Below are 72,089 nucleotides of genomic sequence, written 5' to 3'. Positions count from 1 at the left end.
GTCGGGTTGGGTTGTTTCGTTCACCGGTCACATCACCATGGTCACGCCATACCATCCACATTTGGGGTAAATGCTACCAATCCATCACATAAGTGTCGCCGACATGTTCAAGAGAAGTCATCCAGAGAAGTCATCCGTGTCCCATCCACTACCATACATTATACTTCATTCTTTCATGACCGCCATCCTGTACCATATATCATCAGATCGTTTTCACCTCCATCAAAATCATTTGCTCCATTCCGTGTCATTGATGTGGGATTCATCAAGGCCCTCCTTTGACGGATCGCTTCTTGTCGACATCAGCTCATTATCCAAGAAGTTGATCTAGGAACACCCCATTCAGTACTTTGAAGCTTGCATGCCTCAATGGCAAGTTTCTCACTTCTGGCGACAGGTATACATCAATGACCTTCGACCGAAAGATTTTGCATGGTGTTCGACGCCAAGTCCTTTATTCACACCACGTGAATTGTACTGCAGTACCTTGAGGGTCATTATCATTATCGGTGATTCCTCTCGCGCTTGTTAACAGTTTACATCATCGACTGGTAATCAAGCGATGTCTTTCCATGTTCGACTTCAAAACATTTCTCACATGGATCGACTTGTACTTCTAGTAAAGATCGGACAAGATTGAAGACCCCGGATCTAGTTTCATCCATCCGGGCTGCGATATATATTCAGGAAAAATAAAGACATTGAAATGTACAGCATTGCAACACAGATAATCATCCTACCAAAAGGATGATGACTTCATCAGAATCATCAGTCTACCATCAGACGATTGTCTGTCCTATGTACATGAAAATGAATTTATAAAGCTGAGCATGGGAATGCCCGCCTTAGCTAGATCATGAAAACAGTATGAAGATAATGTATTGTATTGTATCTTATTACAGGTCTCCTCCCAGCATTGAAAGAACTTCGGATCCTCCTAATAAAGCATTTCACCCGATAAACGGCCTCATACTTTAGGGGGAAACTGTTATAGACATTTTTGTGCCTTACAGCTCTAAGCATGAAATGTCCATAAACCAAGGGATCCTAAGTCCCTAAAGGTGTTGTTCCAGATCCTAAAGAAACAAGGTCAACAAATTACAGCTTCTCCCAGAAGTTCTCCACCAGAAACTACTCAGAACTAGTCAACTCAGGATCATTTCAGCTGCTCCACTAGCTAGCTGCGTTGCAAAGCACCCAAATACACTGGCTAGGTCCATTGCAATGCACTTGAATGCACTACCAAGGTGCGTTGAGTGGGAAATGACAAGTGGCAGAGTCATTCCGCAAGGTGGAGAGACAATGGAAGCTTCCAGGATCTTCTCTAATGACACTTGCCTCACTGAATTCGACCAGTGATGAGTAGGAGGCTCTCAGTCTCCAAGTGGAAGCAAGAACTAGCAGAGAGAGGCCACTAATCAATTCATGAGCTGACTCATCCTCTTTGCATACATCTATATATGGATCCCTCACCAAGAGATCGAGAGGCTGGAATTTTGTACATTGCAGAGAATTGTTGTTGGTTTTGAGATAGAGATCAAAGTATTGAGTGATTTACGCTTTGTTGGAGGTGAAGAGGGGATTCCTTTGCTGGGGAGTTGATGCTGGATCAGGAATCATCGGTTGTAACTCCTCCTGGACCTTCTTGTTATATCAATAAAACTATTTGAGTTTCTCCTACATGCTTGTGTATCAATGATGTTTTGTTATATTTGCATGTTTAGCTTAAATCTGATCCTTAGCTATTTATGAATATAAATCCATGTCTTTGTGTAGTTTTCCTCTTCTGTGATCTTGCAGGAACTTGGTGAAGCTGGGCAAGTAAGGGAGCAGGTAGCTGGAAGCTGTCAAAGAGGAGAGAGATTGGATCAAAGGACTAGCACAAGACACAGGTTGGTTCATCCTATTCCTCTTCGTTTATAGTTCATAAAGAAGAATACGAAAGTAGTTTTCTTTGTTTGTTTCTAAGGTACTGTCACACCTTAGTGGGATAGGGGCGTTCTGAGTAGACACTTTTCCCGTTAACAATACCAATGAGCATGGGGTCAACACAATCTACATCTTCTAAACACTCTTCTAGATATTTAATGTATAAGCCAAAAAGCGTAGGGGATAAGGGACACCCTTGCTTGACTCTAATATTCCATTTAATTTCTTCTTAGAAAACCTCAAAGGTACTAAGCTTAGTAGTAACATTATCGTACTCCCCTTTCATAGAAACCCTCAGCTCGAGAGGAACCATTATATCTTCTAGCCTCTCTACAAATTTGACCTACGAATGATGCCAAAATATTTTTGAAAATCAACAAAATAATAAAAGAGATCAATTTATTATTGTAAAATTCCTCTACAATTTTCCTAAGAGTAACAAGATTGTCCATGATTGAACGATATCTCCTAAACCTAGCTTGGCCATTTTCTCTTTATGATGGCTTTTAAGCTAAAGACTAATCTTCTTTTTCCAAAATAAGCCCATACAACTAGGCTTAAGTGTGGCTAATCATAATGGTCCTATAATTATAGTGAATACTTATATCCCCATTCTTAAACATAGGCACAATAAGGCTTTTCATCCAAGGCTTAAGGAATCCTTTCCTCACTACTAAATTAAAGAGCCTATTTATGTGTGAGATGAGGATAGGTTCTCCCATATTAAAAATTTTAGTTTGGTAACATTCAATGTACTTAGTTTTCCCATTAGTGCGCTGCTTAAACACAAAATAAATGTCTTTCGAAAAAAATATATCATCCTCTATAAGGGAATTCAAAATGGTATCCATGGTGTTAGGGGATTCATAGAGGCTTTTAAGCTAAATATTATAGTTGTTCAATGGAATTAAATGACTTGCTTTGGCCTTACAAACCATAATTTGTTAAATTGTAGCAAGAAAAGGCTTCATTTGACTTGTGTCTTAGTAAAATGGAGAAATTCAAATTTCCACTTTAGCAGGATGAGTTGACATGTAGTTAGTAAGAGTGACATGGACAAATCACTTATTTAAGTCAGACAATTCAAGTTTGTGGGCAAGAAGTAGAGTTGTGCATGAGTTGATTACTAAAAGCTAGCAATCTTGTGGAGTTATGTTTAGTGAAACTTAGTTATCTGAGCTCTAGTCTAGAATAGATTCAGTATGAGTTTAGTTGAGTAGTTGTAACTATTGCTAACTCACTGATATCTTAGTTAACTAGTCAATTTACTAACAATATCCCTAGTCATGCATGCAATTCAAATTGCCTAGTTGAGTGGAGGAAAAAGGCTTAATTGTAATCATAACTGTACATTGGTGAGTGTATAGTGTTTGCATCTAGTAGGCGAGGCATTTCTCTTGGAATTTGTACGATAAAATAATAGCTTTACCTATCGTTTAGAAGATAATTTCCTCAAGAATTGCGCAATGAAATAGGAGCAAGAATGAGACCTATTTTGGCTAAGTGTTTACCAAAGAAGTCTCAGGAGGAGGAGATCAATATTGCAGTGAAGGTTGAGCTTCAAGGATTGAAGTTGTCATTGTAATAGATCAATTTCTCATCTGACATAATAGAAACATAGGATTTTTTCCCAATTGGGTTCCTTAGTATAAATATTTTTTTCATTATGATTGAATCATTGCATATGTTTCTATTTATGCTTTCACTTCTACAGATTGAGTAGAAGAAATTTGTGTCTATTGATTCTAGTATGAATTCATTAGCAAGTGAAAATTTTGACTTATTTCTACATGGTATATGAGTTATTGAAAACTACATAGAAACCAAATTCTTGATCTTCTCTCTTAAAAATTTTGAATAGCATATTTGTGGTGCATGTATTTCTTTAGTGCAGGAACAAGTTTTTTCAATGGATTGAGGCTTTAGTATGCATTGGAGGGAAATTATAATTTCTTAGCTTGGAAAGAATGAATGTAAGTTGTGCTATATGACAATCGAGTATTGGAGCACACACAAATTGATATTCCAAAACTAGTAGCATCAAATACACAACAGTTGACTCAATGGAAGACATATAAAACAAAATCCAAGAGGATTATCCTGGAGGGAGTTAGAGACCATGTGGTTTTGAGTTTGCATGAAAAGTATACTACTTATGCAATTTGGAAAACCCTCAAAGAGTTATTCGAGAGTAGTAGTGAAGCCAGGAAATTGGCATTAAAAGATAAGCTCAAGAACATTCAAATGTAGAAAAATGAAACCATTGCTTAGTACCTATCTAGATTCCCTCAGGTCATAGATGAACTTGGAGGAGTAGGAGAGACTATTCCACCATACGAACTTGTGATCTTAGCACTCCTTGGTCTTTTGAAGTCCTAGCACAACTATTAGGATTTAGTTAGTGGAAGAGACAAGCTCTGAAATTGGGAGATACTTTGGTCTAGTTGGGTGCAGGAGGAGATTAGAAGAAACACTAGAGATGGTGTCACATCCAAAACTAATGAGGAAGAAGATTTTTCTCTAGTTGGAAAATGAATTAAATCCAAAGGAAATAAGACCCAAGGTGAGGCAAAATCCATCCATAACCATGGTGAGAAGAAATACCTTAATAAAATTAAATACTTTCACTATCATGAGTATGGACATTATGCAAACAAGTGTCCACATAAGAAATCCAATAAAAAGGCCACAGAAGCAATGGGAGGATATACTCGCACATCACAATTCAAGTTGGATTTAACCCTCATTGCTTAAATGGTAATCACAGTAAGAGGGAGTGAGTGGCACTTAGACTCTAGTGCTTCATTTCATATGACAGGAAATAAGGAGTTATTCAACAGCTTAGAGGAGGAGGACCTACAATTACCCATAGATCTTGGAAATGATGGGAGATATAGTACCAAAGGGTTTGGCACTGTCACCTTTAAGAGGGGGTCATGCTATCATATTCACCTAAAGAATGTAATGTATGTGCCTAGCTTGAAGAAAAATCTAGTTTTTGTAGTTGTACATGAACACAAAGGACATGATGTGGTGTTCAATAGAGGGAAGGCATATCTCAAGCATTTTGCTATTGGACAAGTAAAACAAAGTGGTGTTCAATTTAAAAACATCTATAAGCTAGAGGTGGTTTTTTCCATGTATGCAGATATGCCTCCACGAGTGAGGTGGGGTGATGTAGAACCTTAGTCCTAGAGATGCAAAGGTTTGGGTAAGGTCCATAGGAGAGAGGAAACAATTGCAGTATACTCTTCTCATGGATCGTTACCCTTGCTAAAATGGACCATAGTATTCAGTAGTAGAAGGATCAATGTCATTTCATGTAGTCAGATCTTGAGTGACAATTGTTGACTAGTTGGAGTCAAATGCCGAGGAGTGAAAAGTAGTGTTGATAGTAGTGCAGGAAGCAGAGTGCAGAACCAACAACATCGTAGGTTTCCTAATGGATAGTGCAAAGGTTAGAAATAGTTAGAGACTTAAGAGATAGTTGCAAGAAAAAGACACATTTGATTCAGTTGGAGCATTTTGAATACTTCTCAGTTGCAGTAGCAACAAAAAAAATGAGGAGTATTAGTTGAGTTGCAGTGTAGACGTAGAGTTGGAAGTAGTACAATTGTATAGTGCAATTTCAACAACAACACAGGTGCAACATGGACCAGCTACAACTAGTAGCAGATGAATCACAATTATCACAATGGTTGACGGACAATGGTAGGAAGGCATGGTTTTCATACATCAACAACGTTAATTCGGGTTGTTCAAAACTATTTCTTGTTAAGAGGAAGTGTTAAATTATAGCAACAACAGGATTCATTTAACTTGTGCCTTAGTCAAATGGAGAAATCCAAATTTCCACTTTAGCAGGATAAGTTGACATGCAGTTAGTAGGAGTTACATGGCCAAGTCACTTAGTTAAGTTAGTCAATTTGAGTTAGTGGGAAATAAGTAGAGTTGTGCATGAGTTGACTGCTAAGATTTAGTAATCTAGTCGAGTTATGTTTAGTGAAACTCAGTTATCTGAGCTCTAGCCTAGAATAGAGTCATTATGAGTTCAGTTGAGTAGTTGTAACTATTTTTAACTCATTGATCTCTCAATTAACTAGTCAATTCAATGAAAATATCTCTATTCATACATGTAATTTGAATTGCCTAGTTGAGTGGAGGAAAAAGGTTTAATTGTAATCATTTTTCCATACTTGTGAGTGTACAGTGTTTGCATGTAGCAGGTGAGGCATTTCTCTTGGGATTTTTGCAAGAAAATATGACCTTTACCTATTCTTTAGGAGCTAATTTCCTAAGGAATTGTGCAAGAAAATAGGAGCAAGAATGAGGCCTATTTTGGCTAAGTATTTTCCAAGGAAGTCTCAAGAGAAGGAGACCAGTATTACAGTGCAAGTTGAGCTTCAAGGATTGAAGTTGTCATTGTAATAGATTAATTTTCTCATTTGACATAATACAAATAGAGGAGGAGTTTTTCCTAGTTATGTTCCCCAGTGAAAGTATTGTGTTCATTTTGATTGAATCATTGCATGTGATTCTATTTTATGTTTTCCCTTCTATAGATTCAGTAGAATAAATATGTGTCTACTTATTTCAATCTGAATTCATTAGTGACTGAAAATTTCAAGTTATTTCTAAAAACAAATCCTCCAAAACTTTCTACAATCAGACTTAGAGAGGTGAAGTATCTAGTCTTTCTTTGTTTCTTTCTTTGTTCCCAAGAAAAAAATCGTAATTTCTGTTGTAACATATCTAGTTTTGATAAGTTAGTATATTAGAATTATGAATTTGGAAAATGTTAAGGTTGGATGTGGATGCAAAAGAAAAATATTGGTTTTACATTTTTTTAGGAAAAATTGATTATGATAGTCATCCACATCAATAAAATGTTAGGTGCTAGTTGCTTTAAACAAAGAAGGCAAAATAAAATGTTAGGCAAGCTAAAAGAAAAAGAAGCTTCATTTAAAATTTTTTGGAATACATATGGTTGCTAGCAAAAAAGAACCATCGTCATGCTGATCCTATGCCATATGTAAGGAAGAATCATTAAAGGATGTCATGTTCCCATTCTTACACTAAAAATCCCCTTCCAACATTATAATCTCCTATACATTCGTTTCCCTAATTCCCATCTTCATTACACACTCCCCTCATAGTTTTATCCTAAGTTCTATTTCCCAATAATTTATTCCCGACACATTATGTTTCACTCCTACCTCCCTACCATATAACTTTCCTAAGTTATACTCCCAACATATTATTGTTTACCTCATATATCCCGTCATATGAACATTGGAATAAAAGTTTTAATGTGGCTTCGGGTCCCGCCATTAAAAGATGACTAGTTTACTGCTCATCCCCAACTGATTACACTGATCCAATGCTTTGTATATGATTTTGGACCCCCACCGTCGTCTAACCTTTATCAGCGGGGGGGGTCTGAAATAGGTTTTATTACCATACCACCCACCTGCTACATGTCACAATCACAAGATTTCGGACCCCCCTCCATCAAAACCATAAACAACCTAACCCCCCCTCCGAAGGTTGTTTCTCCAAAACAACTTACCATTGACCATTGTCTACTCTACCATCTCACTACTACCATGTACCTTCTCACCAATGAATAAAATCATCTCCCTCCATATTCCCGTTATTCATTTATTATAATTACCTGTTAACCCCACGCCATCAATGGTTGAAAATAAATTTATTATAAACCCATCTCAAACCCTCTGTGAACTTCCTGTTTTCATACTACAGTCTACAGAGTCAGAATTTCTATCAATTTTCGATCAAGCGTACTCCATCAATTCTCAAAGCTACATCGCCTATCCGAGCAATGTCCAAATTCACAAGTGCACTTCCCCTCTTCATATATTGGTTAGAAACCTTCTTTCCAATTATAAAACTTAGTTCTTCTGTTATAGTTTAAAATCCACTGTCAAATTTCTATCAGTGTGCCTCCTAAACAGAAGAAACCACAGGAAGATGTTAACCCTCTTATTTTTCCCTCTGTTGACATTCACCATATTCATTTAGCCAATAGAGACTATATGATTCAAGAAACCAATTGTGAGATTGATGTTTTTGAATTATATTGTTGGTCAGAAGATAAATATGTCAACCAAACTGATGAACTTCAACTATGGAAATCAAACCTCCCCTATTAAATCTTTCCTCTCACCTTCACTGCCCTAGACTTTGTCAGAAAGCGTCAAGCTTCTTATCTCCTAGATCAGAGAGCCATTGTCAACCCTCAAGCCCAAATTTTGTTTACCATAACCCCTGAATCCATTGACCAGATGATGCAAGCTCCAACTATCAAATATAGCACTCCATTTTCTCATGAAGCCTTGGTTGAATTATATCAAAAACTGGATTTTACCAAGAGAGTTGAAACCCTAGAATTATTCCTTTCAAAAGATGCCCCTATGCCTAAAAAGAATCCTTGCTATCCTTCATCCATGTTCCTAGAAAGAGCCAGACAAATTATCACTCTGATTTCTTATTTACTTGGCTATTACTTTGACGAATGGGTCAATGATGCCATTTTTGGATTCCTATCAATATTTTCTAATGATAACCAACCCACCATTGTGTTTAATTTCATTCAGTTTTTAGCAGAATCTATCCACCCACAGTTTGTTAACTTTGATACTCAAGAGGTATCTAAATATACTTCTGTTTTGATCTATATGTTGTTATACTTCCAAGGATATCATCTAAATTTTTCATTGTATAAGTTATATGATAAAGGATAACAATAGTCAGTAATATTTTGGACTACCATGGTCAGGAAAGAACAAAATGAATATTCATTTAAACAATTCATAGACATGTTTTTTCATCTTGCCATGAGTCTTTTCAGTGGCACTATTGAGAGCAAGATAAGTGAGGAAATTCATAAAATTTTGCAGCTTACATAGCAAGTACAAACAGGAGATTGGTATCTCTATGAGAATTACACTGACATTAGAATTTTTGGTTGTGAACTACCACCTTTCAAGTTTCCCAATTACCTCCAAATGAGGATTTTTTTCACTTGAATATATCAGACAGATGATAAACATGGACCAGATTCACTTTACATCTGCCAAAAAGAAATCACAATTCAAAATAAAGACTCAAGTTGGTCAGTTTATTTGTAATAGCAGGAAAACAGGAGAAGAGGCAGAGAAGATATTTAAAACCATGAATTTTGATTTGAGTTTTACTTGGTCTTATGACCCTTTAGGAATCATTTCTAAGTTAAGAGTGGACACCAAATATACACCTTACTTTCATACGGCAAGGCCAGGGATTGAACAATATAAAAATAAAAAATAATGGCTACCAAATACTCTACAAGAATCAGAGGAGAAGCAAGTCTCTACTTCTTCAGTGAATACACCTTCCATGCAAGAAGGAAAGACATGAAAGAGAAACAGAGAAGAGGTGTCTCCCATGGAAACTGACATTATCAACTCAGGTTTCAAACTTATATATAAAGAAAATGCAAAACTCAGTTCAAGGCTGAACTTCACCAAAGATTCACAACAACAGTAGCCTAGCACTTCAAAGGAAATTCCTACAACTATATTAGGAGAGGAGCAATCAACAGATCCTCCTGATTCTTCAGCACCTTCTCAAATTCAACAGTAGCAGATCATACAGAAAGAAGCATCTTCATCAAGCGAGCCTGAGAAAAGCACAATGGACATCTACAAAGAAATCAAGCTAAAGAATGAAGCTTTAAAGATCAATGTCTATAATCAATTCTGGAAACAGACATCTAGCACACAGAGCAGATTGTTAACTGCCTTTGATTTAGAGAAAGGAAGAATGCACATGGAATTTCTCGAAGCTCAAGTACCTCAACCTAAAGGAGAGGAAGATTACAATAAAGCCACCCTTGAGTTTGATATTAAGGATGTGCATTTAATTGATCAGATGGAAATGAAAAAATAGACGGGAGAGATGATAATTTGCGCTGCAACTAATACTGCCATGACATTATCTAGATTACAGGCTACAGTTACCACCATTCAATTAAAACTTGACATAGAAAGTATTTCTTCTCATGCCAAAGACTCTAGGATTAAAGCATTAGAAGACCTAGTAATTAGATTGGGTTGTGACCCTGCAAATGTTAAAGCTGCAGAGGAATCAATCAAAAAGAAGAATGAACATATTGTTGCTCTTAGGAAACAACTCAAACTCCCAGGAACTGAAGACCCTTTGGCTAAGGAAATAACTGAGACAGAGATCCAAAAATTAGATATGATGAAGATCATTATTGAACAAACTTCATAGATAAAGTAGATGGAATTTCAGATAGAAATAATTATTAATGAAGCTAAGAAATCAGTTGTTCCTCTACAAGCACTTCCAATCACTAATATGCCTTCATCCAAACCTACCACAAGCTCTCAAGGAGATGCTATTGAATTGGCCCAAGTAGTTCAGAAGATGTCACTTTAATATGAAGAAATACAAAAGTTGGACAAAAAGGTAAAGCAACTGGAAGATATTAAAAGTAGGTCTGACACCAATCACTCAATAGAACTCCAGAGAGCCCAAACTCAGATAGAGAATTGGAAGAAGTCAAAAAATGAAAATTCCATTAGTACTCCCCTTGCTTAGGTTAAATAAATCATTTGGAACAGCATCATCAATGAAATGAAACAAATTTGTCCTTGCATCCAGATTATGTTTGAACAAAGAGAACTAGTAGAAAAAGCCAACAAAGGTATTTCTAAAATAAATGATTAGTTAGGAACAATGCCTGCAACAGCAAACAAAATCATTAAGTTTATAAATTCTAAGGATAAGTATGAGCTAGAAGAATTGGGAGTGGAAGATAGAATATAAGTAATCCTTGAAGTAAAAAAGGTTCTTACTAGGAAGAACTTAGTAACACAGGTAGAAGAAAAATGCCATACTCTGGAATTTGGCATCAACAGATTTATGTCAAGAATTGAGGCATTAATTAATAAAGGATTGCCTTCTATTTTTGTGATGACTAACAAGCTGATGGACAAAACAAATTATTTTCAAAGATTACAGGAAAAGATGAAAACTTCAATTGCTGCATCATCTTCAATGAAAGGATCAATCATTGGTAGAGCTTTATATGAAGCAATTGGGAATCTTTGTTTTATTCAAAATGAAATTCAACATGTTTTTCCAATAAAGCTTACCTTTACTAAATACACTAAGGTAGATGAAATCTACCAAAAAGCTATAAAAGTAACAATTCCAAATTCAGAGCATTGGGAGAAATTGGAAGACTATCAAAAGGAGTAAAGCCCGTCAGCACATCACTCCAACACAACAGTTAGTTGCCAACATATCCACAAAGAAGGGTACTCAATAATAGATTCTAGCAGAACGGGGCTAGAATGCAAATGCATTCTTCCTAGATTGAATCCTTCAATTATATTTTAATTTTAGATATTTTAGCATGCCTAGTCAATAAGGCATTAATTGTAAAACTCCTCTTTTTGTATAAATACCTCATTCTGATAAAGAATCAGGGGTTGCACCTTGGAATTAGTTTTTGAACAGAATTGTAATAATTTGGAGCTTTTTTGAATGTCAATAAAGGATTTTGAATTATCTACACATGGTTTGTCTTCTAGTGAGTTCTTCTTTGTGTTTGTCATAATTGTTTCTTCATATAATTTATGAATTAAAAATCTTAATTGAGTATCAATTTCATTTTTAATTTGTTGTGAATTGTAATTTAATTAAGAGACTAAGTTACAGATTTGTTTGCTTCTATTACTTCCTCTTGAATGTTAAATTGCATTAGGTTTCTGTTATAATTTGGTTGAATTATGTTGATAATTGAAACACAGTTTTAATGATTTCTTCTTGTAAATGTTTAAGAATTTTGTCTGAGTAAATGATCATTTACATTTCCTTTTTCTTCTAAAAATCATCACACATCAAATTTAAATTACTATGTGCAAATAAAAAACAACCCTTCATTATATTTAATATTTTTCTAAGTTATAGAAACAAATGTTTTAATCAACTGTTCTCTGGTCATCCACAAAATTAAAAACCCCAAAATATTCCAGATGCTTTGGCATAACCAACTGACCTAGGGTTATCCCAAAGGACAACAATTTCCATTATCAAAATTGAAAATTACATGTTGTATTAGCTGCATAAAGAGTTATGTGTATATCATAGATGGACCAATCCATCTATCCAGTGTCAGATCATAGTTCATACATAAAATGCCCATAAATATATACATAATAAAGCTAGAAAATATAAAAATGCAAAGCATAATATTAGTCATATGAAGCTATCAAAAGCAACAGAAGGATCATGTAGGTAGATAATTCATCTCATGTTCTCCTGAGTGCTAAATATATGGCTTGTGATAGAACTGGTGCAAATTTTGATCGTGTTGTTCTTGTATTATCCACTGACCCCTAGGTTGCTGCACAGCTTCCTTGGAAAGGTAGTCAGAATCTGGTTCCTTACCATGTAGATGTGTGAGCAGACAATAAAATCAAAATGTGATTTTAGAATAGTAACCTCATTTAGTAATCCCCTAAGTGTGTGCACATGAAAATGAGATGCTGAGTTGATCCAATTGATGATAATTTTTTAGTCCCCAAAGATCTGAATCCTGTTGCAATTTTTATCAAGTGCAAATATGAGTAGGTATCTTAGGTTTTTTAATTCTACATAGTTGTTTGTGCCTTGACCTAATCTTTTTTTGAGCTTGTAATAATGATTGTCCGAGATGTATATGATTTCACCACCTCCACAACTAGTTTCTTGGGTTGATCCATCAAAATAAGCCCATGGGTATGATCTATCAATAACTTCTGCTATTATGGTACGGACATGTTTCATTGGTTGATCCTCAAGGATCAACGGATATAGTTCTTCTATGTTGTTTCAAATGGACTTCCAATGTATGAGGGAGTCCTAGAATATGATCTTATTCTGAGCCAGCCAGATACCCCAACAGACTAGGAGGGGGAGATTGCGGATTTTTTGTGATGTTTTAACAGTCCACCATGTATGCTAAGATGAGGTGAGTTGTTCCCCATGCCATCTGATGGTGATGTCAAGGGAAATACAAATCTAATTCCAAACCTATTTGGTTGTTGGGCATAGTAGGAAGAGATGGTCAATGTCTTCATCATGTTCCTTTCATAGGCAGCATCGAGATGGGTCATGTATAGCTTGGTGATTAAGGTTATAATTACTATGTACTTTATTTGATAATAGGCACCACATGAACATCCAATATTAGGCGGTTCCTTGAGTTTCCATAAGGGTCACCACCACCATTCAACAACAACCGGTTCGTGTTTCGTAATAAGGAAGGTATATCCATCCTTGGGAGTGTAGCGTCCTCGAGGAGAGGAAACCCATATGATTTCATCCTCTTGGACTGTTATTCTGACATGTGACTCTCCTAGTGCCCCAATATATATGATCCATTCATTACTCTAGATGCCTGGTATCATGAGGTCTTGAGCTGATTTCCAAGCCTGTGAGAACCATGTAGTTTTTCTCCCATCTGCGATTTGGGAGAGCTATGTGATTCCTGAAAATTCAAGTCTTCCTGAGCTCCAATGGTAGTATGTGCGTGTTCCCACAACCCAGTCATGCATCTATTCCTATGCATACTAGTTCACCAGTACCAATACACCAAACCAGTCCTATTTTTATGACCAAAATCGATTGAGTAATAGCTCTCCATATGATGGAGGAACCAGATCTACCCCTGATCGGGATGCAAATCCATTCCATAGTGGTAAGAGGGTATATATATTTGTGATAAACAACTTCTTTCCATAATTTTGTTGTTGTTAATATCTGCTAGCCTAGTTTTGCTGCAAGATACATTGCAAATTTATTCAAATCCTCGATGCCCCAACCTCCCCATTTTTTGGGCCTTCCAATTCTCTCCCATTTCACCTAGGAAAAATTCCTACCATCATGCCTCCCTCTCCATAAGAATCTGCTATAGATTTCTTGTATTTTGGTGGTGATACCTTTATGGATCCAAGCCAGAGCCATCCAATATACTGGTATAGCGTCTAGCACTGATTTGATTAGCACTAATCTTCCAGCTCTAGAAAGCCATCTCTATTGCCAAATGTTGATGCGTCCTTCAATTTTTTGCAATGAGCCAAGTCCAGTCTGCAATCTGAAGCCAAGGTACTTAAGGCCCTCCTTAATGTCTAGTCGTGTAAATTGAAAGTCTTGAAGAGTGTATCTTTGTTCATTTAGTGAACAACGCACAGGCATAATAGTGGATTTGATGAAATTAGGCATCATTCATGTAGCTTTAAAAAACGGGGAAAAAATATTCTTGAAACAAGTTGTGTCCCGAATGGATCCATATGAGAATATTAGTACATCATCAACAAATAAAAGATGTGTAAGATAGGATACATTCGTCAATTTAACCCCACATAATGACCCGGATGCTTGGGCATTGAATATTAACCGACTTAATCCTTCCATGATTAGGAGGAAGGGAAGGGGTGACAATCGACACCCTTGTCTGAGGTCACACTCAGAATGGGAAAAATTGGATGCAGCCCCATTGATAGGAATGCTACAGGATGTAGAAGTGAAGCAACACATAATCCATTTTATGAAAGAGTGATGAAAGCCAATGTGAGTTAGAATAAGTTGAAGGTATGTCTAGCATGCTCTGTCAAAGGATTTTGAAGGTCAATCTTAAGAATGATGTTCTTAAGAGTTTAATGGAGTGAAGGCCTCCTTGAGTAGTACCAATGGATTCATGGAGCTTTCTCTGATTGAGGAATGCAAATTTTTCCTTGGATATATGCTTGGATAAGATGGGCTTGATGCGAATACCTATGATTTTTTATATATATTTGCATAAGGATATAGGTTGATAGTCATCAAATGTCTGGGGGTTATCAGCCTTGGGGATGAATGCAATAAATGTAGAGTTGAATCCATCGTACATCTTCCCAGAAAGTCTGCATTCCTCGATTTCCTTTAGGAGTTCCTTACCAATAAATTCAAAAAATGTAAGATAAAATTAAAGGCCATCCATCTGGTCTAGGTCTTTTGTCTTTTTTGAACCACTTCAACACCACTCAATTTCCCCCAACAAGACTAGTTTGTTCAAGTTCTCCACATCATCTTCATTCACAAATCAAGGCATTGTCCTAGTAATGCAGAGCACTTCTGCTATAGTTTCTTCTCGTGGAACTCTGAACTTTTTGGAGAAGTGTCTAGTGCCCATGTCCACAAGCTAACCGAATGTGTTGGCCTCCTTACCATTTTGATCCCTTAATTTCCAAATCGTATTGGTAATTTTTCTCCCCTTGGCACATTGTTGGAAGAATTTTGTATTGTCAACCTTGCCTATAGCCAAATGACTCTCCTGTTTAATCTGCAAGCTTCCTATTTTTGTCTTAAGATTTTAATCTTTTCTGCTTCCAAACTAATAACTTGATTCTTCCTTTCAGTAGATAGATAACTTGAATTGCTAGTGTCTGCCATCGCAGCAATTTCAACTTCAATCTTCAGTAGAGTAACATCGTCTCTTTTATTTTTTCCTTTTTCCCATATAATGGTCATGTGCTTGATCCGAGACAAGTTTCTAGATATGATTGTGGTTGATGAAGAGTTGGAATCTTGGAAGCAGTGGATCCATGATTCCTTAACAATATTATGCAATTCAATCTCCTCAAGCCAGGCTGAGTTCAATTTAAAAGGATTATTTGGCTTACAATTTGAGTTCATGACTTCAAAAAAAATTGGGAAATTATCAAAATACCCCTAGATCCCACCCAATGTCTTATTCTGTCCAATTGATCCACAAACTACACTTTAATGATAAATCAATCCAATCTTTGAGCTAGTGCATCATCCCTGATTCTCGTATTGCACTAAGTGGGCTCAATTTTGGCCATGTCTATATTCAGGAGACTATGTGAGTCTAGTAGGTGCTCAAAGTATTCATTCAATGGGTCAGTCTAATCTCATGAGCCCCATGATTCAGCATGTCACAATGAGAAGTTTAGATCTCCCCAAATGATGACATTGTCCTTATTCATAAATGATGAAGCCATCAGTTTATCCCAAAAGCCTACATGGTTGTAACACGGCCCATATATATTGATCAAGAAGAGTAGGGTGTCAAGTTCAACAGATATGATATCTTCTACCAATACTCCTTCACATCCCCAAATGTTTTCAGTCTTGATAGTTTTTTTTATTGAAGCCAATAACACATCCCCCTGATCATCCTATCACATCAAGGGTATGAAAAGTCCAACCAAGTAGAATGGATGTCAGAATGGTGTTGATTGCATCTCCCTCTCCCAATGTCTCTTGAAGGAATATAACATCTATCCTTTCAGATTTAAAAAGTCTCCTTAGGGCTAATTTTTTGTCTGGGCTGGCCAAACCCTTGCAGTTGAAAGATAGGCACTTCATGGGGTAACCAATTTAGGGTTTCCTTGTGCTCTAAGAACCCTTGGGTTCTATTTATATAATACCTTTTCTTTCTTTCAATAAGGCCTTTATATGAGTTTAACTTATCAAGTTTTAAGGTTTCATTAAGTTCATCGTTAATAAATTTTCTATCAATTTTAAAATGATCATCATACTAATGCTTAATAGTTAATTATCCTTTTCATTTGGACCCTAGATAGATAACTTGTTAATCATAGCAAAGAGGGTTCTAGTAAAATTATGATAGAGGATTTAAATGTTATCCATATAAGTCAAGAGGTGCAAATACCTATATAAATCCTTTAAGAATAGATCAATGTTACTCTTTTTTGGGTGTGGAGCCATATTATCTTCCTTATTCAGAGGTCTTATTTCAGTGGGTGTATACCCCAAGATGACTATACACCCCTCCATGTAGGGGGGACTCATCCCCCCCACGGGGGACCATTCCCCTCGGCTGGGGGGGTCTAAGGGTTAGCACACCCCCAACAGATGTTCAGGGGCAACACCCCCGAAGTGAAAAATAGATTTAAAATTTCCTTCTAAAATGTTGTAATTTCGTAGTGAATCTGAGTCGTTCATTAGGAGAATGATGTGGTAGTAGAAGTTATGTTAATTTAGGATTGTTTTCTCTAGAAGGAAACCATCAATTTATATGAGGGAATTATATTGTGACTATGTATTATCATTCTGAGCGAGAGAGAGAGGAGGTTGTGTGAGAGAAAAGAGGAAATTACAACGGATCTATTGTAGGTTGAATCTCTACATTTTGTTGGATAATATAAAGGGAAGGACTGATTTTTTCTTTTTGGACCTAACCCAAATTGGGTGAACCACATATATCTATGTCTCTCTTATTTTATACATTTTTGTATTTGTGTTTCTGCAATATTGTATGTTTTTCATTACTCCATTAAGTAATTTCTAACAACTGATATTAGAGTCGGAGATCTATTTGGTTGATAAACTCATAGGAAGTAAGGGTTACTAGTTCGAGTGTGAGCAATGGCAGAAGATGGTAATTTTAGGGTCAAGAAACTTAATGACCAAAATTATGAGCTGTGGAAGATGCATATGGAAGATTATTTGTATCAAAAAAATATACCTACCATTGAGTGGAAAATTAAAGTAGTTGACGAGTATGAAAAATGGAGAATGGGATCTTCTCAATAGAAAGGCACTAAGAACAATACGGCTATGTTTGGCAGCATTGATGGCTTTCAACATTTCAAAGGAAACAACAACAAAAGGTTTAATGACGGGATTGGAAAAACTATATGAAAAACCCTTGTCCTCAAATAAGGTATTTCTTATGAAGCATCTATTTAATATGAATATGTCAGAAGTTTGATATGTTGTTGATCATTTAAACAAATGTAACATGATTACAAGTTAGTTAAGTTCTATAGGGGTAAATTTTAATGATGAAGTTAGGGCTTTGTTATTTTAGTGCTCATTGCCAAAAAGTTGGAATGGCTTAGTTGTGGCTATTAGTAATTCTATCTCTAGATCTAGTACTTTAAAATTTGACGATGTTGTTGGTGCCATCCTTAGTGAGGAAATGCGATGGAAATTATCCAATGAGACATCAGGTAATTCTTTGACTGCATAGACTATGGGGAAGAAATGGAAAGAGTAAGGAGCCCAAAAAATCGCATTAAGTCAAGAAAAGGTAGATCCAAATCCATATCGTGGATAGTGTGTTGGAATTGTGGGAAGAAAAAACACTTGAACAAAGACTGCAAATATCGGAAGGGAAAAGTAGGAGATGGATAGCAAGAGAACAATCATGAAGTGAATGTGATAGGTGATGTGTTAGAATATGTTTTGATTCTTTCATTAGAGAATATTATTGATTCTTGGGTGGTAGATTAGGGGCCTCATTCCATGCCACACCTGATAGGAAACATTTTCATGACTATGTTCAATGAGATTTTGGAGAGGTTTGTCTGGGTGATGATAAACCTTGTAAAATCATTGAAATGGGTAATGTTTTTATAAAGAAACAAAATGGAAACCAATGGCTATTGAAGGAGGTAAGGCATGTTCTAGATTTGAAGAAAAATCTAATTTCAATAGGGCAGTTAGGTGGTGAAGGTTGTCTAACTACATTCATAGACAAAACCTGGAAGGTCACTAAAGGAGCCTTAGTAATAGCAAAAGGAGAAAATGTTGGTATGTTGTATTTATGCAATGCTATTTATAATTATGTTAATTCTTTAACCTCCACAAGACTACACATGCCATTGTGGCATCATAGGCTTGGGAAGATGAGTCAGAAAGGGATGCAAAATCTTCACTCAAGAATTTTTTTCCAGGTTTAAAGCATGTTGATTTGGATTTATGTGAGAATTTTGTTTATGGAAAGTAGAAGAGGGTCAAATTTATCAGAGGTGGGAATTAAAATAAGAGTGAAAAATTAGAGCTTGTGCATGCAGATGTATGGGGACCATCTCACGTATCACCTCTTGGTGGCCCTCACTATTATGTTACTTTTATTGATGATGCAACTAGGAAAACTTGGATTTATTGTATTGAGAATAAATCTGATGTATTTGATACTTTCAAGAAGTGGAAAGATTTGGCTGAGACTGAGACACGAAAGAAGCTGAAGTGTCTGAGGTCATACAATGGAGGTGAATACTACATTAAAGAGTTTGATAACTATTGTTCAGAACATGGAATTCATATAGAGAAGATAGTTCTAGGAACACCACAAGGAAATTATGTGTCAGAAAGGATGAACATGACAATCATGGAGCATGCAAGGTGCATGAGATTGCATGTTTGATTTCTTTTAAAATTTTGGGCAGATGTCATAGATACTATTTTTTATCTAATAAACAAAGGGCCTTCAAGTTCCTTGGTTGGTGGTATTCCTGAGGAGGCATGGACGGGTAAAAAGGTAAACCACTTATCTTTAAAGACTTTTGGTTCTGAAGCTTTTGTCCACATTAATAAATAAAATAGAACAAAGCTTGAGCAAAAATCAAAGAAATGTACCTTCATTGGATATGGTGTAAATGATTTTGGTTGTCACTTATGTGATTATGAAAATAAAAAAAATCATTAGGAGTCAAGATGTCATATTCAATAAAAAGGTCTTGTAAGGACCCAATGTAGGAAAAGAAACGTGAAAAGGAAAATAAAGAATACACAGTGCTTGATGAGATCACAAAAAAAGTAAAGGTGCCTAAAAATTATAATGAACAACAACCACAACAACAAAAACATGGACCTAAAACACCTAAAATTGGTGTTAGAAAATCCACCAGGATAAGTAGACCCCTAGAATGATATTCTCCTTCATTATATTATGTATTATTGACTGATTCTGGTGAATCAGAAAGATATGAAGAAGTAATACAGGTAGCAACCATGAAGAAGTTGAAGAAAGCCATGCAAGAAGAGATGAATTTATTGATGCATAACCAGACTTGAGACTTAGTCAAGTTGCCTATAGGTAAAACAACATTGTAGAATAAATGGGTTTACGAGTTGAAGGAAGAAGATGGAGGTAAACATAGGTATAAGGCTAGACTTGTGGCAAAGGGGTTTGCACAAATGAAATGTATAAACTTTGATGAATTTTTTTCTCCTATTGTTAAAATGGCTTCAATCAGAACTATTTTAAGTCTAGTGGTAGCAAAATATTTTCATCTTGAGTAGTTAGATGTAAATATATCCTTTCTCCATGGGGATTTGGAGGAAGAAATATATATGCAGTAGCCACAAGGGTATGTTATCAAATGGAAGGAGAAACTAGTGTGTGGGTTGAAGAAGAGCTTGTATGGCCTAAAATAGGATCCAAGGCAGTGGTATATAAAATTTGATAGGTTTATGTATGAAAAAAGTTATACTAGATGTCACTCTAATCACTATGTTTATCTTAATAAATAAAATGATGGCAACTACATTGTTGGGTTGTGTTATATTCTTTCCACGACTAGCCCACATAGTTAACCGGGGGGTTAGAGGGGGACGAAGCCCCCCCTTCATTGCGCCAATTACGTAGCGAGGGGGTCACAGGGGGTTTGAGGGGTGCAGGTAACCCTCGTCTATGGAGTCCGAGGCAGCGCCCTTGAATTTATTTTTTTTTGGACCTTATATTAGGTTGGGCAAACCTACCTATGGTTTTATACATGAATTTCACACACGGTTTTGGACGCAATGGTTTTCGGTCCATGGTATTGGATGATTTGACATGTATAAATATGTATTGTAACATTGAAAGGAACATAATGAAAAATCAAGCTGGTAGTCCCGGTTTTGGGGTCCAGGGGAAAATCTCTGTGTATATGTCTTTTATGTGCTATGCTCTCGCATTGTTTATTTTCTGTGTTTTAGAATTCGTATGTAGGTAATTTCTGCACGGTGTTAAAACCTACATTTGGTATCAGAGCTATTTTGGCTTCAAGGGGACACCTTGGTTGCTGAGGGGTTTTGCTCGGGCCTGTGTTAGACCCTGTTCAGTGGGAGATCTGCGGGTTCAATTCTGGTGGCGAAAGAAGATGGAAAGCAGTGGAAAGATAGAGATCAAGAAATTTAATGGTCAGAGTTTTGAGTTATGGAAGCTCAAGATGGAGGATCTGTTGGTGGATAAAGATCAGTGGATCATCGTAGATCCAGGTACTAAACCAACGGGAGTGTCTGATGAAGAATGGAAGAAGTTGGATCGGAAGCCAAAGAGCACAATGCGATTGCGTGTCTCAGATTCAGTATTTCTGAATGTATCAGGTGAAACTATGGTGAAGGCTTTGTGGGAAAAGTTAGGGACTTTGTACCAATCTAAGTCTCTGGTGAATAAACTTTTCCTGTGGAAAAAGCTATATAACCTGAGGATGAAAGATGGAGACTTAATGACAGAGCACATGAATACATTTAATACTATGGTATGTTAGTTATTATCCGTTGATATTAAAATTTCAGATGAAGATAAGTGCATCAGTTTGTTGTGTTCTCTACTAGATTTGTGGGATACTCTGGTTATTGCAATAGCTAGCAATACAACTGCCGTGCAGTTTGATGAAATAGTCTCATCCTTGCTGATGAAGGAAATGAGATGAAAAAATATGGAGAGCTAGAAAGGTGATGCCTTGTCTGTACAAGGATGGTCCAAGAATAGAAACAAAAATAAGTCATCGAGTGGGAGATCTAAATCTCCAAGAAAACTTGTAAAGGTGGTGTGTTGGAAATGCAGAAAGGAAGGGCACTACAAAAGGGACTGTAAATCTAAAGCTCCTGATAAAGGAAAGGGATCTGATGATTCTCCTTCTGCAAAGGAAAAAACCACCTCAGATGAAGGTGGGGATGTGTGCTTGGCTTCTTCAAGTACACATGTAGATTGTGAGGCATGGTTGATTGGCTCAGGTGCATCCTTTCACTTCACTCCCCATAGAGAGTGGTTTTGCGAGTATGAGAAATACAATGGTGGTGATGTCTTATTATGGGATGATAGGAAGGCTAGAATTGTTGGTCGCAGAAAAGTAAAGTTGAAGTTGCAAGGCGGAAGCGTTAGAACACTTCTGGGTGTTCTGCATATTCCTACATTAGCCAGAAATTTGATTTCTGTAAGCAAGCTGGATGATGGAGCTGTAAAAATAGTGTTCGAGAAGGATACCTACAAGATGGTTCGAGGAGCACTAGTATTGATGCCGGGATTTCGAATTGGAACTTTGTACAAGCTGCAAGGTATCATTGTTGTTGATGGGTGCAATAGCTCTGTGGTTCCTGAAAGTGGAGCAAAAAATCTAGTGGTCTCTGGAGAGAAGACCATGCTGTGGCATCAAATGCTTGGACATATTGGAGAGAAGGGCCTTCAAATACTTCATGGTAAATGTATGGTAGAAGGTATGAGTAATAGCTCTCTGGATTTTGATTTCTGTGAAAATTGTGTATATGGGAAGCAGAATCTGGTGAGTTTCCCCTCTGGTGGTAAGAGGGCGAAACAGATATTAGAACTTGTGCATAGTGATGTGTTTGGACCTGTGAAGGTTCCATCACTGGGTAAGTCTGTGTATTATGTATCCTTTATAGATGACTTCTCAAGGAATACATGGATATATTTCCTTAAGAAGAAATCTAAAGTGTTTAACAGGTTTAAAGAATTTAAGGCTCTGGTCGAAAACCAGACAGAGAAGAAGATAATGGTGTTGAGGACATATAACGGTGGAGAGTTTTGCAGCAAGGAATTTGAAGAATTATGTAGAAGTGTGGTATAGCACGATAGAAGACTACTCCATACACACCTGAGAAAAATGGAGTTGCAGAAATAATGAACAAGACATTGATGGAAAGGGCAAGAAGCATGCTCAGTGGTGTCGAGTTAGGACAAGAATTCTAGGCAGAGGCGGTGGAGACAACATGTTACCTGGTCAATAGATCACCTTCATTAGTGTTGGAGGATAAGACTCCACAAGAGGTATGTACTGGTAAGAAACCCTCTCTTTCACATCTGAAGGTATTTGGATGTGAGGCATATGTACATGTTCCAAAGGAGAAAAGAACCAAGTTGGATAGTAAATCTGAAAAGTGCATCTTTATTGGGTATAGGATGGTTTAAAGGGTTATAAGATTTGGAACCCAGTAACAAGGAAGGTTGTGTAGAGCCAAGATGTGGTGTTCAGAGAGGTGAAAGATGTTATTGAACATGAAGTCCAACCAAAGGAACCTGAGAAGATAGAATTTGAGCTTAAGGAGGAAGAATCAGACTCTATAGCAGAGGAGGAATCAGAAGATGAAGAGCCACATACCTAGGTGTGAGAAGATCATTTCGAGAAATAAAGCAGCCTGAAAGGTATATTCCATCTACTTTCTGTTCAAATTTTGCTTTATATGTTACTGATGATGATCCCAGAACTGTGAAGGAAGCATTAGATTCAGAGGATGGCAAACTTTGGAAAGATGCCATGGTTGATGAAATGGCATATTTGCACAAAAATGAGGCTTGGGATCTGGTCGAGTTGTCGACTGGAAGGAAACCCATTGGCAGCAAATGGGTGCTCAAGAAGAAGACAAATGCAGAAGGAAAGGTGGAGAAATACAAAGCTCGGTTGGTAGCAAAAGGTTATTCCCAGGTGCCAGGAATTTATTTTGGTGATATCTTTTCTCCTGTTGCCAAGGTAGCTTCTATTAGATTACTTTTATCTATTGTTGCTACTTTTGATTTTGAGGTAGAACATATGGATGTGAAGACAAAATTTATTCACGGGGATCTGGAAGAGGAGATCTACATGAAGAAACCTGAAGGTTTTACAGTGAAGGGTAAGAAAGAAATGGTATGTGAGTTAAAGAAGTCTTTGTATGGGTTAAAACAATCACCAAGGATGTGGTATCAGAAATTTGATACATTTATACGAGGACTTGGCTTCACCAAAAGCAAAGCAGATCACTATGTGTATTTTAAATTAATTGGTGACCGTGTTATTTATCTGGTCTTGTATGTGGATGACATGTTGCTAGTTGGAAATGACAAAGAAACTATCCAGGATTTGAAGACCCAATTGTCCTCCAAATTCGACAAGAAAGATCTTGGTGCTGCAAACTATATTTTGGGGATGGAAATTAAAAGAGACCAGGAAAAGACAAAGCGCTGGTTAAACCAGAGGAAGTATGTTGAGACAATATTGCAAAGGTTTAATATGCAGGATAGTAAACTGGTGAAGGTTCCTATTCCTATAGGTGTGAGGTTATTTGCTGAACAGTGTCCCCAGACACAAGAAGAGGAAGAGGACATGTCCCATGTTCCATATGAAAGTGCAGTCGATAGCCTGATGTATGCAATGGTCTGTACTAGACCAGAAATTGCACATGCAGTGGGAGTATTGAGCAAGTTTATGTCAAAACTAGGGAAGGAGCACTAGATAGCAGTGAAGCGGGTTTTCAGGTATTTGTGTGGCACTAGTGATTATGGTTTGTGCTACCAAGGAAGACCAGGATCTGAAAGAGTGTTGGATATTCATGGCTTTGTTGATGCAGAATGGGCTGGAGATCTAGATCAGAGAAGATCTACAAGTGGGTATATCTTTAACCTATTTGGAGTTGCAGTCAGTTGGATGAGTAAGAAACAATCTGTGGTGGCACTATCAACTACAGAGGTAGAATACATGGTAGCCACTCATGCAAGCAAGGAAGCAGTTTGGTTGTAGAGATTGTGTTCAAGTATGGGGTTAGCACATGGATCTATAAGGATAGACTGTGTTAGCTACCTATACCAATAGGTTTCATTTTTCATGATTGGCAGGGGAAGTGCCAATATGATCTACTTTGGTGATGCAAAGATCTCATATTTTTGTGGAAAACACATATCTACAGTTGTTTGATGCTGTCATACTTCTGAATGGGTGATCCAACAGTCTAAGCTGGGTCATGCCATGTTTCAATTTTTTGTTGTAGACTAGAGAAAGAAATCTGTCCAAACTGTTCAATCTTGGCAGATAAGTAGTTAGGTAGAGAATGAAGGTTCCCAACTATTTAATTTGGGGCCTTGGAAGTAATAAGGCTAGCCTTAGATAGAAAATCAAAAGGAAATTCCAAAGGGAAAGAAAAAGGCACATGAGGGTTTGTCAGTCTAAGTGCACCCTCCTTGAAGTAACAAAAAATGCTAGGCAATAGGATGGGTAGGTAGATGGAGTTGCAGAAGCATGATTTCTTTCATATCACTGGCCTGAGCAAAGGAAACACATGGTGGCCAGTGCAGATCTTTCTATTCAGCAGTTTTGTAGCAACAAAGTGGAGCATGTCTAACTTCCCAATCATCCCCCATCAAACTCCTTGCTAACATCCCTCTATCACCTTGGTTCATGAGAGAAATCAAACTCTTTTGTTGATCCTTGTTGCATAAAGAGCCACATTTCCTGTGTAAAAGTCTTTTCATTTTGATCTACTCTCCTAACTAAGTTTGTTCCCTAAAGAACTTAGTGTCTATCACCTCTCATTCATATCCCCCTCCCATATTAACTATTAACCATTATTACTTAACTCCCTATGTTCCCCTTTCCCTATTACTATAGCACTATGGTGTATAAAAGCCCCAAAAAATGTGTATATTCCCTTTCCCCTAGGCAATATAGCCTTATAGTTTCAAAGGTTGGAGCGCTAAGATATTTAGGCGCAAGTTGCAAAAGCGCCGAAGGCGAAATCTTGGGATTAAACCAAGATCTGCTTGGTTTAATAGCCTTAACCCATTTTTGTGAATAAATGCCAAAAATCCATTTTGCCTATAAAACGCCGCAAAAACCCATATTTCTCTTGATCTCCAAAGTTCCGCCCAGGCGCGCTTTTCCATAAAAATCATTTATTTAATATAAGCGCCCCGCCGTATTGTCCTACCATTTTTGCAACCCGTCGCCCGTCGGATCTGGGCCCTCCCATCCGACGGCTTATATCAATATCGGGCCGCCCCCGATGTCCGGACGTTAGCACCCGAAAAATGTCAGAGGGTGACGTCAGGGCTCGGCCACGCATCGCTCCCAGGTTGTATCGGGAGGCCGCCTGCCAAAACCGCTCTCGTACTATAAGCGGTCCGATGGAACCACTTACCGCTTTGGTTTACCGCCATGCCCACGTCACTGCCACCTCAGCGTCGCATCAGCGCCCGGCCCGCCATCGCTCCAAGTTGTCCGCCACGTCCCCCGTCCACGTGGACCACTCACAGGCCGCCACATCACCTTTTCGTACCCGATGACGTCATGCTGACGTCATCCAAAAAATGCGCCAAAGCCCAAAATGTCCATATTTGGCCAAAAATCACAGTTTTTTGCGCTTTTTGACAAAAGAACTACTGTGCTCCCTGCATGCAATTTTACGACCATTTCGCCGCCAACCTGCAGAAATTGATTTAAAGACCGTGGACGCCCTCAGCTCGCCTGCATTGCCACCATTGCCCGAGTTTACCAGGTATTTATCAAAATCTCCCCTCCGCACCTGGGTTTTTGCATAATTGACCGAAACAAGCGAGAAAAGAGAGAAAAACGTTGTAATTACCAGCAAATCCTCGGTAACCATCATTTATCTCCAACTATAAGGCTGAATTCACCTACAGACTGTCCGCATTGAGCCGAATTTCCACAAATTTATAGCCTGTTTGCGCATTCGCAAACTAAAACCTCTGCTACACAAGTCCACCAGGAAAACGACTCTTAAATCCCAATAGTTGCTCATTAAACCTTTTCCAGGAACATTTCAACTTGTTTTCACCCTCATTCACCCTGTTCCTCTCTGCAAATTGCCCTGTTCCTGCAAAATTCATTACTTTGTGTTGCTGAGCCCAGAAAAACAAGTTCAAATACATATCAAAGCACCAAAAACCATGGAGACACCAGTGGCATTGAACATTCCACCTCTAAATGCCCCACAAAGAGAGCTAGAATGGCAGACCCTGGCTGACAACTACCAAATGGCAGAGGGAATCCCAGACTACAGCAAATACCACATTCATGTACTCAATGACCTTAAAGCCAAGCATCTCAGTGGGAATGATATCCTAGGGATTTGGGACTCCAATTTGCCCATTTTTAATCTCCCTCAAGTCAATATCCTCCCAGACTTGATACATAGATGCAGTGCCAACTATGACCCATGTCAGAGAGCTGTCCTCAATCCCTCAGGCTCAGTTTTGTTCCATGTCAACCCTGAGGCCATAAATGAAATGCTACACTTTCATACTGCAAAGCCATTGACTCCTCTCTCCATGATGGACTTGCTAAAGAAAGGAGGCAAGCTATCTAGTGCCCAAATTTTAAAGATCAATCAATTATTCATTCAATCAAGCTCTGAAACTGTGAGGACTCCTCCCATAGGAAATGTATATTTCAATGAGTTGGGCAGGATGCTTGTGGATATGATCAGTTATGTCCTGGGTTATAGGTCATCTGAGGATGCTGATGAAACCATTCTGGCGATGCTTTCCATCTTCTCCCCTGGAAAGCCTCTTGTTGTTCACTATGATTATGCTGCCTACATTGCCAACAAGATTCATGAGCAATTGATGAATCTAGAGAGGGAGAGGATTTAGATACACTTCTTACATCTATCACTTGTTCCTATTCTATCAGCCTGATAACTTCCCTATTACTCTCAAGAAGCTTGATGCCCAAGGGAACCAAAGGTCTGTAGTATTTTGGTCTTCAGTTTTCCATCACATATCTTTTTCACCATATAACTACTGTGAATTCATAGACCTGTTTATCCATCCAGCCATGTCCTTGCTGTTGAGTGCCCCTCCTCCAAGATTAACAGATGAGATGCAAAGAATCCTCCAGCTCTCAAAGGCCTACAACATTGGGGATTGGTACTTTTACCAACACCATACAGTAATCAGAATATATGGTTGTGAGTTAGCCCCATATAGGCTACCAAGATATGTCCCTATGAGACTCTTTGCCTTAGAGTATTTCAGACAATTTGGAAATGCAGACATGGTCCATTTCCACAGCAAAAACAAGAAGGTACAATTAAAAGTCAGAAATCAGCTAGGCCCATTCATTTATAATAAAAGAGAAGAGGCATGGCAAGAAGCAGATAAGATCCTACAACGCCTCGGGTTGCAAACTAGTTTCCTCTGGATACCCTATGATCCCAATCATTTCATTAGCCTTAGAAGGGTCAAGTATAAGTTGGCTAGCTATGATCATGTCAGGCTACCTCATATTGAAAAATATGCAAATCTGTTAAGATGGAAAGAGGGCACATTAGAAGAGGCAAGTACTAAAGAGGAAATACTACAAAAAGAAGCAAAGAATCTTGAGAAGGAAGCTGACTTAGAAAATTGTGGGCAAGTTTCCTCTTCTTATCAAATTCAATTTGGAGCAGTTGCCTCATCCTCTACAGCCCCCCAGCAAGCAGCTCAAACCACTCCTCAGGCAGCTAGCACAGAGAAAGGGAAAGAGATGGAACAGGAGCAGCCACCCCCAACAGCAGAACAGCAGAAAGAGCAGCCTAAATAGCAAGAAGAAATGGCTGAAGCTCCTATATCTACAGAGCAACAGGCTCAGGAAAGTGTGCCTCCAAGGCAGGAAACAGTAGTGGATGCCTCGGTGCTCCAAACTCCATTAAATGAAGAAAGGACCAGGAAGAGGGATAGAGAGCAGGAAACTCCCCTCACTACTTCAACAAGTCAACAAGGGGAGAAAAGGCAAAGGTTAAATCCTCTTTCTGAAGAAGAGATGCCTATTGGGCCATCCATGGGTATGGGCCCCCCTAGCATGGAAGCATCTGCCAGTTCCTTCCAACAGGAACAAGAAAGAACACTTGGAGGAGAGGTCAGCTCCTCAAGCCAGCAAAGGAGGGCAGAATCCAGTATAAAGCAGCAATTCATTGACATCAAGAAGAGGAATGAGCCAGTTAGACTCCAGCTATACAATCATCTACTCAAAATGGCTCCCACAAACCAGCAGAGGCTTATGTCAGCATATGACATAACAGAGGGGAAGATGACTATGAGTCATTTCATGCCTACTATGCTACAGCCACAGTCAGCTGCAGATTACATAAGAACCAACTTGGAGGTATTTGCAAAGGACATCCACCCAATGGACCAAATTGAGCTTCATAAGCAAACGGGTGAGATGGTCTATTCTACTCTTGCAGACAAAACCTTCCTTGCACACAAATTGCAAAATAGTCTCCATAATACCACTGCCCAATTAGAATTGGAGAAAGAATCTTCACAAGCCAAAGACAACAGGATTAGGTCTTTGGAAGATATCATTATAGAGCTTGGGCATGACCCAAGTGATCCCAAAGCTGTGCAGGCATTATTAAAGGTAAGAGATGCAGATATAGCAGCTTTGAGGAAGATGGTCAAGATTCCAGCAACCCTTCACCCTCAAACAGAAGATGTTGCTCAGCAGAGAAAGGACCAGGATGTAGCAGCCATGCTGCTAACACTACACAAACAATTGGTAGAGACAGAAGGGAGATTAGTAGCAACAGAGGGTGCATTACAGGCAGCCCTGAAACAGAAAGAGGGAGGCCAGACATCTCAGCCCCCTCAGCCAGTGATTAATCTTGAGGAGCCTCCTCAAATTATCAGCCCTCCCACAGAACAAACAGCTGGGACAGGCCCATCAACATCAGCACCAGCAACAACATCAGAACAGGCACCGAGCCTTGATATGCAGAAGATGATGAAGGAGATTCAAGTTCTAGAGGCCCAGATGGCAGAGCTAAATGAAGCCAAGGAAAAATTGGCTACACTTAATGAAAAATATGATAAATCAAAGCAAATTGTAGCTGAAAAAACCATAGAGGTGAAGGCTCTTGAGAAAAGGATAAAAGAGCTGGAGAAAGAGCTCTCTCTTGACAAAGTGGTGGCAGAAATCAAGAAAGTCTTGTGGGCCAATATTGGTCAATCCATAACAGATCAATGGCAGTATATAGAAACCATTCATGAGCACATGGATCTCATAGGCAGGGCCCACAAGGAAAGTCAGAGAGCAAGGGCATCTCTAGGCAATATGCCTGAGATAGCCAATAGGATGATCAATGTCCTGAACAACTGCACAGGCCCTCAGCTGGCAGCAATAGGAATCCCCAACAGAACTGACACCATCTTACTGGTGAAAAGGGTGCTCACTTTAAGAAGTCTTGTGCAAACATTGGATAGAAGATGTCAGGAAATGCAGACAGAGGTGAACAAGTTCACAGAAAAATTCACAGCATTACATAACAGAGGTCTTCCCAGCTTACTGAATAGCGCAGGAAGGCTACTATCCCATGAAAACTATGCCAAAAGGGTAAATACATTTGCCACAAATCAGATCACTGCAGCATCAAGTACCCCAGAGGAAACAGGGCCTGCATCTGGGCAGAGCCTCTATGACAGAATAGAAAATTTGTTTTTTATCATGAATGAAATTAGACATCTGTTTGAAGTGCCTCCAAATTACTACAAATATACTGATGCAGATGAAACATTAGGCACAATTTTGAGACATCAGTTGCCTACTCAGGAATGGTGGACAAGCATGATACAGACATTGCTGTGAAAAAACAGATTTTCATCAAATCTTGTACATCAAATATAAATCATCATGTTCAGAAAATTGATACATTCTTTACGACTGGAGAAGAGTGGACAGAGCCAACTCAGCAGACAAAATTTGGCCACCAAAGCAGCACTGACAGATGCAGGTGACAGGGCCGAGAAAGTTATAGCACGATAAAGCAATAAAGAGCTTATCATTCAGAGTTAATACAAAGTGCCCAACCGACTCAGTGGCCTCCAAAAGTCAAAAAAGTTTCTGACAGAACTGAAGGGTATTCATTGTATATTTAAAATAGCAACAATTTTTTATCTGCTATTCTGAAAGTTGGTGAACGCAGTTATTGAGCAAATAACTCAGCGTTCAGATATTTTGTAAAACCGATTGTATATATATCCCCTTGCATAAGCTTGTTGGGGTTGTTGATTTTCTCTTCTGGAGAACTTATGCTGTAAATTTCAGACTTTTAATACAGGGAGTTGATGGAATTTCTGAAGTTCTGAGTTGTTTTGATGTGTTGTGGTGTGATTGCTTACTGCTACAGGATTCCTGCATATTTCATGGCACAATAAGTTTCCTAAACCTTCTTGTTATGTATTTCATTCTATCATAATCCGCTCATGCTCTATATTTCACAGTTTAATAGCACAGAAAAAGAATATTTCAGGATTTGTCCATTAAACACCCTGAACTCAATCTATGTTGTTATGAATGTTTTCTTCAGTATTAGCTATGAAAGTGTAATTCTTAGTTGCTTCACCTTCATACTAAAACTTTCACAGTGAGTATTATTCAGGAATTCAAAGCTGTTCCTGAGTGATATATCCTTTTCCCACACCACCAGCTTAGTGAAAGAATCTTAGTTGCCTCTCACTGGCTAGACATATTTCATCTTTCACAAATTTTAAGTTTGTTTCATGGTATATCAATCTGGCCCTTGCAGTTTTAGCAATCTTACTCAATTTCTCAAACAACCCATAATCACAGACTCCATTTCCCAATGGACTGAACCTTCTGAAGATCTCATCTCAGATACTGGAAGACATCATTCAACCAAAACTTTAAACAAAACTCTCACCTCACAGCTAGCCTAAAAACCTCAAAAACAAAGTTAAAACTAAAAGAGAGAGCCCTCTCTGATCACAGGTAGGCTAGAACCTGTAATCCAAAGCTTGGTTAGTGGTTACCCCGGCCGTATTCCCTCAGGAGTCAAAGGGAACAACCTGGGTGTTAACAGACTGTGACAACCAAAGTGCAATTTTCTTGGCAAAGAACCTTGCATATCATTCAAAGACAAAGCACATTGATGTTCAGTATCACTTTGTGAGGGATATGATAGAAGACAAAAAGGTGTTGCTGGTAAAGGTGGACACTTTGAAGAATACTGTAGATGCATTGACAAAATCTATGAGCTCTGAGAAGTTATCTTGGTGTAGAGAAACAATGGGCATTACAGGGCTGGATAAATGACTAAGCTCTCTTGTGCTCCCCTGTGGAAAGAAAACAACAAGTGGGAGAATGTTAGGTTGTGTTATATTCTTTCCATGACTATCCCAAGTAGTTAATTAGGGGGTTAGAGGGGGGCAGAGCCCCCCCTTTGTTGTGCCGATTGCGTAGTGGGGGGCTCACAAGGGATTTGAGGGGTGCAGGTAACCCCCCTCTATGGGGTCTGGGGCAGCGCCCCAGAAAATTTTGTTTTTTGGACCCTATATGAGGTTGGGCATACCTACCTATGGTTTTGTGCATTATTTTCACACATGGTTTTGGATGCGATGGTTTTCGGTTCATGGTATTGGATGCTTCGGCAAGGCTAAATATGTATTGTAACATTGGAAGGAACATAATGAAAAATCAAGCTAGTAGTCTCGGTTTTGGGATCCAAGGGAAATCTATGTGTATATGTGTTTTATGTGTTATGCTCTCGTATTGTTTATTTTCAGTGTTTTAGAATTCGTATGCAGGTAATTTCTGTACGGGGTTAAAACCTACATATATTATGTTGCTATTGTATGTAGATGGCATGCTTGTTGCTCAGTTTAACATGTAGGAAATAAATGTGGTCAAAGGAAAATTGGCAAATTCATTTGCAATGAAGGATTTGAGTGTCACAAAACAAATCCTTGGTATGAGAATAACTAGAGACAGGAAAAATCACAAATTAACATTGTCTCTGAGTGAGTAAATAGAAAAGGTGTTGGAAATATTTAATATGCAAAGTGCAAAACCAATTAGTACACCTTTGGCTAGCCATTTCAAGTTAAGTAAGGATATGTCTCCCAAAACTAAGGAAGAGATGAATTATATGTGTAAAGTTCCATATGTTTCAACATTTGGAAGCTTAATGTATGCAATGGTCTGCAGAAGGCCTGATATTGGAGATGCAATGGGATTCTCGAGTATTTGAAAGGTACTATGAATCAAGCATTATGCTTTGGTGATTCAAACATTGCTCTACATGAATAAATTGATGCAGGTATGGCATGTGATAGAGATAATAGGAGGAGCACCATAGGGTATGTGTTTATTATAAGTGGAGATAGACACAGTATAGGGTATGTCTTTATTACAGGGACAACGAAAGTTGTAGAAAATCTGATGGTAGGTTAACCCGATAATGCAATATAAATCAAAGAAGAATACTATAACCTACTTCTACTATCAATTTGTGGAATCTTGAAGATCGAGCTGAATAATATAACCAGAAGAAGAAGAATAAATGGAAAAATGCACATGAAAATAATTTGGGGAAAGCCTCAGCTAAAAACCCCACACTAGTGTATTATCATACATGGTGGAAATACATAGGAATTATACAAAGCCTTAGCTCTCATAGCTAGCCAGCTCTCAGTACAATCGTCACAGATGCTCACAAGCAATCTTGGCTTCTCTCTGACCTTCCTCTCTGCCCTCTGTCACACGGAATTGGTCAAGGGTGCGGACACGGCTGACCTTCCTAGATGTCTAAGACATTCTAATGACAAACAAGACAAAATGGAGTGATCTTTCTCTAAATACACCTTTTATAACATGAAAACTACAAGTGTTTAGGCTTACCTTATTCCAAAACGCTGTTGTTGAGGTCCGTTCTTGACGATCCGGATGAGCTCCTCCTTCAAGTCAATTCCTGCAACCACAAACAATCAAACAATTACCAAGCACTTGCATTTCATATAATAAAACATATATTCAACATGCAGACCAAGGAACACATGAAATAACTCATTAACACAAGCTATTGAGAAAAATAAACCAATTTGTATTAATAACGAAACAAAGAAACTCTTACAACCTGGCCTTGGTGTTGTGCAAGTTCCTCCCAGGGTCCATCAAGGGTTTTCCTCTACTTTGACAAAGCTCACCCTCTTCCAAGTAGAATCAAGTAAAGACAATCTCTCCTCACAAAGGCTCTAATGGAAGACCTAAATCCTGCAGCATTTACCCAAAGAAAATGTATAGCTCCAACCTCCTCTCCCTCTGGCTCAATGTCTTTATTTATAGTGCTGTAAAGAGGTTATTCAGGTCCACTATCAATGGGATCATCCCCCTCTTTGGGTGGGATAGCTCCCTTATTGATGGGATAAGTTCCCCCTTAATAGAGATACATGAACCAACTGGAGGCGCATCCATTTCATCAAACCGACCTCTAGAATGTTCTAGAAGTAACCACAAGTAACTTTTTCAAGATAAAACTCGCGCATTTTGCCTTTTACAGAGGTATGAGACTTGCCTAAGAGGGTAGCATGACTGTTGATTTGAGCCATACTAACTGTAAGTAGTCAAGGTGACATTTTTTAGTGTAACAGATTGCCCCCTAAAGTGCGAAGCCTGGAATAGAGTAGGGTTTTGTAATTCTAGGAAGGGTGAAGCACTTTATCATTTCAAGGATTGTCTTGTGGATGGCCTGGTTGGAACCTGCAATTTTCAACACAAAATACATGGATAAGATTATATCATCACTGAGGTAGGCATTCCCATACTCAGATTCAAAACTTTAACTAATGGACTAACTATTCTGATACAGGAATGATCTTGCAGTACATCATTTTTATAGACTTTTGTAGACACAGTATGGACGCAGCCATCTGTTTATGATTAGTCTACATAGATAATGAATACAAAACTCCTCGCAGCCTGGATGGTAGAAACTAGATCCAGGGTCTTCACTTCTACTTCCCGAATTGGTACGATTCTAGCCATGTGATTAAATGATTCGATGTCGAACATGTTAGAAACCACTTGATTACCAGTCGATGATGTAAACTGTTAACAAGCGTGAGAGAGACCACCAGTAATGTCAATGGTTCTCAAAGTACCAAGCACAACCCGTGAAATGTGAATAGATGTTTTGATGTCGAACACTTCACGGAATCCTTTGATCGAAAGTCAATGTTGTAAACTGACGTCAAAGGCGAGAAACCTGCCATTGATGCATGCAGACTTCAAGGTACTGTCGATTCCTAAGTCATCTTTCCAGATAATGTGTCGATGTCGATAGAAAGCAACCCGTTGCAGGCAAGCCTGCAACACGAAATCATTGTTCAAGTTGAAGAAATGTTGCTGTAAGGACTGACTCAGGGATGGTCAAATGGATGACAAGTATTTTGCAGATGAAAGTTTTTCTTGCAGACCTCTTGAACACATAACGACACAACAGATGGCTTGGTGACGAATAACTCAAAGTTAATCCCCGGAACCCGGTTAAAGACTTTCAAAGTGGTTTGGTCAACTGTGAGGTAAAAGATTTCCCAACCCAGGTGAATGAAAAGTGTCGTGTTCAAGAGCGGTAATAAAGTTTCTTCTGAGACAAAAGGTGACAAACAGGTTCATTCTTCTCTCTTTTCCCCCACCATTTCTGGCAAGTACCTCTTTATTTTTAACAAGCTTGAGGAGGATAACATATGCTTGATTATAAGCTCATCCTTCGGACGAGTCCAACCTAGTTTAAATTCGAACCCTAGGAAGGAGTGGTTCGTTCTTGTTTGTAATTGAACAGGTCCTTTACTGTAAAAGTTTAACGAGCCCAGTATAGGAGAAACTCGGCGTTTTTCAATTTTAGAGAGTCTGAAAAAACTTAAGGAAATTCCACGTTGAACTTTTTCGTAAATTTGTGTCCCTCAAGCCCGAAAAAGTATAAAATAATACCTGGGGGAACCGCTTGATCTTGCGACCAAGGAGTACTTTCATAATAGTGTCGTTGACCTGAAAAGTAAAAAGCGATCAAAGACACGTCGTTTTATTTCCAATATCGAGTTTGAAACGACAAAAACCCGGCAATCTTTTCCTGATTTTGCGGTCAGAAAAGAGCTAAAAGGGGACCATCTTTTAATTCCGTTTTAACGAGTGTAAAAGAAACGCTCGGCAATCTTTTCATTTTTTAGGAGTCAGAAAAGGGCTTAAAAGATGACTCTGAGGTTTCACTTTTTCGTAAGTTTTAATGAGTTTGAAAAAATGATAAAAATGTACTCATGGTTGTCATTTTTTCGTAAGTTTTAATGAGTTCGAAAAAATGATAAAAATGTACTCATATGGCCGACTTTCAATTTAATTTACGAGTAGGAAAAGACGGAAAGATCTCGGCATTTTCATTTGTTTTACGAGAATGAAAGATAGCAAAATAATCTCGGTATTTTCATGAGTTTAACGAGTCTTGAAAATAACTGAAATTGACTCGAGATAGGTTTCATTTTTACAAAAGCTTGAAACAAAGAAAAACTATGCTTCAGAGTAGTTTCATTTTTGCACAAGCTTGAAACAGAGAGAAAACTGTGCTTGATGCCCCCTAAGCGTAACTGCTAGAGCGCATGCCCCCCAACTTCATTTCATTCAACCAGTTGGATGAAATGAAGGTTGAGTTACGAGATCATTTAAAAGACTTTGACCTAAAACTGTAAGAAAATTATGCAAAACACCGAAACAACTAACCTAAATATACAACTTAACATTTACGAGATCTAGTCAATCTCTCGACTCAAGTAGAGGAGGATTTGTTTCATTTTTTAAACGAGCTTGACACAGGAAAAGAACTATGCTCGGATTTGGTTTCATGTTTACACAAGCTTGAAACGAAAAACTATGCTTGTTACAAGTTCACATGCCCCCGACATAATGATGCAAATCAAGGTACATGCCCCCCAAGCTTCATTGCATTCAATGAGGTGGATGGAATGAAGCTTTACTTTCAAAATCTTGGAAAGACTCGTGGGAGTTGTTTCATTTTTTAGTGAGCTTGACACAAGACGAGGAACTATGCTCATAACTACTTTCTACAATCTACCTAACAAAAAACTATACTCTAAAAAACCTTGATTCATTTTTGAACGAGCTTGACACAAGACAAGGAACTATGCTCTTAAATCCTTGATTCATTTTTTAATGAGCTTGACACAAGACAAGGAACTATGCTCATGACTACTATCTACAATCAACCTACTTAACCTACCCTTGTTTCATTTTTTAACGAGCTTGACACAAGACAAGGAACTATGCTCAAAAAGTTCGCATGCCCCCAGCATAATGATGCAAAGCGAGGTACATGCCCCCCAGGCTTCATTGCATTCAACCGGCTGGATGAAATGAAGGTTTACTTTCAATATTTAACTTGAAAAGGGGGTTGTTTCATTTTTAAGGAGGTTGACACAAGAAAAGAACTATCCTCATACCTGATTCATTTGTTAACGAGGTTGACTCAGTAACAGGAACTATCCTCATACCTGATTCATTTTTTAACGAGGTTGACTCAGTAACAGGAACTGTCCTCAGTATCCTACTGTCTACAATCTATCTACATATCCTAAAATCTACCTGATTCATTGTTTAATGAGGTTGACTCAGTAAAAGAACTATCCTCATACTAGCCTGTTTCATTTTTTAACGAGGTTGGCACAGGAAAAGGAACTGTCCTCGAACACACTGATTCATTTTTTAACAAGGTTGACACAGTAAAAGGAACTTTCCTCGCTAATCCTACTTTCCTATATAACCTACTATCTACCTGATTCATTTTTTAGTGAGGTTGACTCAGTAACAGGAACTTTCCTCATAACATCCAATTTCATTTTTTAACGAGGTTGAGAGAGGAACAAACTATCCTCGTTAACCTATTTCATTTTTTAACGAGGTTGATACAGGAAAAACTATCCTCGCACACACTGATTCATTTGTTAACGAGGTTGACACAGTAAAAGGAACTTTCCTCGGACACACTGATTCATTTTTTAACGAGGTTGACACAGTAAAAGGAACTTTCCTCGTACATCCAGTTTCATTTTTTAACGAGGTTGACACAGGAACAAACTATCCTCGCACACACTGATTCATTTGTTAACGAGGTTGACACAGTAAAAGGAACTTTCCTCAGACACACTGATTCATTTTTTAACGAGGTTGACACAGTAAAAGGAACTTTCCTCGTACATCCAGTTTCATTTTTTAACGAGGTTGAGACAGGAACAAACTATCCTCGCTACTCCTTGTTTCATTTTTTAATGAGGTTGATACGAGAAAAAACTATCCTCGTTACTCCTTGTTTCATTTTTTAACGAGGTTGATACGAGAAAAAACTATCCTCGTTACTCCTTGTTTCATTTTTTAACGAGGTTGATACGAGAAAAAACTATCCTCGTAACTTCTTGTTTCATTTTTTAACGAGGTTGATACGAGAAAAAACTATCCTCGTCCTAGCCTGTTTCATTTTTTAACGAGGTTGATACAGGGAAAAACTATCCTCGTACTCACTGATTCATTTTTTAACGAGGTTGACACAGTAAAAGGAACTTTCCTCGAAACATCCTATTGCATTTTTTAACGAGGTTGGTACAGGAAAAGAAACTATCCTCACAATATTGATCATGGCTTCCAACTGGAAGAATGACATGTCAATGGACACACCTTGATCATGGCTTCCAAGAGGTCTTCATCCGAAGGAAGAATAGTTCTCTGGAAGGAACACATGTCAAGGGACTCAAAAGGGATAAGAACATCGTGTTTAAGTAATCCCATAGAGTTTTCCATGTCAATTACCGGATCTAAATCAACAGTGAGAGGCTCACTTACATCGGTAACTGAAAACATGGGACCAGTTGCCACATAATTAACCCGTGGCAGGGTAGATACCACTTTAGAATCAGGAACATTTAGGGGTGTCATATTATTGGTAGTTGAAAACAAGACTAGGGAACGAAAGCTGGTCTACAGTCACAATACTGCCATTGTGAGGGAAAGACATCACGCGAAAGAGTGTCGATACGACAGCTTTCATTGCATAAACATAGTCTCGCCCAAGGAGTAAATTGAAATCCAAGGGACCTCGAACTACCATAAGATCAACACAAACAGTTTTACCTTCCAAGGTAATAGAAAACTTAGGAAGGATCCCTAAAGGTTCACTAATTGTTCTGTTAAAAGCTTTCAGATTCTGCGTAATAGGCGCAAGCTGAGGGGAACCCAAAGCTTTCCAAACAGCTGAGGATAAAATACTAACAGAAGCACCTTCATCTACCTGAGTACGATGTATGTCCCTACAACCAGCCTTGACAATGATTTGGAAAGGGATGGAGGAAGGAAGACGAGGTTCTGTCAGTCTATTCCAATCAAAGGAAAAGACCTCAGTACTTGGAGGGGGTTCTGTAGAAACAGGTGAAATGCCCCCCGGCATAGAAGAATCCGATGTAACAAGAAGAACATCAGCGGTATGAAATTTACTCTCGAAAAGGAGAGTGTGATCGACCGAATGTGAAATTGAATCGACCACTTGATCAACTAACGGATCATCAACCTGAGTGACATGAGTTTCACTCTCCAATGGAAGAGTGTGATCGACTGTACTTGAATTTAAATCAATCACTCCGTCAGTTGACGGTAGGTTGGGAGAAAGTTTACGGTAACCAGTTGGAAATTCTTGCTGTGGAACAGTAAGGTTTTCCAACAATGTTGAGGCTTCATCCATGTGAGGGCAAATGTGAGTTTGATGACTCCCTTTGCATAACTTACAAGGAAACCTAACTTTACCCTTTTTCCCAGGAACCTGACTATCACTGGTTGATGGATCAACGGAAAGTTGATGAGATTTTTCTGACCATACTTCCAAGACCTTTGGAATGCCAGGACAATTGACAAGGAAGTGGTCACCCTTACAAAGCCTGCAAGGGTATTTTGGTTTACGATGCATGTCGGAATTTTCCTCAACACAACTAACACTTACAGTCGTGGTTGGTTGGTTGACTTCTTTCTTATCTTGCTTCTTCTTCTTCTTCTTCTTCTTCCCTTTCTTCTTCTTCTTAGCCTCCTGGTTACTAACATCAAGGCTTTTACCAGGCAAAGAGGAAGAAATGGAGGAAGAAAAATTAGGCGAAGAAGGTAAAGGGTCAACAGAAGGTTGGTGATGTTGAGATGGTGAACTCTGTTGAGGTGAAGCATCCGGTTGAGATGGAACAATTGGAGTATTTTGGGCCAACGAAGTTGAAAATAACCATATCGGTAAACCTATTGTAAATCCAGGTAATGACAAAGTAGCCATATAAGGAGGACCAACATTTCCAAAGTAAGGAAAAGTACTAGGATTCTCATTAGGAGGGGTTCCTAGGTTGATAAATTCCGGAACATTTTCCATTATATTCAACTTCAGTGAATTTTATTAACAATTTAAAACTAAAATTAACAATTCACAATTCACACTTAACAACTAAAATTCACAATTCACACCTATGGTCTCTAAAAGTAAAAACAAACAAATTAACACGCGCTATCAAATCTAGGAGTCAAACCACACACAAACAGTAAGCTCTCCGGACCGAAAACACTAGTTGGTGATGAAGCCCAACCTCGCAGAATTCAGTACAGAAATGGCGGGTGGAACAGTTACCCCGGCAACCTGCTTAATGAATAGACCGGCACAAGTTCCTCCACTTTAACCGTCTCGAAGTGAAGTGAACCCCCCGGAAAATCCAAGTGAGTATAACCGACGTCTGCTCCAGGTACAGTGGGACCTTCCCTCCACCGTCACCTCGGTAGAACCCTAAAGATTATGGTCACTAAGGTCACCAACAGTAACAAATACACCTGGGGGAACAGTCTAAACTCCGACAGCACGCAAGGGCAGAGTAGCAAGCTCAATCCCCTTACCGGCTCCTTGACAACAATCCAAGGTTTACCGATAAGTGACCCCTGGCTCCTCGACAATGGTTAATCCGAGGTTTACCGTTTGTAATACGTACTGTCTGGCGTCGTTCCCAACGAGGGGGGAATGATCCCCTCACTGGTTTGGACACGAGCTCGTGCTTCTCCTTTAAGAGGAGCTTTCCCAGAGTGAAATTGAAACAATTGGATTTATTCTACTCAAGATAAACTATCTGTTTGGTTTTGTAGTCTTGGAGAGTTAAGTACTCACCTACTCCAAGACCCTAGCCTAAGCTATGTTGGTGTTTCAGAGCCCTAGAAATGTAAAAATTACTAGATGAATTTTAATTAAGCGCTGTGTTATTAAGGCTGTTATTACTCAAATGGGTAAATGGAGATGAAACCAATGGTGTTATGACCCGACTCAACTGAATGCAATCGAATATGATAATGCAATCCTTTCAATTCGATGAATCCTAACTAGAGTAAGGAGAGAGTTTCCATTCACTTCCAACAATGCAAAAAATTGATCATTAAGAGAAAATTTAACAAATTCTCTAATGCACTAATTTCATCAAGAAAAACTAATGCAAATCAATTCCAAACCAATTTTTTTTTTTTATTTTTGTGTAAATTCAAATCAAAGAAAGCTGATCTAAATCTACGATTGATTTTTCAGAATGTAAACTATGCAATTGTAATCTATGCACAATTCACATGAAAAGTATGCAAATGTAATCTATGCACATTTTTCATTCATATTCTGAAACTGAGAACTCTAATTATGCAAATGTGATCTATGCAAGAGAATTCTCAAACACAAGATGATTCTAATGTAATCTAAGAACCAATCAAGTGCAAGTCGAGAAAATTGGGTGAGAGTTCCAAAGATCAAAACATAAAAACACTCAAAGGCAATTAACACTCATAAACAATTTAGCCCCCCCCCGGCGAATGAGGGGGAAATTTTTTTGCAAAAACAAAAGCAAAAAGATGCAAAATTGTGAAAAGACTGAGAGAAACCTCTAAGTAATGACCAAAGGAAATCAAATTAAGAATTTCTCAAGAAAGAGACTCAAAACACCCAATTGATGAAAGCTAAGAGCAGGAAAAAGCTTAGGTGAAGATTCTGGACAAGGGACTAATGAATCTGGGCAGAAAAAACTAAGAAAAAACAAAATCTAAAAGCAATTAAAGCAAAAATGGAGTTTTCCTAAATTTTTACAGGAAGACGCAGGCAACCCGTTAGCACAGGTGCGGGCCCGCTCTGTGCACACAGCAAAAGTGCGTCCAGGGACGCACTGTGCAGCACTCAGAGGGTGCGTCCGTCTGAAAAACTCAAGAAAAACCAAAATAAAACTAATCCTAAGCTAACCCACCCAGAGACAGAATCACAGAGCCAAAACCAGAAAAATAAACCAATTTTCTCAAAGCAAAGTTCACATAAAGGAAAAGACTTTTCTCATCAATGGAATCTTTCCCCAGTGGAGTCGCCAATTTGTCACACGGAATTGGTCAAGGGTGCGGACACGGCTGACCTTCCTAGATGTCTAAGACATTCTAATGACAAACAAGACAAAATGGAGTGATCTTTCTCTAAATACACCTTTTATAACATGAAAACTACAAGTGTTTAGGCTTACCTTATTCCAAAACGCTGTTGTTGAGGTCCGTTCTTGACGATCCGGATGAGCTCCTCCTTCAAGTCAATTCCTGCAACCACAAACAATCAAACAATTACCAAGCACTTGCATTTCATATAATAAAACATATATTCAACATGCAGACCAAGGAACACATGAAATAACTCATTAACACAAGCTATTGAGAAAAATAAACCAGTTTGTATTAATAACGAAACAAAGAAACTCTTACAACCTGGCCTTGGTGTTGTGCAAGTTCCTCCCAGGGTCCATCAAGGGTTTTCCTCTACTTTGACAAAGCTCACCCTCTTCCAAGTAGAATCAAGTAAAGACAATCTCTCCTCACAAAGGCTCTAATGGAAGACCTAAATCCTGCAGCATTTACCCAAAGAAAATGTATAGCTCCAACCTCCTCTCCCTCTGGCTCAATGTCTTTATTTATAGTGCTGTAAAGAGGTTATTCAGGTCCACTATCAATGGGATCATCCCCCTCTTTGGCTGGGATAGCTCCCTTATTGATGGGATAAGTTCCCCCTTAATAGAGATACATGAACCAACTGGAGGCGCATCCATTTCATCAAACCGACCTCTAGAATGTTCTAGAAGTAACCACAAGTAACTTTTTCAAGATAAAACTCGCGCATTTTGCCTTTTACAGAGGCATGAGACTTGCCTAAGAGGGTAGCATGACTGTTGATTTGAGCCATACTAACTGTAAGTAGTCAAGGTGACATTTTTTAGTGTAACACCCTCCAAGCTCCTATTTCCTTGCACTGTTCCTATTGATGATTCTCCTTTTACCAAGTGGATGATCTCCTCCAAAACTACACAATCTTCAAGGATGATCCCTTGACTGCATGCATGAATTTTCTTTATAAGAAAACACATGCAATTGATAGTACATTTTCCTTGACATTTAAATCAACTAGGTCTTTCTCAGAATAGACATGCATGAGTTTCTGATGAGGGAATCTTCAGTTAACTAGAGTAGCACTAGTTGAGTACATGCATGCATCAACTGACTATTAACTCACTATTAGTTCCTCAAACAGTTTGGAACTAATTTAACTGGACTTAACTCAGTAAGCTGAGTTAACTAATTACAACTCAAATATAACTCAATCTTATCTCCTTAATTTAAGGGATAACTCTTGCATGACTTCAAAAAGACTTCTAACTTGAATTTCTCCAACTAATTAATTTAAAATAAATTAATTAATTATTTCCAAGTAGCTGTTAAGACTAAATTTGATTTTAATTCTCAATTTAATTCAAGGACAAATTAAATTGGAATATTCTTGTTTCCATATTTCCACACTCCCTCTCAACAAGAAAGGGATTATCTGCCACCCCAATCCTGTCTCTATGGAACTCGAATTTACACTTTGATAATGCCTTTGTTAAAATGTTAGCATCTTGCTCCTCTGTCAAAACATACTGCAGCAACATGAACCTCCTTTCTATACAGTCTCTGAGAGGATGATACTGGATGTCGATGTGCTTCGACCTATCATGAAACACTGGATTCTCAAAGAGTTTGATACAACTCTGATTATCACAATAGATCACAGTTGGATCCATCCTTTGATCAAACAAACCAACTAGGATTTTCCACATCCAGATGGCCTCACATGCTGCCTGACTTGCACCCATGTATTCCGCCTCTGCCGAGTTAAGTGCAACCGACGTCTGTTTCCTGCTATACCAATAAACTATCACTGGCCCAAGGTTGAGAATACCTCATGATGTGCTCTTTTGATCTGATGGACTCCCTGCCCAATCTACATCAGTGAAGCCCTATAGCTTCACTCCCTCTATCCATCTGTACCATAATCCATACTGAGATGTGCCTCTGAGGTATCTCAATACATGCTTTGCTGCCTTCCAAAACATCTTGGTAGGTTGAACCATCGCTTGACTCATCTGGTTCACTGTATAGCACAAATCTGGTCATGTGTTCACTAAGTACATCAGTGAACCCACAAGCTTCCTATATAAAATAGCCTCTACCTCTTCGCTTGAAGTAGCAACCTCCATCCTCCAGTTACCTGCTAGAGGAGTCTACATGGGCTTGCACATCTCCATGTGGAATCTCTTGAGTATCTCATTGGCATACTTGCCCTGAGACACAAATAACTCCCCATCCTTCTGTCACACTTCCATGCTAAGGAAGTAATGCATGAGACCCATGTCTTTCATCTTCAATTCTCTTGCAAGGTCCTCCTTGCAAGACATGATCAACTGATCATAACCAGTCAATATGAGATCATCAACATAAAGTATGATGATCAACAGCTTACCTTTCACCATGATGTGGTACAAGTTTACATCCGCTTCACTCTTTGTGAAGCCCAACCTGGTGAAGTAGTTGTCTATCTTGGTGTACCAAGCATGAGGTGCTCACTTCAGCCCATACAATGCTCTCTTGAGTTGGCACACATGCGACTCACGATTGAAGGTCTCAAAACCTTCTGGCTACTCTATGTACACCTTTTCCTCAATTTGGACATTGAGGAATGCAATCTTCACATCCATCTAATGGATCTTCAAACCCATTTGTGCTGATAATGCCAACATAGATCTGATAGATGAGTACCTTGTAATAGGAGTAAAACTATCATCATAGTCAATCCCCTTGACCTGTGAAAAGCCACAGAAACAAGTCTTGCCTTATGCTTCTCCAAACTACCATCAGCAGCTTGCTTTACCTTGTAAAGCCAATGGGAACTCACAACTGACTTGTTCTCCGGTCTCGGAACCACATCCCAGACACTGTTACGAAGTATGGAGTCATACTCCTCCACCATAGTATCAACCCAAATCGGCTGCTACATTGCTTCCTCAAAGGAAGATGGCTCGATCTCAACGCATTCCCCAGCAAGGGCCATGTATCCAGTGTACCTCTCAAGTGACCTCCTCTCTCTGCCCTGAGAAGATGGTGCTCCCACATTCTCTCTTGCATCCTCGAACAATCTGTCAGATTCTCTTGTGCACTTTCGTCCATTTATGGAAGACTCTGCTTGAGTGGATGTCTCCACTCTTGGAGCCTTTGCATGCAGCTCCTCTGCATCAGTCCGAGGCTCCTCCTCCTTAGGAACCAACAATTCCTCCACAGCCTGTAGTTGGAGATCCCTCTCAAGGGAAACTCGCATGGCCTTCTTCTCATCAAACTTAAGATCTCTGCGAACCACTGTCCTCTGACTGGTAGTCAAGTACACCTGATAGTTGTGAGGTGTATCAGTGTACCCCACAAATATCCCCAACTTTTTTGTCAGCTCAAGCTTCTTCCATGCATCCTTTGTCACATGGAAATATACTGATGATCCAAAGATCCTAAAGTGACCCACATCTGGTCTCTTACCAAAGAAATCTTCCTCTGGTGTCTTCATCCCAAGTATGCGATGTGGGCTTCTATTCTACAAATAGATCACTGTGTTGCATGCCTCAGCCCACAAGTGAAGTGGTAGTCCTTGGTCATGCAGAATTGCCCGTGCTACCCCTACAATAGTTCTGTTCTTCCTCTCGGCCACCCCATTCTGTTGTGGGTTATGAGGTGCCGTCAACTCTCGTTTAATTCCTTCCACTGCACAAAAGTCCTTAAACTCTTGAGAGACATATTCTCTACCATTGTCACTTCTCAAGGCCTTCATCTTCTTCCCTGACTCTTTCTCGACCAAAGCTTTGAACTCACAAAAATTTGTGAAGGTTTGGTCCTTCTTCTGCATGAAATAAATCTAGAATTTAGGAGAATAGTCATCAATGAAAATCACATAATCAATCTGCTTCACTGTGGATGCCATTGAGAATGTTCCACACAAATCAATATGAACTCACTCTAAGATAGCCTCTGCTCGACTGTCTCGATCATGAAAGGAAGACTCGGTGTACTTTCCCAAGGTACAACCTTTGCATGTGTCAACTTGCTCAAGTTTACCTTTGGGAAGTCCTGTAGATATCTGTTGCATTATCTTCAAATCCCCATGATGCAAATATCCCAACTGCCTATGCCACAACTCGCCAATGTCTTGGCTTTGCACCAATTCTACTTTCGTAGTCAATGTTGCACATTCATCTACCTCTAGTTTATATAGATTCTTTACCCGAATCCTTATCCTCTTGGTCTGACCCATGTCTATGTGTCTTAGGAATGCCTTTCCTTTACTGAAGACAACATCATAGCCTTTCCTCCAACATCGTGACCAATACCAAGTTCTTCTTTTGTCCATGCACATACATCACATCTGTCAAGGTGAAAGGAGCTCCATGCACCGTTCCCACTCCTGAAACAGTATACCTTCCATCATCACACATCTATATGCGCATCTTGAGGTCTTTCTCCTCCAAGGCATTGAATAAATTTTTATCACCGGTCATGTGGATTGAGGCTCCACCATCAAGATACTAGACACAACCCATCATCGATGACACTATGCATGCAATGAGGGTAAAGTCCATTTCAAACTGGGAGGCTAATGCCTCACCTTTCAATCCTTCTGAGGATCCTTTCTTGGACTTCTTCGATGAGAAATTAGTCGCATAATGTCCCATCTTGTGACAATTAAAGCATCTTACTTTAGACATGTCACCCTTCTTCCCTCCATGAGAAGAATTTGATTTGGAATGGGAAGCCTTCCCCTTCCCTTTCCTTGACTTACTTGCTAAGGCCAGATTTTATTCATCATCATTCTTGGATGAAGAACCATCTCGTGTGCTCCTCCTGATCTCCTCTTGCATAAGATTTGACCACAGTCATTCCCAATCTGGCAGTTTATCCCTTCCATTCATAGAGTCCTGGTAGCTATTCCAACTCTTTGGAAGGCCAAGGCGAGCGAGGCTCACCATATCATCATCGGTAGTAGTTACTCCCACACTGCCAAACTCATCTTTACAGGTGGTGAGCTTGTTTAGATATGTGGAAATAGTATCGCTCTTCTCCATCTCGATTCTTCGAAGCTTATCCTTGAGCGCCAATTTCCTCTGGTCGCTACTGTTCTAGTAGAGGTCCTTCAATATCTTCCACATTGAAAATGGAGTATCCTTCCCATGGAGACTCGACACAATATGGTCTTTAACTCCCTCAAGGATGATCCGTCTTGCCTTTGCCACACACTTCTTCCACTCAACCAACTCTTGTGCATTAGTTGAAGCTAGCTTTGGGATTTCTTGATCAATGAATTCCTTCAAGCCATTGTCTTCTGATACAACCTCCATTCTATCTTTCCATGCTATGTAATTCGAGCTACCTTCCAAAGCATACTCAAGTCTCCAGCCATAGAACGTCGTTGGCCAACCTTGAAGTATGATATGAATTTGATTTGCACCTACAACCTCAAACTTCAAATTTCAAATTATGTTCTTAGTATATTGTTCATAGCTCCAATACCATGTAGAGATTTCTACAAATATAGCTCTGATACCATGTATAAAATCTAATGGTAGGTTAACCCGATAATGCAATATAAATCAAAGCAGAATACTATAACCTACTTCTACTATCAATTTGTGGAAGCTTAAAGATCGAGCTGAAAAATATAACCAAAAGAAGAAGAATCAATGGCACAATACACATGAAAATACTTTGGGGAAAACCTTAGCAAAAACCACACACTATTGTATTATCATACATGGTGGGAATACACAGGAATTATACAAAGCCTTAGCTCTCACAGCTATCCAACTCTCAATACAATCCTCGCAAATGCTCACAAGCAATCTTGGCTTCTCTCCAGCCTTCCTGTCTACCCTCCAAGCTCCTATTTCCTTCCGTTCTTCCTTGTGGATGATTCTCCTTTTACCAAGTGGATGATCTCCTCCAAAACTACACAATCTTCAAGGATGGTCCCTTGACTGTATGCATGAGTTTTCTTTATAAGAAAACACATGAAACTGATAGTACACTATCCTTGAAATTTAACTCAACTGGATCTTTCTCAAAATAGGCATGCATGAGTTTCTGATGAGGGAATATTCAGTTAACTGGAGTAGCACTAGTTGAGTGCATGCATGCATCAACTGACTGTTAACTTACTATTAGTTCCTCAAACAGTTTGGAACTAATTTAACTAGACTTAACTCAGTAAACTGAGTTAACTAATTACAACTCAAATATAACTCAATATTATCTCCTTAATTTAAGGGATAACTCTTGCATGTCTTCAGAAAGACTTCTAAATTGAATTTCTCCAACTAATTAATTTAAAATAAATTAATTAATTAATTCCAAGTAGCTCTTAAGACTAAATTCGATTTTAATTCACAATTTAATTCAAGGACAGATTAAATTAGAATACTCTTGTTGCCATATTTCAATAAAAGTGTCATCCATCTTGCAAAGAACTCAAAATTTCTTTCCAATACTAAACATATACAACTAAGGTACCATTTCATATGGTCAATGTTGGAAGATGGACAATTGAAGCTGGAAAAGATACACACTAGGCAGAATCCTATAGATATATTAACAGAAATTGTAACCAGGGAGAAACTGAGATTCCTCTCAATTTCAATTGGTCTTCAAGTATGATGATGAAGATGAGAAACAGTCAGGTCCAAAGTGGAAGCATTTTCCAACAAATGAAGCAATGTTGGAGTTACTATAATCAGTCTCCAAGTGGGAGATACTTGGGTGTGGAGCCTGATTATCTTCCTAATTCATAGGTCTTGTTTCAACTAGGTTTATACCCTAGGAGGATTGCACACCCCTCCATGCAGGGAGGATTTTTTCCCCCATGAGGGAAAAGGGGTGACCATCTCCCTCGAATGGGGGGTTTGGGGGCTAACGGACCCCCAACAGGGGTTCAGGGGAAGCTCCCCCAAAGCTAGAAATAGATGTAAAATTACCTTGTAAAATGTTGTAATTTCGTAGTCAATCTGGGAAATTCATTAGGAGAATGATCTGGTCGTAGAAGTTATGTTAATTTAGGGTTTTTTCCCTACAAGGTAACCCTCAGTTTATATGAGGGAATTGTATTGCAGCTGTGTATTATTATTCTGAGTGAGAGAGAGAGGAGGTTGTGTGAGAGAAAAGAAGAAATTACAACAGATCTGTTGTAGGTTGTATCTCTTCATTTTGTTGTATAATATAAAAGGAAAGATTGGTTGTTTCTCTGTGGACATAGCCCGAATTGGGTGAACCATGTATATTTGTGTCTCTCTTATTTTATGTGTTTCTGTATTTTTGTTTCCGCAATATTGTGTATGCTTCATTTCTCCATTAATTAATGTATAACACTCTAGTTAAAAAGCAATGTCTTTAAATCTCACAATTCTCATGCATGTACTTGTTTTACATGAAAAAGTGTAGAGTTAAGGTTAGAGGTCTATGATTAGAGTCAGACTCGTGGTAATTTAGGAGGTCAAACTTAATAATTTGGTTGGAAATAGGGATATCAAATATCACATAATCCATTACACTATTTCCAAGCCCATGAATACAATTTATTTGGTTGTAGTTTTTCCACTCGATTATGCCATTACAAATGATAAGGTCTTGAGAAATACATAATTTGATGAACTTGATATCAAATAAATTCTTGATGAGGTTTTTGAGACATGTTTTCGGCAATAATCACATCAAAATTCATTTGTTGATGTGTTTCAAACCAGAAAGTGTGGTTCATCATTAGGACAAGATGAATAACCAAATCATGGCAGCAAGTCAAATAGAAAGACCGATGATTCAAATGGCTAGAAAGAAACAACTACTTTTGACTCTACTAACTAGTGTTTCATTTGAATCTACTAACTAGATCAAAGTCCTCATGTAACCAAAGAGGATTGGGGTTTGAATCATTACTAAGAGGAATAGCTTGGTTAGGTACAATTCTAGCATTAATGTCTCCTAAAAAGAGGATATTACCTTCATTCCTTAGATTATGAATATCCTATACTAAGGTATTATAAGGAAAATTCTTAGCTATAATTTTTTATTTTAAAAGGTAGAGTGGATAGGTTCAAAATAACAAATTGCGATATAAATCCTCTTAGTGCTAATGTTAGATATTTAGATCATAATATACCAATTCAAGGGGTCAATCTTATGAACCCAAGTGTGAGGAGAGACACTCTATTTTATATAATAGGTTATTCCTCCAATCCCTCTACAAGAGGATTTCTTGTTCCAGTCTAAACACAAAATGAATACATCTACGTGAGGGACATTAGACTCATTATTATCCCAATTTTTGACTAAAAAATAAGATCAATTTCACTTGGGATCCAGCTTAACATAGGACCATTATGCCACAGAAAGCTACAATAATTCCAGAAGAAGATTTAACTGTTCCAAATTCCTATTTATTTCTCTCATTTTGGTCTCTATCCCTAAGAATAGATTTCCTATTTCTAATGATTTCCCATTTACCTTCCTCTCTAGCTTCCTTTTCCTTTTGAGCCTCCTTCCTTAATTAATTTTGTCTTCTTCTTTTTTTCCCTAGGATGTGGTCCTCATTTATAATTATTCTTGTCCCTTTAAGGCTTGTATATTTATTGAGTATTCCAAATTCAAGGTTACTACAACTTACCCTAACATGGATGAGTCTATCTTTATGCTCGCCTATCTTTCCCAACCTTCTTGCTTCTATGAGATAATTTGTTTCAATTTGTGACTTATTTTTTAGCTTGTCTCTTACTATTTTTAACGTGTCCTCATATTTCTTCTCTTTTATATCAACAATTAAGAGATTCAAGGATCTTTTGTTGCACTTGTTATCTATCTCAATTAGCTTGCTTATTTCCTCTTTAATGGGTTTGATGTCTAATTACTATCCATACTACTTAGGGCCATATTGTTATCTAGTTTTTCTTTTAACTCGCTAATCACATATGTCAAGGTGAAATTTTCTTTAATTATTGATTCTTTCTACTTTTCCATTTCTTGTATCCTATCTTTCATTATTTTAAGCTCATTCTTGAACCCTAATATTTCATTTTTTAAGAATTTGAATTTGTTTTCAAGCATTGTAACTAATTCTATTTTATGGTCTATTTCTCTTTCTTATCTCCTTTTTTCTACTAAATTGAAATGGTCATAAAGAATTTCTAGGGTAACTTTTCTTCATTTCCTCTTACTAGGTTGAGGTTTCGACATACATGGTGAAATATTCATAATTAAAAAAAAGGAGGAAGGAATAAAGTAGATAAAGGAACTTATTCCCTTGGCTTTTGGGTGATAGGCCATTGAATAAAAAAAATATACTTGATATCATCGAGGTAAGGTTCAAAATTGTCATAGACTCGAGAATATAGAGATCAATCGAGATAATGAGTGGCTTAGTATATATTGCTACAAAGTATGTTGATTGGGATTATATTGCATAGAGTTCGGGAAATTGAACAAAAACAAAGCGGTGCATGAAGAAAGATACCTCACACTACATTGCACACCATAAACATATCAATCTGTTCCACTATGTCGAAAAGAGGTACCCACACTGTAGAGAACTACACAATATAGATCAATACATCACACTACAGACATTTAATATGCTCACATCACAAGGGTTTAATGCACTCACACTGCAAAGATTTAATACACTCCCACCACTTGGATTCAATACACTTTCACTACATAACAAGAGAGTTATATTGTATAGATTCAATACACCCACACCATAGGGATTCAATACACTTCCACCAGAGGGATTCAATACACTCACATAATAAGAAATTTGGTACACTCACATTGTTGGGGTTTGATACACTCACACTGCAAAGATTTAATACATATTCACGCTACAAAGATTCATTGCACTTGCACATATTGATACACACTTGCACCACAATGATTCAATGCACTCTCATCATAGAGATTCAATACATTTTCACGACTAGGATTCGATACACTCACACTACAAAACAATACACTCACACCATATAGATTCAATATATTCATGCCACGGGGATTCAATACAATCACACTACATAGATTCAATACACTCACACTGCAGGGATTTAGTACACTCGCACTGCAAGGATTCAATACACTTGCATAATGAGGCATCAAATACAATTACACCATAGGGATTCACTACACTCACACTATAGATATTAAATATACACTTACACTACATATATTCATTGCTCTTGCATAAATTGATACACACTTGCACCACAAAGATTCGACACACTCGTAGCACAGGGATTCAATACACTCACACCACACAAAAATGCACTTGCATCATACAAGTTCAATACACTCACATTGTAGAAAAATACACTCGCACTGTAGAACAATACACTTGCATCACAAAGATTTTATACACTCACACTCACAAGAATTAATGATTCATATGATAATAACGACCATCAATAAATCATGATATAGGGATATCTAAGTTCTGAAAAATACTTAATGGATACATTTGATCCAAGCCATACCAACTCTTAACAAGACTAGATTTTTTTGGTGTCTTCTCCTAACTACTACAAACTTTAAACCTTGACCACTTTGCAAAATAGAGAAATAATAAAGAAATAATAAAGTTAAAAATTTTCAAATATTTTTTAAACTTATTTTGTTTTTTCGATATCTTTTTAATTATAATATTATCGATTTTATTTATAGTTATAATTAACCATCACTTTTTTTAATTAAAAATTTAACTGGACTTTTTAAAAAATTTAAGAGTTTTTAAGAATTTTAAAGCTAAAAATATAAAATGTACCTGATTCTCATCACGCTAACCAATAGCATTATTTTGTGGTGCTTACGTCTCATAACATCTACATCAAATGAGTAGTCATAAGAAGGGGGTAGGATTATTGTCGTGGATTTGGCTATTATACATAACTGGGAGGTGCCCAATCATATTGCAAACTTTTTAAAAGTTATTAGAATCTCATGACATAAGAAATGAGAGCTCAATAAATTTTAAATTTTAATTAATGTTTTTTTAATGATTTAAAGTGAATAGTACATTTTAGTAATGTATTTAAATAATATAATTTAAATTATTGTTTTTAAGTAAAAATCTTAATTTTTTATTATAAAAAATTAAAAAATTATATAAGTATATGTAAAAATGCATTCAAGTATTGTTTTTAAAGATTATTTCTATGTGTTAGAAGCATTCATGGTAGTCAAAATACCAAAAAATAATAGTTACCTAGATGAAGTGGTTTTTTCTTTTTTCTTTTTTTTTTTAACTTTTTTCCATACCCCAGAAGATGGAGTAACCATAACGATTATCAACTCTTATTCTTCTAAATTTGTTGGTGCTTCCTTGTCAAAGTCTGAATTTTCATAAACATGTGTTCTCTTTAATCCACCTGAAACTTAATTATTTCTCTTTCCCTCGTGCTAATTTCTAGGAGTCTAGATCGCTGCTAATTCATTGGGTTCCCCTGTATGTGGTTGGGTCCTTCTGTTTCTCTTCTCCCTCCTTCATTTAGGGATATTGTTGAATTTGTGCCTCTCATTGTTGTTCTCTCTCATCCATTTCTTCATCTTCATCGTCAAAAGAGTGTGGTTCAGGAAATTGCCATCCTTCTGGATTTTGAGGTCTTTTTTTTGTTCTTTTCTTCGCTTGTGCACATGTAGTTCGCAAGTGCCCTGTCTCATGGCAGATCTAACACATGAAAGTAGTATTTTCGAAGTCTAACCATTGGGTCCACTTAAAATCCTCATGAGTAAGATGGACACAATCTAGAAGGCCTTTACTTAAGTCTATCTCCACACATATGCAGGAAAATATAAGGATACCTTTCTCCATTCTTTCTCGATCCACATTTAGAAATCACCCTAGTGAATTTCCAATGCCTTCTAGGACTTGTGGTGCCAGAAAGGAAAAGGGAGATTATGTAACCTTACCCATACTGGAATTTTTGTACCTCCAATGTATTGGCATCGAAACTGGGATACCACAGAGTTACAAAGAGGCCCACTATTCCCCAAAACAATGGTTCTTCATTAATGAAAAAATCCAAGTTTGTTTGATTGTCAAACTGTACCACAAAAAATCCCTTCGCACATAGGTAAATATCATAATTTTTTATCTAGTTGAGGTAGATCCATTGATGGAGATCTTTAGATTTGGACAAGAATCCATCAAATCGGCATATGATAACTTTTTCCTGTAGCATAGAGAAAACACCACTCACCTCCGACAATTTTATTATTAGATATGGAGCTTTCTTTATCTTTTCAACAAAGTAAGGACCTAGCATTATCAAATTTGGGGATTTTTTTCTTCTAATGTGGCTATTTTCCTTCTCAATGCATCCTTAAATGAAACTGGGCCCTTGTCAGTAGAAGAAGATCCAGTTGGAATGCTTGCTCATGGGGTTCTACCTTGCAATCTTAAGTTTAGGATAACAATTGAGTTCCTTTGAATTCCATAATCTTCTAGCTACATGTCATCCGACAACAACTTTCCTTCAAAAAAGAGGCTTTATAAGGATGTTGGAATACCTTATGTGTTTTGCACACACTGCTTTAGATCTTATATAAGATTCGTTCTCCTAGCAGGATCGATTTCCCACTAAAGATTTTGATAAAAACCTGGAAAAACTCCTTAGGAACTAGATGTGGGCATGGTATGCTCCCCTCTAATTGTCTCTCCTCCAGATATGATTCAAAGTGACAAATCTAGCAGCTGATGAATGGGAATAATCATAGATCATGAAACATATCACCAATACCACCTCCACAAGTTTGATGCAAAAGGATCCAACCTTCAATCAGGCCAAAAAAAGCTTTGATCTTCATTTAAAATATCCTAGCGGCATGGATCTACCTGCAGAAGGATAGATCAAAATAGGGCATCACGAAATAGAAGGAGAAAAACCATATCTAGCTTGATAGGAGGCAAATCTACGTCTTGGAGAGTCATATATGGAAAAGAGTAAATCCAATCTACAACTAAGGTGGGAGAAAGCATGGACATAAATGGCCAAAATCTTGAAAAACCCATTGCATAGCCCAATCCTTGCAGAAAGAAACTGCCTGATGTCAAAAACCTTATGGTTAAGCTCTTACAATCTTTCCCATAGCAAAAAATACTCCCGATTGAGTCTATATTGTCCTTTTGGCTTGATATATCTCCGCGACTATCCAGCATATCGGTTGACTCCCTCTTTGAATCTCTCGTAGGCCAACAAAAACTTTGGATTGTCTGCAACAACTTTGCCAAATGGAAACTTTGTGCTCGACACCATCACTCTCTCCTCTATCGCTCCCATTTTATTCAATATAATTGAATTATAATAAGGAAATTATAAATAAAATGTTATTTTGCTATGTATTAAATTTGAATTATAATAAAATTATAATAATAATTAATATTGACTAAGATAGATATGGTTTACTGGATCTTAGAAAGATAGGAAATTACTTGAAATTCTTTACCATTTTATGTTCTAAGATAATCATAGTTTTGTTGAGTTAAAAAGGTTAACAAATTTGGTAGTGTGATAAATATTTTGAAAATTAGATTAAATTTGAGTCTCAAAATGGACAATCAATGAGAAAGTGAATTTCATCTATAACCCTTTTAGTGTTGCAAATGTGAGAGATTGTTTCATTGCACATACTCTTTCATCCCATGGGGTTTTGGCAATTGACCAATGCCCAATTTCACATGAAGCTCATGAGGATTTGTTTTTATCTTAACAAGGTTTTATTCTTCTTAATATTAATTAAGATAGAGATATATTTTTAAGTGGGGTTGATTACCTCCTTATAATATCTTAGTTTTCCTTTTCCCTCCAATTCTCTATTGCCCCACAATTTCTTCTTAAATTTTGATGTAATAATATTTTTAATATCATCCTTATTTTACAAAATTATCTCCACTTTTATTCCCCAATCGTCTCACTAAGATTGGGCATTGTCAGATCTCCATTTGGAATAGGCATTTGAGCTAGAGTTAGAAGCAATTGCTATTTTAGGAAAACTTCCATGTTGTTTAATCTTCTTATACATAAGATATTGGTCATAATCATGTTCTTAATTGGTGAAAAACGTATTGCAATAAGTATAATAAGATAGAGAGTATTTCTTAATATGTTCTATCTTCTTCCATAACTCTAGAGATAATACAACCCCAAACTTCACATCCATATAAAATATCATCTAAATTACTTGTACACACATAAGTGGATCAAAGCCCAACCCTATTTCTTTTAATTTAAAAATCCATAAAGTATAAACTAGTTAGTTTGAGTAAGATTTAGTCCCACTAAATCTAACATTCAAACCACATAATAAAAAATCTTGAAAATAAAAACAACTTTTAAAAGGATTAAATTATCCTTAAAACATCCCAGATCAACCTAGTTATATTAGAAAAAAAAAATCAAGTAACTAAACTTAAACTCAAATCAATTTTATATATCATGATTTTATTAAATTGATTTCAATTTATATATTATAATATTTAAGTTTAAAAAAGTTTTGAGCTCCCATAATTAACTTTTGTGCAAAACCGGGCAGGATAATCTACTTTTTCATAAATGAATTTTTTATTAAATGATTTTTATTTAATATTCTTGGTATAGGACATATTAAACATATTTACGTAATCCCCACTTAGGGCTTTGAACCGTAATCACAAGCCACACTCGTACATATCAATTTATTCTTAAAAAGTAAAATTCCTTTTTCCCAAAAATTACTTACCCTTATATAATTGTATTAATTTAACTTTCAAGGTAGCTTTTTCATCACGCCGCCACCATAATCGCCATAATTGGAGTTTCAATGGGGACACCTGAAATCATTTCTCTCCACGACAATTTAATGGCTATCGAAATATAACGAAGACTCTAAATTTATGGCTCAACGCAAATCCCCTCGGCGACAAATTCAGGGCAAAAACAATATCGGTATGTACTCTATTAATAGTAATAGTACTACTCCTCTCTTCCCAAATTTGATTGTCATCATGCAAAGCTCGTGCAGACACAAAACTGACTGTTCTTCACCAGAAATACGATTGTTATGGGTTTCTTCTGTTGAGAGACAGATGACATTTTTGGATTCACAATATTTGTTCTGTTACCTGTTACTTTCTCAACATAATATTGTCGGAATGGCTACAGATGAACCAAAAACTGCTATCACTCAGACTGAAAAGCACTGCCCAAGGAACCTTCTGAGAAATCGGCTCGCTGGCCTGCTTTCTTGACTATCTCAGGCTCACCGCCATCTTCCTCAGAGGAATCGATCATTCCAGTTTTGACATATAATTATACAACTTTTCTTCAATTGTTTAAAAATATTTGTTGTGTATTGTCGAGTCGAGGAATTTCGGTCTGAGCGCCATTAGACTGCCAAAGAAAAAGGAAAATATCTTGTTGATCCAACAATGGTGAACCAGTTTCTCGGAAACAAATTTCAGACCATTCAGGCAACAACGATCTGTAAATATGCGATTATATTATGCGTTTGCATATTCACAATAGTGATCGCACTCTCACATTTTAATTCCCCTATTGGACAGAGCGATGGCACAAGGGGTTTCTACACCTCGGCCAGACTTGTAAGTAGGGTTTTCTCAATTATAATAAATTTTCGTGCGTCTGATTTTCTGAAACTCATACAATAATATCTGTATATATTGGTTATGAGATTGATCAAATAGATTTCAATGGCTATCAATATTGAATTAAGTAGCAATCTCTTGCAGGAGGCAGAGTTGAGTTCGTCTGCAATTGTCACTGATTTAGAGAGTGCTCTGAAAAAGGCTTCAATGTCCAACAAGACTGTGATAATCACAACAATAAACGCAGCTTGGGCAGAAGAAAACAGTATATTAGATTTGTACCTTCAGAGCTTTCGAATGGGTGAAGGGACACAACATTTGCTGAATCATCTCCTCCTCGTTGCAGTGGACCAAGAGGCATTCAAGCGTTGCCAACAGATTCATCCACACTGCTATATTTTGGTGAAGGAAGGATCTGATCTTTCAAGGGAAAAGGTTTTTATGAGCCAAGGATACTTGGACATGATGTGGGCTAGAATTTTCTTTCTGAAACATGTGTTGGAGTTAGGTTACAGTTTTGTTTTTTCTGTAAGTATACTTCAATTTCATAGTTCTGAGACAATAAATATAGAAATACTGATAGAAAATCTAATCGGACAAGTAATTAAAACCCTGATCGAGGCCGCATTCAAGGGTTGAAATACAAATCTGAGCTACGAATTTCAGTTAGAAATTTCAATAGTTTACGATGCAATGATTAATTTGATTCTACTGTATGTCGATTCACTGAACAGGACGCGGACATACTGTGGTTTCGGAATCCGTTCCAATTGTTTGATGAAAAAGCTGATTTTCAAATTGCCTGCGATCATTACAAGGGCAATCCACACGTCTTATCAAATGCTGCCAATGGGGGTTTCAACTTCGTTCGCTCCAATAAGAGAAGTATTAGGTTTTATGGATGGTGGTATGAGTCTAGGAGATTGTACCCCAAATTGCACGATCAGGATGTGCTAAACAAGATAAAGTCAGGGAAGCAGTTGTCTGAAATAGGGTTGAAGATGTTTTTTCTGGATACCAAGTACGTGGGTGGGTTCTGTGAGAGGAGAGCAGGTGTGAAGGATGTGTTCACAATGCATGCCAATTGCTGTAAAGGCATGAAGGCTAAGATTGCTGATTTGACTTTAATTCTGCAGGATTGGACTTCCTTTCGCTCTCTCAATGCCAGTGGTGTCCACTGGAGAGCTCCCGATGCATGTTTGCATTCATGGTTTGCAGGGCATACTGGCACTTCCCCAAGATATAAAGGGCTTGCAGAAAAGCCAACTCTCAACATTGGACAGAAGTGAAATCAAGGGGCTGCACACTCAGCTAAGTGAATGCTTGACTTTGCTTGACCTTGCCTGCTCAAGACGTGTGCCCCTTCCTGGTACCTCTGGAATAAATGAGAGTCCCATACTTTACCTTCTTGAAAGCCGGATCGAGTTTCTTAGGTACCACTGTTCTCATATATGAAAGTGAAAGCGTGGACGTGGAATTTATGTGAGAACGAGGTCGTTAATGTGAATTGATTTAATAATCATCGATTCAATTTTGTAGTGGACCAGCTCCTAAAACTTTTCAGTTATGTTATACTATGATTGAAAAGGGACATAATTTTAGAATTTTGTATCTGGAAATGTTGTGAAATTATAGTTTTTTGAGAGCATGGTAGTTAAAGCGATATAATTTGAAAGTGATGTTAAATGTCACAACAATTTTATTTAATGAAAATGGGATTTACTTAAGTTTGGTTCGAGTTACTTTAATGATGTAAGTTTTCTTCTTAGAGTTATTTTAATTATGAAAGTTTTTTGGATTTTGGAATTGGTTCGTAGTAACAATTTATAAGCCACTCGACCTATGCATTGAAGAATTTTATAGGACCATAAAATTTGGGTGCAAGTTTCTAATGTTTCTTTTTCTTTTTCTTTTTTTTAGCGATAATTGCTTATAAGGTTGTAAGAGGAGGAGATAATTGCTTATAAGGTTGTAAGAGGAGGAAAACTTGATGTTCTTCCTAAATTATTCTTTCTAAGCAATGTTGGTTTGCTTTTTGCTTCATATGATTTTGAGCCATCATTAGCTAAATTGTCATTCAAGGCTTCCAAGGCGAGAGCTTGAGCTTGAGCTTGAAGTAGTTGATCCACTGTGTCCACTTTGCACGAACCTTAAAGGTAGGAGATGAACGAGGGTGGATGTTGGCCAAATACTGCTTCATATAAAGTCATTTTGGTTGCTTCATGGTATGATATATTGTACCACTATCCAGCCAAAGGTAGCCATCGTGCCCATTGTTGTTTTTCAGAGGTGAAACATCATAAGTAAGTTTACAAACATTTGTTGACTACTTTAGTTTGATCATCTATCTGTGGCTGATATATTGTGCTTAAGTTCAGTGACATGCCTTGTAGTGTAAATAGTTCTTACCAAAATTTTCAATTGAAAGTGGGGTCACTATTTGACATAATGGAGGTGGATGTGTCATGCAGTTTAAAAACTTGATCCATAAAGACTTGAGAAACCAAAGCCAATGTGAAAGATTTCTGAAGAGCACAAAAGTGAGCCTACTTGGAGAGTCGATCAACCACTACCATGATTATTGTCTTATTTCTTGCTTTGGGAAGACCAACAATGAAATCCATGGATATGTCAGTCCAAATGTTGGTAGGGATAGGAAAAGGTTGCAATGTCTCAAGAGTCTTAATTATTTCCCCTTTATTTCTTTGAAAAGAATCACATTCATCCACAAAGGTGAGAATATCATTTTACACTCCTACCTAGAAAAAAGAACATCATGTATGAACATATGTTTTCTAGAATCCTAAATGACCTACTATGGGTGAAGAGTGCACCTTCATTAAGATCATGGTTTTGAGCATGGAAGTAGGTGTTAATGCAAGGTGACCTTTATACCTTAGTGTTTCATCCTACTAAGTATATCTGGTGGGTCGGTTAGGATTCTCTTGTAGCCTATGGATGATCTAAGAGATAGTACGATGGTGAAGTCATTCTTGGTAAGCTTCTATTGGGAACGGGATCCCCCAAGGATAGTTTTGGGTTAAATTTTGTAATAAAATAGTAAAGTCTCTGCATTTTGTGGTCATAGATCGCGAAGGTGTCATGAGTCATAAAGGGTTGTCCGCCTTATTTTTGTAAAGTAAAGTCGGTTGTAAAAGATCCACCCATGGTTCGTGGACCATGGGATTTGTTGACACCTAATCCTCAGCGGTTGGGTGTACCCGGAATGTGAACAGTCATCAAGAAGATGAACTGATCAGTCACATTCATGTATATAAACAATAGCTACCTAATGAAATATACCAATCAGTTTTTCTGAATTGTTCTGCCAAGTCTGGAGTTACTCCTAGTCTGACATGGTATCAGAGCCAGTCCTAAGAATAGTCGTAACTCCTTTCATTGATTCTCTGCGCATGAATACCTGAGCGCTGCCTCTGTCCTGCGTGTCATTGATTCTTTGCGCATCGGTTAAAAGTCATTGATTGTCCTGCGTTTCATTGATTCGCTGCCTCTCCACACCAGATGCACCGGCTCTGCAACAGATCAGCGAGGACGTTGTGGAAATACTGAAGACTAATCCAAATCCTTCCGTTGAGGAGATTTCAAAGGAGACGGCGTACACGATGTAGGAATTTACAGGGTAAGTTCCTCAGAAAGAACACCAAAAGGACACCGCTCACAACCAGATCACAGATCAATACACCAGTATTTTTGACGTGGTTAAAACCCTCAAAGAGGGAAACAGTCCACGGCCTGAGCCAACGCGGCCACTTCAGGCAATTTATTAATCAAAGAATGAAAATTTACATAAGCTTCTCTCATGCACGGATTACCCTAAAAATGACCCTCCATGCGCTTTAAATAGAATTCATGGACCAATCGGGTGTCAAGCCACGGATCAAGTGTCGGTAATACCGAGGAGAGAATGAACCGTCGGATCACTACATATCGTGACCGTCGGATTGTAAGTTACAAAATGTACAACGGTAAAGAAACACACTTTACCTAACTCTATACCTAACTCTATACTAGACCAAGTTGTACTTAACTATTTCCTATGTGTCAGAATATCCTAACATCCCCCCTTAAGAACAACTTGGGATAGGATTGAAGGATTTACAAATATGACACAATAGGAGAAGGAAGGAGGCACTAGAGCCTATCCCCCCTTAGTGACAACTTCCTGAACTCCAACCATAAATCGAAGTTTAGTGAACTTCGCCTCTGTGAGAGCCTTTGTGAAGATGTCAGCAACTTGATCATCTGTTGAACAATATTGCACTTCAAGAACATGGTTGTGAATGAGCTTTCTGATGAAGTGCATGTGCAGTTCAATGTGTTTGCTGCGCTGATGTTGAACTGGATCTTTGCATAGCTGAATGGCACTTTGATTATCACACCAAAGTGTAGTCGGATGCTGCTGCTGAAAGCCAAATTCTGACAGGATCTGACGAAGCCACAAGGCTTCCTTACTAGCTTCTACAGCACCACGATACTCTGCTTCTGCTAATGAAAGAGAAATGACACCCTGTTTCTTGCAAGCCCATGTAATAGGTCCTGAACCAAGAGTGAAGACATAACCGGCAATAGACTTCCGATCATCAGGGTCACCAGCCCAATCGGAATCAGTGAAACCAACCAATAGAGGAGATTCTTTGGCACTGTAATGAATCCCAAAATGAACTGTACCTCGAACATAACGAAGTATTCTTTTAGCTGCTTTCCAATGACTTTCACGGGGGTTTTGCATGAACCGAGCAACAAGGCCAACAACAAAGGAAAGGTCAGGACGAGTATGGGTTAAATACAAGAGTTTTCTTACAAGTTGACGGTATAAGGTAGCATCAACTTCAGGAGAAGTACAAGTGACTGAAAGTTTGACTCCAGACTGAAAGGGAGAAGGGGCTGGCTTATAGTATTCCATGTGAAAATGACGAAGAATATCACAAGCATACTTGGACTGGGAAAGGGAAATACCCTCCTTGGATTGCAAGACTTGAAGACCGAGAAAATAGTGTAAGTGTCCTAAGTCTGTCATTTCAAATTTCTTTTTAAGGCTGGACTTCACATGGTTTATAAGGTTGGGATCACTACCAGTGAGGATAAGATCATCAACATAAAGAACAAGGATGATAAGAGACTTGCCCACTCTCTTGGTGTAGACAGTATTGTCAGAATGACACCTAGAAAAGCCAGATTCTAAAAGAAAGCTATCCATTTTGGCATACCAAGCCCGAGGAGCTTGCTTGAGACCATAAAGGGATTTCTTAAGTCGACAAACAAGGCTGGAGTCTGTTTGTATGAAGCCAATGGGTTGTTCCATATAGATTTCTTCATGCAAGTCCCCATGCAAGAAGTCAGATTTAACATCCATCTGATGGACTTCCCATTTGAAAGAGGCAGCAAGGGAAAGAACAAGGCAGATAGAGTTCATTTTGGAAACAGGGGAGAAGGTTTCAGTGTAGTCAATGCCTTCAACCTGTGAAAAGCCCTTAGCAACAAGACGAGCTTTATGTTTATCAACTTTCCCATCTGGTCCATACTTGGTTCTGTAAACCCATTTGCATCGAACAAGTTTTCGTCCCTTTGGTAAAGGAACAAGATCCCATGTATCATTTGCCAATAATGAATGATATTCTTCATTCATAGCTGCTTCCCAATCTGGATGGCCTGAAGCTTCTGCAAAGGTGTCAGGATCATAGTTTACTGGAGCTTGAGCCAGTAAAGAAGAGGCTCTCTCGAACTGAGAACGTGTGCGTCGCTGATCTGTAGGATCACCGGCAAGATCATCTGCTGCATCTCGAGTAGCACGAACCCATTTTGGAAGCTCAGGAGCTGAAGGAGGATCCTGAGATGGTGGGGGAGGATTGTCATCCTCACTTTCATCATCTGAAGAAGAAATGTTTTCAAAGGTAGAAGAGATAGGGAGAGGTGGCACATCCGCCGGACTAGGCTCGCAGGCCGATATATTTTCATCAAATTTTACATCTCTTCTAATGATAACATTTTTGGACTTAAATGGAATAAGTCTATATCCTTTGACATCTTCAGAATATCCAAAAAAAGTACATTTTTCACTCTTAGGTTCTAAAGCTTTATGCTTTTCATCTGGAATATGGGCCCACGCTTCACTTCCAAAAACACGAAAGTGACTTACATCTGGTTTGATTGAGCTCCATGCTTCTTCTGGAGTGATATTCTTTAAAGCCTTAGTAGGAGTGCGATTTATTATGTAATTTGCACAGTTAATTGCTTCTGCCCAAAAACTAAGACCAAGTCCTTTAGATTGTAGCATACAATTAGCCATTTCCTTTAAGGTGTGATTCTTCCTTTCAGCTACACCATTTTGTTGTGGAGTATATGGAACAGTATGTTGCATTTGAATTCCATTCTCAGTGCAATAGTTGATGAATGTGTTTTTAACATATTCTCCGCCATTATCAGATCTTAACTTAAGAATTTGATGTCCAGATTGTTTTTCAACAAAGGCCTTGAAGGCCAAAAAAGTGTTAAATACTTCACTCTTGAGTTTTAAGAAGTATACCCAAGTGCGTCTGGAGAAATCATCAATGAAAGTTAAGAAATACTTGCAACCAGAGAATGACACAACTGGAAGTGGACCACATAAATCACTATGCACAAGCTGTAAAGGGGCTGAGGCGTGCCAAGAGGCACGTTTTTCAAAACTGTCCCGATGATGTTTTCCGAGTACACATCCGGAACAAACACCATCTCTGCAAGATACCATAGGAAGACCTGTCACCATATTTTCTTTACATAGATGCTGAAGGGAGCGATAGTTTAAGTGACCAAATCGCTCATGCCAAAGTTTGCTCACTTCATCGTTATGAGCAACAAATACTGAGGGAAGATTTGATGACCCAAAGTTGTGAAACTTATACAACCTTGTAGAATCATCAGCAATGCCAGTAGCCAAAATCTGTTTAGGATCTTTTAAGTCCTTGATTACAACATCATGAGGTGAAAATTCAACGATTTTACCTTCACCTGAATGAGTTATCTGATATACAGATAGAAGGTTGCAGGATAAGGTTGGAACACATAATACATCATTAAACTGACCATTGTCTAGATGAACAGTTCCAGTCCCTACAACATTAAGAGATCTATCATCACCAACATATATATTTTTGGTGTTACAATCATTTAAAGAAGAAAACATGGCTTTGTTTTTGGCCATGTGATAAGAAGCTCCAGAATCAATGAGCCACTCATGAGGATGAGAAGAAGAAGATACATTTAATGCATAGCCAGACCGAGTGTCACGCGGAAAGAGTCTTTAGTGCGGACACAACCGACCTTCCTAGAAGTCTAAGACTTTCTAATGACAAACAAGACAAATAAGAGCAATCCTTCCCTAAATATGCTTTTACAATATGAGAAATCAAGTGTTTAGATCCTACCTGTAATCCAACGCTATTGTAGTAGTCCAGCTTCGTTGATCCGGATGAGCTCCTCCTTCTCTTCGAAACCTGCATTCACCAACAATCAAACGATTAAATAGCACCTGAATATCACATAAAATAAAACATATTTAACATATAGACCAAGGAGTATATGAAACAACTCATAAATAACAAATTGTTGAGAAGAATGGACTAATTTGTATTAAATGTAACAAAAGGAACCATTACAACCTGAGCCTTGGTGTTGTGCAAGCTCCTCCCAGGGTCCACAAGAGTTCTCCCTTACTCTGATCAGCTCACCCACCTCCCAATGGAAACAAGTAAAGATGGTAATCTCTCCTCACAAGCTTCTACAAGGAAGTCCTAATTCCAGCAGCATCTACCCTTAGGAATATTCAGCTTTCAACCTCCCCTCCTTCTGGCCCAATGCCTGTATTTATAGTGCTCTAGAGGAAGTTAATCAGGTCCACCATCAATGGGATAAGCCCCTCTTTTGGGTGGGTTAGCTCCCCTCTTGATGGGATAAGTTCCTCTTCTATAGGGATACATGAACCATCTGGAGGCGCTCCATACACGTCAAACAAGCTTCTAGAATGCTCTAGAAATAACCACAAGTAACTTTTTTGGAGTGAAACTTGCGCTTATTGACCTTTACAAGAGTACGCACCCATTGCTTTACAGACAGAGCGTACAAGTACGCAGGTATTGTGAACTTGGATTGCGTACCCGCAGGTAAGGCTGAGAGAAACTGCGTACCAGAGATAACTTGACTTTAAATGACTTTTCTCTCTTTCTTTGAGTTTGACATGGAAAGCAGAGGCATGAGACTTGCCAAGGAGGATAGTATGACAGGTGATGGAGCCATACAAACTGCAAATAGTCATGGTGACATTTTTTAGTGTAACAGATTGCCCCCTAAAGTGCGAAGCCTGTAGTAGATTAGGGTTTTTATGATCTAGGAAGGGTGAAGTACTTTATCATTTCAAGGAGTATCTTGCGGAGGACCTGGTCAGAACCTGCAAATATTCAACACAAAATACATATATAAGATGATATCATCGCTGAGGTAGGCATTCCCATACTCAGATTGAAAACTTTAACTAACAATCTAACTACTGCTCTGATACAAGAATGATTTTGCAGTACATCACAATCATAGACTTTTGTAGACACAGTATGGACGCAGCCATCTGTTTATGATTAGTCTACTATATAATGAATACAAAACTCCTCGCAGCCTGGATGGTGGAAACTAGATCTAGGGTCTTCATTTCTACTTCCCGAATTGGTACGATTCTATCCATGCGAATAAATGAGTTGATGTCGAACATGGTAGAAACCACTTGATTACCAGTCAATGATGTAAACTGTTAACAAGTGTGAGAGAAACCACCAGTGATGTTAATGGTTCTCAAAGTACCCAGTACAATCCATGAGATGCGAATGAATGTGTTGATGTCGAACATGTCACGGAATCCTTCGATCGAAAGTCAATGATGTAAACTGTCGTCAAAGGCGAGAAACCTGCCATTGATGCATGCAGACTTCAAGGTACTGATGATTTCTAAGTCATCTCTCTAGATAATGTGCTGATGTCGATAGAAAACGACCCGTTGCAGGCAAGCCCACAACACGAAAGCATAGTTCAAGTTGAAGAAATGTTGCTGTAAGGACTGACTCAGGGATGGTCAAAATGGATGACAAGCATTTTGCATATGAATGGTTTATTTGCAGGGACCTCTTGAACACATAACGACATGACAGATGGCTTGGCGACGATTGACCCAAAGTTAATACCCAGAAACGGTTGAAGACTTTCAAAGTGGTTTGATCAACTTTTAAGGCAAAGGATTTCCCAACCCAGGTGAATGAAAAGTGTCGTGTTCAAGAGCGGTGATAAGGTTCTTCTGTAACAAAGGATAACAAATAGGTTCATTCTTCTCTCTTTTCCCCCACCATTTCTGGCAAGTACCTCTTTATTTTTTACAAGCTTGAGGAGGATAACATATGCTTGATTATAAGCTCATCCTTCGGATAAGTCCAACTTAGTTTACATTCGGACCCTAAGAAGGAGTGGTCCGTTCCTGTTTGTAATCGAACAGGTCCTTTACTGTGAAATTTTAACGAGTCCAGTATAGGAGAAACTCGGCGTTTTTCATTTTTAGAGAGTCTGAAAAAACTAAAGAAGACTCCATAGTGAACTTTTTCGTAAATTTGTGTCTCCCAAGCCCGAAAAAGTATAAAATAATACCTGAGAGAACCGCTTGATCTTGTGACCAAGGAGTACTTTCATGTTTAGTGCCGTTGACCTGAAAAGTAAAAAGCGATCAAGGACACGTCATTTTATTTCCAATATCGAGTTTGAAACGACAAAAACCCGGCAATCTTTTCGTGTTTTTACGGTCAGAAAAGGGCTATAAGAGGACCGTATTTTAATTCCGTTTTAACAAGTGTAAAAGAAACGCTCGGCAATCTTTTCATGTTTTAGGAGTCAGAAAAGGGCTTAAAAGATGACTCTGATGTCTTGGTTCGTAAAAAATGATGATTTTACCCTAAAGTCCCTTTGTCCTGCACAAAAACAACACATTACTCATACCTGTTTAAGATGGGCAAAAATACATTGAAAAATATCTTTTCATGGTAGAAAATAAACAAACTTAGCATTCATTCATCCAAAAAACCTATAAAAAGACTTTTTACCATGTCATTTTTACCATTTTACTGTTGAGGGAGAGAAAAGGGCTTTTGACAAGAAACTTCCCGTGGACTTTGCGGAGAATCCGACCGTCAGAATCGAACGCCGTTTCACCAGGTATTCTACAACATCCTTCTCTTAATTTCCATCCGTTTAGAATTCATTTTTAGGTTTTTATTTGATTTTTTGGAGGCCTTGGGGTTTCAAGATGCGCCCTTTGGGGTACGCAGGTCATGCACTGCTGACCTGCGTACCCCGATATTTTCTCAATGGGGAAAATATCGGGCGTACGCACCCGGCCTTAAGGGCAGCTGCGTACATACGCTCTGTCCCTAAAAGCCAGGGTGCGTACCGCGCAAAACACATTTTGAAACCCTTATTTCTCCAAAATAGACCAAAATTTTAAAAATTTATGGACTCTAACAGATGTTTTATGATGTGCAGGGTGCACACCATGCTTGATTGGCGCGAAAGAGAACACGAGGACGTTGATTTGGCCGCAATAAATCATCAACCCTCCATTGATGCTTTGAAGGCATGCGGTCTCTACAAGTACTGGGCCATACCTGGCATGAGGGCCCAGGTGCCATTCTTAGAGTGGCTGGTTGAAAGGTGGAACATCCAGGAACAATGCTTCTACATCGGAGGGCACCAGCTCGAGATAGAGCCCTCTGACATATATTTTCTCACTGGTTTGCCTAATAGGGGCGAGCAACTGACTCTCTCCGGGACTAGGCCAGGTGGCCAATCCCTTGCTAGCCTCCGGCTAGAGTGGTGCAACAATCAAAACCAGGAGAAGGGGATAGAAATCAAATACATATCCCGACCTGAACTTATGGTAATTGCCTTTACAGTTACCAGACTTTGCGGTGCGGCCGCTTTGCACAATGCCACCGGGTCCCAAATGCGGATGGCTATAGATTGCTTCCGAGGCACCATTTTCAACTGGTGCGATGCTATGTTGGCCAATATGAAGGGCCAACTAACCAGGGCAAAGAACGGACAACTGAAGACCTTTGGATATGGGCCTTTAGTTGTGAGCTTTGCCCTAGAGAGAGTTCCAATGCTGATCCCCCAGCATCTTACAGTTCCAGTTGGGCCTCCTCGGGAGCCTAAGTTGACGCGATGGGTTTCGGTAATGGCCCGGCATCCTGATGAGGGAGCGGGGGTTGTTCGATTTCCTGATGGTTACTTTCACTGGTTGGAGAACCAGGTCTTTGCGATTCAGGATTTTCCTTATGTCGGAATGGATTTTCGGAATGATCCAGACATGGTTCTTCCACAGGGAGAACAATGGGACGACAGAGGTACTTCATTTTTCACAATTTTTTTTAAATTATCTATTTTTTGTTTTTTTTATATATCGTCTCAAAATTGACAGTGACAAATTTTCAAAATGCAGATGTAGGTCCACGGCGTCCGGCCAATCTCCGGGCTTTTGAGAGAAGAGTACCAGCTGCACCAGCACCAGCCCCACAGGATGTGGCCGCAGAGACCTTAGCCGAGCTGGAACAGGATCTAGAGCGTCTGACGGCGGGTATACCAGAGACCACTATAGATGACATTCCTATCCGACTTCAGCGCTATGTGGTCGCAGTCCCAGGACCTTTCAGGAGGTTCTTGTGTAGGGTAGCGCGGGCAGTGGTCTCGTATAGAGAGCACCACCAGTGATTGGCTAGTCACTTTTGTAGACACATGTGACATTTTTGGTTTTTTGTACTTATCATTTTTGCCAATCATAAGGTGTTTTTCAACCTATGATCGAAGACGATGTATATTTTTGACACACTCCTATCTATATATATCATTATTACCAGCTTATTTTGTCAAACATGTGTGATGAAATGTTTATAAATTTACATTTATGATTGTTACAAATGTCTATTTAACATTCGAGACACCATTGCATCTGCTAATGTATTTAAAGACCTTCGAATATGCTGATATTCGATGTAATCAAATTCACGTTCCAAGAGACGCACCCTCAAAAACAATCTTAATAACACTGGATTTCTAATGGCATAGACTCTATTAAGCTGTAATACAACGAGTTCAGAATCTAACCTCACTATCAAACTCCGAATCCCAAATGAAATAGATTCAGATAATAGTTCAATCACTGCACTGTATTCTGCAATGTTGTTTGTTGTTTGACCGAGGCTCACCCCATGCATAGAAACTAACTCATCAGAGGGCGAATAGATAACCCAAGCTGCGGAAGAGATATTCCGTGTACTACGACAAGCACCATCAGCAAATCCAATGTACGTTTGGAGAGGCGTCGACATCTGCAATATCAAGAGTAAAACCAAGATAAGCCAGAATAACGACGAAAAACACACTCTCTAAGCTAAGCACACTGTCTAAACTAAGCAAACATACCAGCTAGAAAGAAAAATTAACCTAACTAAATTAACTGAATCTCCATACCCACCATTTAAGCATAATACCTCTTTAGGTAAAGTCCATTTCTGGGCTTACCTAAAGAGTCCCCATCAAAATCTACCAGCTCATAGGCCCCTTTTGCTAGCTTTTGCTTAACAATGTAGGGCCCATGCCACATGGGAACGAATTTTCCAGCACCTAGTTTATCGTTAGCTTGATCATATAATAGCACTAGGTCGCCTTCCGAAAAATTACGAGGGGTTACGTTACAATCATACTGAGCTTTCATCCTTTTTGCGTGAGTCTCGATTGCCAAAGCAGCATCACGTCGAGTCTCATCTAATTTAGCTAAGTATAACAAACGTTTCTCCTCTTCAGAGGTAGCTGGGAGTAATTCGATAGCCATTTGAAGTGATGGGATTTCACATTCAATGGGCAACACTGCTTCCAAACCATAAACTAGTTGGAAAGGAGTGAACCCTGTTGATGTTTTTACTGAGGTTCGATACGCCCAAAGCGCTGAAAATAACATGTTATGCCAATTCGACCGATGAATACCAATGATTCGTCGGATCATGATAACTAGAACTTTGTTGATGGATTCAACCAAACCGTTTGCTTGAGGATAATAAGGAGTAGAACTATCATGGCGTAAACCAAGCTGGCTTGTAAGTTCTGTCATCATAATGTTCCGAAAATGGCGCCCATGGTCAGTGATTATCGCTTGTGGGACACCAAACCTAGCAATAATATGATTGAATACGAAAATCGCTGCTGTCTTGCCGCTTGCCTCGAATGTAGGCATCGCCTCGGCCCACTTAGTAAAATAATCAACCGCAAGGATGATATACGCATGCCCCCCGACCGAGTGAGGGTTACAAGTAATAAAGTCGATACCCCATTTAGCAAAAGGACCAATGGCAATTATAGGGTGGAGAGGAGCAGGTGGTGCGCGCATCTTGCGATCAAACACTTGACAGTTGTGGCATTTCCGGACCGCAATGATACAATCTTTAAACATGGACGGCCAGAAATAGCCAGCACGCAACACCTTCTGAGCTGTGGCATACCCAGACATATGACCGCCACATGCTCCAGAATGATAGTCATTCAGAACCCTTTCTGCCTCTTCATGAGTTAAGCAACGACGAAAAACCAAGTCCGCCCCACGACGATAAAGAGTATCTCCAATTATTTTGTATTGTTGGGACTGGAATCGAATTTTTCGGCGTTCCGACTTTGAAGCTTCGGGCCGAAAGGATTGGGTTTGGAGATAGACGATTATATCTCCATACCATGGATCTAAAGTGCTGATAAGAAACAGAGATTCGTCCGCAATGGGTTCCTCTACCACAGTTTCCGTGTCAGCACGCGGGAAGTCACACATCAATTCCGCAAAAACTAAGGATTTCTTAGACTTGGACTTCTCAAACTCCAAATCGAACTCCTGCAGGATAACAATCCATTTGGAGTACTTGCCCCCTAGCAATTGTTTAGTTAGAATATAGATCATAGGGTTGCAATCCGAAATCACTATAGTTTTACAGAGAAGAATGTAATGACGAAAACGCTGGACAGCCTGAACGGCTGCCAGGGCCAATTTCTCCACATGCGAATATTTTAGCTCGGTGGGATTCAACGTCCGACTGAGGTAATATATCACATGTTCCGCTCCGAATTCATCTTCCTGAACTAAGACCATTCCAATGGTGGAGTGGGAGGCAGCGAGATACAAAAAGTAGTCCTGGTTGTAGTTGGGAGGATGCAGCAACGGTGCATGGGTCAACGCGTGCTTAAGTGCATCAAAAGATTTCTGAGCTATCTCATCCCAAGAAAATTGAGCGTTTTGTTTTAACAACCGGGTGAAACCCTTTGTAACCTCAGCGTAGTTAGGAATGAATCGACGTAAAAAGTTTGCTTTCCCCTGCAAACTTTGGAGTTGGCGCAAACTCGAAGGAGGAGGCAAT

At 38.5% G+C, this 72,089-nt stretch overlaps 1 pseudogene; it reads left to right on the top strand.

Annotated features, from left to right (window-relative positions):
- Nucleotides 1-55,093: 55,093 nt before the first annotated feature.
- Nucleotides 55,094-58,904, top strand: LOC149210992 (uncharacterized protein At4g15970 pseudogene; annotated as a pseudogene).
- The last annotated feature ends 13,185 nt before the right edge of the window (nt 58,905-72,089 follow it).

This window comes from Pinus tabuliformis, chromosome 1_2 (assembly GCF_031772625.1).
Source record: "Pinus tabuliformis cultivar Carrire ecotype Pingquan chromosome 1_2, CPIR1, whole genome shotgun sequence".
Classification (NCBI taxonomy): Eukaryota; Viridiplantae; Streptophyta; class Pinopsida; order Pinales; family Pinaceae; genus Pinus; species Pinus tabuliformis.
This window is presented reverse-complemented; position numbering and strand designations above follow the sequence as displayed.